A 72089-nucleotide genomic window follows, 5' to 3' on the forward strand; every position below is an offset into this window, starting at 1 on the left:
TGTTCCACATCTCTTGTCGTCCAAGGTTCCTTCACCCTACCATCCCTTCCTTGCCTCATCAGGACAAACCTATCCAGCAGTCGCAGCAAGTGCTCCCTAAACAACCTACACATTTCTGTTGTGCATTTCCCTGAGAACATCTGTTCCCAATTTAAGCTCCCCAGTTCCAGCCTAATAGCATTTTAATTCCCCCTCCCCCAATTAAATATTTTCCCATCCTGTCTGCTCCTATCCCTCTCCATGACTATATTAAAGGTCAGGGAGTTGTGATCACTATCACCAAAATGCTCTCCCACCGAGAGATCTGCCACCTGGCCTGGTTCGTTGCCAAGCACCAAATCCAACATAGCCTCCCCTCTAGTCGGCCTATCTACATATTGAGTCAGGAAACCTTCCTGGACACACCTGACAAAATCTGCTCCATCCAAACTATTTGCACTGAGGAGGTTCCAATCAATATTAGAGAAATTGAAGTCACCCATGACAACAACCCTGTTACTTCTGCACCTTTCCAAAATATGCCTCCCAATCTGTTCCTCCGTGTCTCTGTTGCTATTGTGGGGTCTCTAGAAAACTCCCAATAAAGTGACTGCTCCTTTCCTGTTTCTGACTTCCACCCATACTGACTCAGTAGACAAACCCTCCTGGAAGACCTTTCTTTCTGCAGCTGTGATACTATCCCTGATTAGCAATGCCACTCCCCCACCTCTTTTACCTCCCTCCCTATTCCTTTTGAAACATCTAAACCCCAGAACATCCAACATCCATTCCTGCCCCTGTGATATCCACGTCTCCGTAATGGCCACAACATCGTAGCTCCAAGTACTGATCCATGCTCTAAGTTCATCACCCTTGTTCGTGACACTTCTTGGGTTAAAATAGACTCACTTCAACCCATCATACTGGCTGCAACTTTGCCCTGTCAACTGTCTAACCTTCCTCACAGACTCTCTGCTCTCTGTATCTGCCTGTTCAACAGCTACCCCATCCACTGATCCATAGCTCCGGTTCCCATCCTCCTGCCAAACTAGTTTATACCCTCCCGAAAGCTCTAGCAAACCTCGCGCCCAAGATATTGGTGCCCCTCCAGTTCAGATGCAATCCGTCCTTCTTGTACAGGTCCCACCTTCCCCAGAAGGTATCCCAATGACCCACATATCCGAAGCCCTCCCTCCTACACCAGCTCTGTAGCCACGTGTTCAGCTGCACTCGCTCTCTGTTTCTAGCCTCACTAGCACGTGGCACCGTATCAATCCTGAGATTACTACTCTGCTCGTCCTGCCTTTTAGCTTCCAACCTAACTCCCTATGTTCGCTTTTCAGGTCCTCATCCCTTTTCCTAGCTATGTCATTGGTACCGATGTGTACCACGACTTCTGTCTGCTCCCCCTCCCCCTTAAGAATCCTGTAGACTCGATCCGAGACATCCCTGACCCTGGCACCCGGGAGGCAACATACCATCCGGGAGTCTCGTTCGCGACCACATAATATCCTGTCTGTTCCTCTAACCATTGAATCTCCTATCACTATCACTCTCCTATTCTCCCAACTTCCCTTCTGAGCCACAGAGCCAGGCTCAGTGTCAGAGACCTGGCCGCTGTGGCTTTCGCCTGGTAGGTCCCCCCCCCCAACCATATCCAAAATGGTATACTTATTATTGAGGGGAACGGCCACAGGGGATCCCTGCACTGTGCGCCTATTCCCTTTCCCTCCCCTAATGGTCACCCAGCTACCTTTATCCCGTAACTTAGGTGTCACTACTTCCCTATAACTGCTCTCTATCACCCCCTCAGCCTCCTGAATGATCCGAAGTTCATCCAGCTTCAGCTCCAGTTCCGTAACGCGGTCAGTGAGCAGCTGTCGTTGGGTGCACTTCTCACAGGTGAAGTCAGCATGGACACAAGTGGTGACCCTTACCTCCCACATCCTGCAAGAGGAGCATGCAACTGCCCTAGCTTCCATCCCCTCCGCTCTAAATTGACAAAAGAGATTTTAAAAAAATAAAGGAAAACCTTACCTTACCAAACCCTCCACACAAGAGTCCTTTTTTTTGGTTAGAGGAGGAGGATTGGTGGGAGACACTACACGTGTAGTGTTTCGGGTTTAGCCACTGCCCGAATATGTAAGTTCACTTACCCAGCAGTCCCGGTGTCCTAGGCCCAACCATCTTCAGCTGCTTCATCAATGACCTTCCTTCAATCATAAGCTCAGAGTGGGGATATGTGCTAATGATTGCACAATGTTCAGCACCACTCACGACTCATCAGATGCTGAAGGAGTCCATGTACAATTGCAGTAAGACCTGGACAATATCCAGGCTTGGGCTGCTAAGTAGCAAGTAACATTCGTGCCACACAAGTGCCAGGCAATGACCATCTCAAGCAAGACTAATCGAACCATCTCCCCTAGACATTCAATGGTATTAAGATCACTGAATCTCCCACTATCAATATCCTGGAGTTACCATTGACCAGAAACTGAACTGAAATAGCCATATAAATACCATGGTTACAAGAGCAGGTCAGAGGCTAGGAATCCTGCGGTGAGTAACTCACCTCCTGGCTTTCCAAAGCCTGTCCACCATCTACAAGGCACAAGTCAGGAGTGTGATGGAATGCTCTCCACTTGCCTGGATGGGTGCAGCTCCAGCAACACTCAGGAAGTTCGACACCATCCAGGACAAAGCAGCCCGCTTGATTGGCAACCCATCCACAAACACTCACTCCCTCCACCACCGATGCACAGTGGCAGCAGTGTGCACCATATACAAGATTCACTGAAGAAATGCACCAAGGCCTCTTCGACAATACGTTCCAAATCTGCAGCCTCTACCAGCTAGAAGGACAAGGGCTTGGGAATGCCACCACCTGCAAGTTCCCCTCCAAGTTACACACCATCCTGACTTGGAACTATATCTCCGTTCCTTCACTGTCACTGGGTTAAAATCCTGGAACTCCCTTTCTAACAACACTGAGGGTGTACCTACCCCACATGTACTGCAGCGGTTCCAGAAGGCAGTTCACCACCACCTTCTCAAGGGCAATTAGGGATGGGCAATAAATGCTGACCTAGCCAGCGATGCCCACATCCCAAGGATGAATAAAAAAAAATTCTCAAGCTCCAAAATGATTCAGTGATATCGGTATCAGTGACAGTGGTTATAGTTTCGTAAGTAAGATTTTGAAACATGCTCCTGTCTGAGCACTAGTATCTAAGCACAATTACAGTTAACTCTAGGTTGACTGCTTCCAATGGCCATGCCCAAAGCACTGTCATGTCAGTAAATGCGGCATATACCCATGTTGTCCCTCTGCCAGCCCATCCTTATGGGAGGATTTGTCTGCAGGATGGTGCTGAGCACCTGGCTGAATACATTTACACCTTAATTGCTCGGAGCACCCTTTCTTATACCCTTGCTACTGAGCAAAATGCTATGAAGACCGATTTACCCCAATCATTGCCTTGCTATAAATTTTCCTACTCTCAGACCAGCACGTTGACATTTCAATGCTGGTACCTGGCCAAAGCAAATGAAACACAATGGCCAAGGTGCCCAGCTATCCTACCAGGATTTTAAGGCACGATTGTTTTCTCTGGCCCTTTATCTGTGTCTCAGGCTCATCTTTTGATTCTCACATACAGGCTCTCAGCTTTCACATTCTGCTTGAATTCCTGTTGAAGTTCACTTTTTGACCATTTGGCCCCTTTTAAACATTTAGAGTCAATATAACATTTGATGGCTGAAAATTCAGGCCACATTTTCCCACCATGTCACATCTCTGCCGCTTGTGCCAAGGGCATCTCAAAAGCTATGTTAAAAATATGCGTAAACATCAACATACCACAACTAGTGAAACTCTAGTAAACAGTCAGTCAGACCACCTTAGTTAGTTCTCATTAATTAGCAAGGAAAACCAAAGTAGGGATTTCCCAGGATTCTCACAAGAGTGGAGTGTGATCGACAGATTAACACAAGAAAAGGCAAGTGCAGGAGACAGGGCTGAGAAACGCCATATAAACTGACATTTAATTGGGCGAATTCATGTACATTTTATTGGGTAAATCCATACTGTGACTTTAATTGTATCATCACCTTTGTGCAAGCCTAGGAATTCACAGTAAACATTGTGCCACTTGTAAATGCAAAAGAGGAAAAAAAACAAGGATTAAGGGAGTTTGGAGAATTATACAGTGACGGGGCTATATCTAGTTTCTCTCTGGGAGATTTGAGATCTAAATCCATTGTTTTCTTTACATTTACTCAAGACCTATGTGAGCCTGCTGCATTGTGCTTCCGTAAGCAGCCTTCCTTCTAAAATCAGATCGTAAGTTCCCCTTAAGCATCCAATAAGCAGCAACATAGGGACATTGAACAGTAGTAGGCCATTCATCCCCTCGAGCCTGTTCCACCATTCAATTAGATCATGGCTTATCTCTGCTGTAACCCTTAATAACCTGTCCTAACAAAAATCTATCAACCTCAGTTTTAAAATTTTCAATTCACCCAACCTCAATCGCTTTCTGGGGGAGGGTTCCCACCATCCTTTATATGAGGAACGGCTTTCTGACATCACCGCTAAAAAGCAAAGCTCTAATTTTAAGGTTATACCCACTTATTCTAGACTCACCCAGCAGGAGGATATAATGTCTTTCTATCTAGCTTACTAAATCCTTTAACCTTCCTGAGCACCTCGATTAGATCATCCCTTAATCTTCTACAGTAAATGAAATAAAAGTTTCGGCTATGCAACTTGTCCTCATAATTTAAACCTTTTGGTCCTGCTATCATTTTGGCGAATCTGAGCTGCACCCCCTCCAAGGCAAATATATCCTTTCTGAGGTATAGTGCCCAGAAATTAATCCAGTCCACCAGATGGGGTCTAACCATAGCTATGTATAGTAGTAATATAACTTGCACTCCTTTGTATTCCAGTCCCATTGAGATAAAGCCCAATATCTCTTTAGATTTTAAATTCGCTTTTGTACCTGTCTACCAATTTTTAATGAACTCTGTACCTGGACCCCCAAATCGCCCTGTTCACCCACATCTCCAAGCTTCTCAGCATTCAGAAAATATTCTATCTTTCTTAGGCATAATCTTCCCTAGATACGGGGAGGTGCCAGAGAATTGGAGAGTGGAAAATGTGACAACTTATTTAAAACAAAAGTGTTATGATATTCCTAGTAACTATAGTCTGGTACGTTTAATATCAGTGGTGGGTACTGTTTTTGAAATAATAATCAAGGAAAAAAATCTCAGCAAGCACTTGGAAAGGTTTGAGTTAATTAAGGAGAGCTAGCATGGATTTGGAAAAGGCAAATCGTGCTTGAAAAATCTAATTGAATGTTTTGATGGAGTAACAGAGAAAGTTGAAGAAGGGAATGCAATGGATGTTGTCTGTATGGATTTTAAGAACACGTTTGACAACGTTTGGCTGCTTAACAAAATTGAGGCTGATGGAATAGGAAGGTCAGTGTCAGCTTGAATAAAAAAATGGCTTAAGGACAGAAAACAGCCAGTCGTAGTAAATGGTTGTTTTTCAGAACGGAGGACAATAGCCAGTGGTCAGTGCAATTGCCACCGCCTTTTTGCTATATATAAACGACTTGGATATTGGAATAAGAGTAAAATTTCAACATTTATCGATGATACCAAACTTGGAAGTGTTGCAAACAGTGAGGATGACACCAATCGACTACAACAGGACATAGATAGGCCAGCAGAATGGGCAGAAAAGTAGCAGATGGAATTTAATATAGATAAGTTTGAGATGATGCATTTCGGCAGCAGGGATAGGGAGTGGCAATAGGGATTTAATGGCACAGTTCCAAAGAGCGTGCAGGGTCAGAGTGACCTCGGGGTTCATGTGCATAAATCGTTGAACCTGATAGGACATATTGAGAGAGCCATTAGCAAAGTGTAGGTGATCTTGGACTTTATAAATAGAGGTATTGAGTACAAAAGCAGGGAATTTATGCTGAAACTTTATAAAACTCTGGTTGGGCCACAACTAAAGTTTTGCATCCAGTTCTGATCACCATAATTTAGGAAGGATGTGAGGGTGCTAGAGGTTTACCAGAATAGTTCCAGGGATGAGGGTTGGAGAAGCTGAGGTTATTCTCCCTGGAGCAAAGAAGGTTGAGGGGAGATTTGATTTTGATGTACAAGATTATGACGGATTTAGGTAAGGTAGAGAAAAGTCATTCCCATTAACTGACTGAACAAGGACTAGGGAGATACAGATTTAAGGTGTTGGGCAAGAGAACAGGGACTGTGAGCAAGAACATTTTTATGCAGTTTGTGGTAATGACCTGGAACTTGCTGCCTACAAGGTTGGTGGAGATGATGAATGATTTCAAAAGAAAATTGGATGGACATTTTGGGGACATAAGGTTGCTGGGCTACGGGGATAGAGAGCGGGAATAGGACTGTCTGGATTGCTCTACAGAGAGACAACATGGACTCAATGGGACTGTAAGCACATGTATTATTTTATCTTTTAATTTACAATCACTTTTTAACCATGTAACTGTTCTTTTATTTCTTTTGTATTAAAGAATGTAGACTGGTTGTGGTGGAGTCCTGAGTGTGTGGAGTTTGTCTCATGGTGGCAACATGGAGCATTGAAGTACCCGGACCGAAGACATCTAATGAACTGTATTGTGGGCTTGAAAACGCAAGACAAGATGGTCAATTCTGATCATGACAGAGCCTTGTCAGAAGTAGCAAGATCTACAAAACTAATCAACCTTCAAAAATGCTAAACTTCAGGAAGAGATCCAGGCCTTGCTTGTTAAGAGCTTAAAAAAAGTCTCTCTGGACCAGGCTGAAGATTGATAACAGTGCTCGAGACAATGAAGCAGAGAAACTGTCTTTGTTATCTGAATCAGTGAGCCCTGAAACTCCTACATGAGGCCCAAGCGTGTAACCATGTACCTTGTTTTTCCAACAGCATAGTGAGGTAATTGTAGATCAATCGAAGAAGTTAAGAACATGTTTTACCTTCTATGGAACAGGGCCATAGCAAAAATAAAGGTATAAAGAAAGAGCCCACAGGAGCATCTTTGCTGCAGTGGTTAGGGTGGCATACTCGGCCATCCAGAAGTTGTGCACAGGAGATTCGTTGGCAGATTGACCACTGAGACAGACCTAGGCTCACAGGACTGCTGAGCAACTGGTATTATTGTGACTATGTACTATTGCTTAGTGGTGTAATCAAGGTGTACCACATCTAAGTGGAACAATATCCAAGTTGTTGTGTGCTATTGATACTCAGCATAAAGGCTAGAACGTTTAGACCAGCTAGAGGATCTTACAGACCGAATGGCCTTCTTCTGCACCGTAAATGACCCTATAACTCTATGCGACTTAATTCATCCCCTTTACCTGTATCCCTGGAATTTTATCCACATCTCAATGAAAAAGATTATTGGTGCTTATCCTTCACATTAGCAGTCGTCCTAATCCCGTTTGTCAGTCCTGCTCCCAAATACGGCATTCAGTTACATAAGGCAAGTAACAGAGGAGCATCTCAGTGCCTGAGGCATGTGAGTCTTGAGCCTGACCAGGCGTGTGAGTGACTGGGGTTAATCCGACACTAAAGTGTTAAATATGGAGAAGTTATTCCTTCAAGTGCATACCCAACAGATTTTTAAAATGCGATGAGTGTTTTTGCTTCTACTGCCTCTTCCAGTACTGAGTCCCAGACTCCTACCATCCTCTGGGTGAAAACAATACTCAACTCCCCTCTACTCCTCCCATCAATTGCATTAAATCTATGCTCCCTGGTTATTGATATCTCTGCTAAGAGAAATAGGTCCTTCTTATCCATTCTATCTAGACCCTTCATAATGTTATACACCTTCATTAATTCTCTCCTCAGCCTCTTGGGCCAATAAAGGAAAGTATCCTGTATGCCTTCCTAAACAGCTTATTTACCTGTCCTGTTAGCCTCAGGAATCAGTGGACATTCACTCTAAGGTCCTTCTGTTCACAAACCGAGGTAGAGAGAGAGTGATTGTTAGATTATATTGAAAGGAAAAATGCTAAATATAATCTTAATTTGATGTAAGATTCACAGACATCTAAGAAACAGGCATGGGGTGTGAAACATCGGGTTGAGAGGAAGAAATATAGATGGGGAGAGAAAGGGAGTAACAGGCATGTAGACAGTAGAGAGCTACTCTTGCTGGCAATCTCTCCCCATCTCTATATCTCTCCTTCTATTTTACTCATTCAATCCCTATTCTCCCTCTCTGTTATTCTCTCTCCATGTTATCTCTCCTTTTCTCACTATCTCTATCTCCCTCTGTACCCTTTCAATCCCTGTCTCTCCCTGTGTCATGCTGGGATTGTTCTCCTTGGAGCAAAGGAGATTGAGAGGAGATTTGAGAGAGGTGTACAGATTATGACAGGATGATAAGGTAGACAAAGAAAAGCTGTTTTCATGAGCTGCTGGTACAAGGACTAGAGGACTCAGATTTAAGGTTTTGGGTAAGAGATGCAGGGGATGTGAAGAAGAATTTTTTTACGCGGTAAGTGTCAGTGACCTGGAACTCATTGTCCATGAGGGTGATGGAAGTAGAGAAGATGAATGATTTCGAAAGGAGATTGGTTGGGCACATGAGGGAAATAAACTTGCAAGGTTACGGGGACAGAGAGGGGGAATGGGACTGACTGGATGGCTCTACAGAGAGCAGTCATGGACTCGATGGGCCGAATGGCCTCCTTCTGTCCCGTAATAACTCTTTGAATCTACGACTCCAAAGCGGAGGACTTTACATTTCCCACATTAAACTCCATCTGCCACAATTTTCCCCTCTCATTTAATCTATCAATGTCGCTTTGCAACGTTCTGTTCCTATTTACACTATTTACTTAGTATATTTACATATTGGGATAACATTTTCTCTGATGCGTTTACACAGTCCCTGTACACAGTGACCCAGAGGACCTCTTTTCCTACTTTGGTCAGTTTGTCAGGCTGGTAAAGCAAATAGTTTTGATAATGAGAATGAAGATGCAATTACCAAAGGTTTTCGAAGAGACACCGCCTCTACACATTGAAACACTTCTACAACTGGGGAATTAGGAACAGCAGCAGATTTGCACACATTTGTAACTAACATGTTGAACAATTATCGGCGGGGTAATAAAGAGCAAGACGATTGGTGTCCTGATACTGTTTCAGATTGCTTAGCGAGAGGGTAAAGGTATATCTAGAATCAAGGTTTTGAGGTCTTTCAGGCTTCTTCCCAGAGCTTCATTTGATAGTGGCGTACTCGGCATGATGTGTCTCATATTCAACTGTACTCGTCTTCGCCCCTTGCTTTTTGTTCACTTTGGCGTATTGCTGGGAAACTGCCTCATCACTGCCACGATTGGAATATACCTAAGAATTATAACAATCAGATTAAAATTAGATATAAAAGTTCCGAAGAAGGGTCCGAAACGTTAACTCTGCTTCTCTTTCCACAGATGCTGCCAGACCTGCTGAGTGGTTCCAGCATTTCTTGTTTTTGTTTAAAATTAGATATAATTCACAATGCATTTACTATAGATCAACGCCAATTTGCATGTTTGTAGAGTTCTTAAAGTAGAAAAAATGTTCCAAGGTATTTGAGTGATGTGTAATCAGAGAATAAAAAGACGCAGATTCAAGACTGGGCGTCGGAGAAACAGTCTGACAGCACAAGGAATGGTCCTGATTAGTAGTGGATGAATAGAGGTCTAAGTGGTATAGTGAAGTTTTCAGAGAGTCATAGTATGATAGAATTGTTACAGCACTGAAGGAGGCCATTCGGCCCATCGTGTCCGTGCTAGCTCCCTGCAAGCGCACTCACCTCGGCCCACACCCAGCATGTTTCCTGTCGCTCTGATTTGTTTCTCTTCAGATAAGTATCGAATTCCATTTTGAAAGACAACATTGAATGGGTCAACCGCACTCTCAGAAAGTGCATTTTTCCTCACGTTTACCCTCATGTTACCTTTGATTCTTTTGCCATTTAACTTAAATCGGTGTCATTTGATTCTCGATCCTTCTCTGTATACTCTATCCACACCCCACTATTAAATCTCCCCTCAACCTTCTGTCCTCCAGCTTCTCCAAACTATCCGTGCAACTGAAATCCCTCATCTCTGGAACCATTCTTGTAATTCTTTTCTGCACTCTTTCCAAAGCCTTCACCTCCTTCCCAAAGTGTAGCTCCTAGACTTGGACACAATGCTCGAGTTGAGGCTGAACCAATGTTTTTATAAAGGTGCATCATAACTTCATTGCTTTTGTATAAAGCCCCAGGATTCTATATGCTTTATTAACAACTTTCTCAACCTACCCTGCCACCTTCAACGATTTGTGTAAATATACCCACAGGTCCCTCTGCTCCTGCACCCCGTTTAGAATTGCACCCTCTATTTTACTTATTTAGATGCAGCGCTGAAGCAGGCCCTTCGGCCCACCGAGTCTGTGCCAACCAGCAACCACCCATTTATATTAATCCTACATTAACCCCATATTCTCGACCACATCCCCACCATTCTCCTCCCACCTACCTACACTAGGGGCAATTTACAATGGCCAATTTACCTATCAACCTGCAATTCTTTGGCTGTGGGAGGAAACCGGAGCACCAGGCGAAAACCCACGCAGACACAGGGAGAACTTGCAAACTCCGCACAGGCAGTACACAGAACTGAACCCAGGTCGCTGAAGCTGTGAGGCTGTAGTGCTAACCACTGCGCCACTGTGTTTTGCTTCCCCTTGTTCTTACTCCCAAATTGCACCTCTTCACACTTCCCTGCATTAAATTTCATCTCCCACATGACCGCCCATTTCACCAGCCTGTCCATGCCCTCTTGAAGTCTATCACTATCGTCCTCACAGTTTACAACACTTCCAAGTTTCGTGTCATCCGTAAATTTTGAAATTGTGCCCTGCACACCCAAGCCAAGCTCATTAATACAGATAAAGAAAAGCAGTGGTCCGAATATCAATCCCTGTGTAAACCCACTATATACAGTCCTCCAGTCCAATAAATGACCGTTTACCATGACTCGCTATTTCCTGTACTCAGCCAACTCCATCTCCATGCTGACACTGTCCTGTTTATCTTATGGACTTTTTAACGTTGCTGACTAGTCTGTTATGTGGCACTTTATCAACTGGCTTTTGTAAATCCATTTACACCACATCAACTTCATACCCGCATCAACCTTCTCTGTCACCTAATCAAAAAACTGAATTAAGTTAGTTTATCACGATTTGACCTTGACAAATCCGTGCTGGCGTTCCTTAGTTGATCAACATTTGTCGAAGTCACTGTTAATTTTGTCCCAGAATATAATTTCTAAAAGCTTTCCCAGCACCGAGGTTAAACTGACTGGGCTGCAGTTGCTGGACTTTTTCTTACCACTTTTTGAATTTGCAATTTGTCAGTCCTCTAATACCATCCATTTATCTGAGGAGGATTGGAAGATTATCGCCAGTGCCTCTACAATTTTCACCCTTACCTTCCTCAGTATCATAGGATGCATTTGATCAGTCCTGGTGATTATCTGCTTTAAGTACAGCCAAGCTTTCTAATTCCTTCTCTTGATCAATTTTTAACCCATTCTGTGTCTCAAATCCCTCTTATTTCGCTATGATTTGGGCAGTATCTTCTTGGTAAAAAATTAATACCTCAGCCCTGCCTTCTGCCTCCCTGTGCAAATCTTTTTTGTTCCCTAATCAGACCTACTCCTCTTTTTGCCACCCTTTTACTATCTATGTGCCAATAAAAGGCACTTGGGTTCCCTTTTATGTTAGTTGCCGGTCTCTTCTCATGCTCTCTCTTTGTTTCTCTTACTTGTGTTTTTTGTTTCACTTCCCCTCTGAACAATCTATATTCAGCCTGGTTCTCACTTCTATTATCCCCCTGACATCTGTCATACGCATCCTTTTCCTGTTTCATCGTACTCTCCATCTCTTTCATCATCCAGGGAGCTCTGGATTTGTTTCCCCTACCGTTCCACCTCATGGAAATGGACCTTGTCTGTACCTGAACTATCTCCCCTTTTAGGGCAGCCCTTTATTCTGTTACAGTTTTGCCTGACAATCTTTGATTCCAATTTTGGGCCAGATCCGCTCTCACCACATTGAAATTAGCTCTCCTCCAATTAATTATTTCTACTCTGGATTGCGCCGCGTCCTTTTTTATAGCCAACCTAAACCTTATGGTACTATGATTACTGTTTCCTAAATGTTCCCTTACTGACACTTGATCCACTTGACCCATTTCGGTTCCTTAGAAATCGATCTAGGAATATTGGACCAGAAACACACTGATCTAGAAGATGTTCCTGAATACACTCCAGAAACAATTCCCCCTCTCTGTACTTTACAGTATTGCTATCCCAGCCTATATTAGGATATTTGAAGCCCTCTATAATTACCCTCTATTGATTTTGCACCTCTCTGAAATTTCCTTGCATATTTGTTCCTTTATATCTTTCCCACTAGTTGGTGGCCTGTAGAATGTACTCCATAATGTAATGGTACATTTATTGTTTCTTATATCTAACCAAAGAGATCCTGTCATTGATCCCTCGAAGACATTCTCCTTAATCAATATTGCCACCCTTTTCCCTCCTTCCCTATACTTCGATAACACTTTTTATTCAGTACTTAGTCCTGTCCTTTTTGAGCCAGATCTCCGTTATCATCATGAAATTATATTCGCACTTGGCTATCTGCCCCTGACGCTCACCAACCTTATTTACCACATTGGGGTGACCAAACAGAGACTGCGTGACTGCTTTGCGGACACCGCCGCTCAGTCCGAAAGCGTGACCCAAGCTTCCAGTCGTTGGCCATTTCAACACACCCCTCTGCTCTCATGCTCACATCTCTGTCCTGGGATTGCTGCAGTGTTCCAGTGAACATCAACACAAGCCTGAGGAGCAGCATCTCATTTACTGATTAGCCACACTACAGCCTGCCGGACTGAACATTGAGTTCAACAATTTCAGAGCATGACGGGCCCCTCATTTTACTTTTACCTTCAGTTATTTTTTATTTTTTCTTAAATTTTTTGTGTTTATTTCATTTTAGTTTGCTCAGTTTGTTTCTACTGTGCCTACCCACTGTTTTTTCATATTTGTGCAAAAAGCTGTTCAGTTTTCAGTCCATTAACACCCTATCTGTACAAATGCTTTGTCTTTCATCACACCATTAACATATTGTTTGCCTTTGCTCCATGACCTTCGAGTCAGCTGTTCTGTGACCTTGTCCTATCAATACCTTCTCTTTTGTTATCTTTTGCCCCCCCCCCCCACTTCCGCTTTACTTGCTTAAAATCTTTTACATTTCTTATACCTGCCAGTTCTGAAGAAGGGTCACTGACCTGAAACGTTAACTCTGCTTCTCTCTCCACAGATGCTGCCAGACCTGCTGAGTTTTTTCCAGCACTTTCTGTTTTTATTTCAGATTTCCAGCATCCGCAGTATTTTGCTTTTTTTCTAATATAGACCTTATTGCATTCACTCTTACTTTGACCCCATCTAATGCCACGCTGTTTCTTACTCTATTGCTATGGGTGTCCCCCAATTCCTTGTGCGCCTTGTTTTTCCCTCTGTAATGTTACCTGCTGGTTCCTAAACCCCTCCCCAACAGCATTAGAAAACTGCCCCGAAAGGGCATTTTTTTGAATACATGGCTTCGGTGATGTCAGCAAAGAGAATCATACAGATGAAGAAGCAAGAGATGGATCCTTTAGAGACTCCTGGGCTAAGGGTTTTGGGTAGAAAGAGCAGCCGTTACTAGAGAGGTCCTGGTTAAAATTAAATGATTATGGTAGAGCCAAGTAAGAGCAGCCCCACGGAGGAATCCTGTGATAGTGGTGTCAACGTTTACAGGGAGGAGAAATGGTAGATCATTTCACAGTAGCAGAACGTGCCACTCGTAACTTTGGTCAGGGTCGTTTTTATGTCGTGGTAGAGGCAGAAAACTGATTTAAGGGGAGATGGGTTCAGATCAGGGAGGCGACAGCACGTTAAGGGCCTTGGTGAGGAAAGGATGGTTGAAGATAGGACATTAGCTCAAAAGGATAGAAAGATGCACCGCAGCAATTTGCCAAGGCTCCTTCCACAGCACCCCTAAACCCGCTAGCTTTATCACCTAGAAGAACAAGGACAGCATCTTCAAACTCCCCTCCAAGCTGTACATCATTCTGCCTTAGAAATATATCACCGGTCCTTCATCATTGCTGGCCCAAAACCCTACTTAACAGTAGTGTAGATGCACGTGTATACGGACTGCAGCGGTTCATGGATGCAGCTCAATATCACCTGCTCAAGGGCAATAAGGAGTGGGCAATAAATATTGACTTTGCCAGTGATGTCCACATCCTGTGAATGAATAAATAAAAAACACGATCTTGAGAGGGGGGTAATGGCAACCACTTTGAAAGGTAGGGTGACAGCGTCTGCTTAAATGCAACTATTTGAAATATTGGCTAAAAACAGTGTCAGGAAGGGACATTGGGTGATTAGTTTAGTAGGAATGGAGGTCAGGAAATCAGGACGTAGGTCTTATGGATGAGTTCAATTTAGAAGGGGTGTGGGGAAAAGGGCAGATAAAAGGTGTCAGTGCAATGATGAAGCGGGACTGAGGAAGATTTGGCTTAGCAGACAAGAGGCAGCACAGTTAGCACCACAGCCTCCAGCTCCAGCGACCCAGGGTCAGTTCTGGGTACTGCCTGTGCGAAGTTTGCAAGTTCTCCCGGTGACCACATGGATTTTCTCGGGGTACTCCAGTTTCCTCCCACATGCCAAGACTTGTGGGTTGATTGGTAAATTGCTCCTAGGAAAATTGAGGGAAAGTGGGGATGTGAGAGGAAAATGGGATTAAAGTAGGATTAGTATCAATGGGTGGTTGATGGTCAGCTTGGACTCGGTGGGCCGAAGGGCCTGTTTCAGTGCTATAGCTAACAAAGAACAATACAGCACAGGAACAGGCCATTCGGCCCTCCAGGCCTGCGCCGATCTTGATGCCTGCCTAAACTAGAGCCTTTTGCACTTCCGGGGACTGTATCCCTCTATTCCCATCCGATTCATGTATTTGTAAAGATGCCTCTTAAACGTCATTATCGTACCTGCTTCCACCACCTCCCCCGGCAGCAAGTTCCAGGCACTCACCACCCTCTGTGTAAAGAATTTGCCTCGCACATCCCCTCTAAACTTTGCCCCTCTCACCTTAAAACTATGTCCCCTAGTAACTGACTCCTCCACCCTGGGATAAAGCTTCTGACTATCCACTCTGTCCATGCCGCTTATACCTTTGTAAACCTCTATCATGTCACCCCTCTACCTCCGTCGTTCCAGTGAAAACAATCCGAGTTTATCCAACCTCTCCTCGTACCTACTGCCCTCCAGACCAGGCAACATCCTGGTAAACCTCCTCTGTACCCTCTCCAAAGCCTCCGCGTCCTTCTGGTAGTGTGGCGACCAGAATTGCATGCAATATTCTAAGTGTGGCCTAACTAAAGTTCTGTACAGCTGCAACATGACTTGCCAATTTTTATACTCTATGGCCCGAGCGATGAAAGCAAGCATGCCGCATGCCTTCTTGACTACCTTATCCACCTGCGTTGCCACTTTCAGTGACCTGTGGACCTGTATGCCCAGATCTCTCTGCCTGTCAATACGCCAAAGGGTTCTGCCATTTATTGCATACTTCCCACCTGCATGAGATCTTCCAAAATGCATTACCTCACATTTGTCTGAATTAAACTCCATCTGCCATTTCTCTGTCCAAGTCTCCAACCGATCTATATCCTGCTGTATCCTCTGACAATCCTCATCACGATCTGTAACTCCACCAACCTTTCTGTCGTCCGTAAACTTACTATTCAGACCAGCTACATTTTCCTCCAAATCATTTGTATATACTACAAAGAGCAAAGGTCCCAGCACTGATCTCTGCGGAACACTACTAGTCACAGCCCTCCATTCAGAAAAGAACCCTTCCACTGCTACCCTCTGTCTTCTATGACTGAACCAGTTCTGTATCCATCTTTCCAGCTCACCTCTGATCCCTTGTGACTTCAGCTTTTGCTGAAGTCCATATAGATAACATCCACTGCCCTTCCTTCAAGAATCATCTTTGTCACTTCCTCAAAACACTCAATCAAATTAGTGAGACACGACCTCCCCTTCACAAAACCATGCTGCCTCTTGCTAATAAGTTCATTTGTTTCCAAATGGGAGTAAATCCTGTCCCGAAGAATCCTCTCTAATAATTTCCCTACCACTGATGTAAGGATCACCGGCCTATAATTTCCTGGATTATCCTTACCACCCTTCTTAAACAAAGGAACATTGGCTGTTCTCCAGTCCTCTGGGACCTCACCTGTAGCCAATGAGGATGCAAAGATTTCTGTCAAGGCCCCAGCAATTTCTTCCCTTGCCTCCCTCAGTATTCTGGGGTAGATCCCATCAGGCCCTGGGGACTTAGCGACCTTAATGCTTTGCAAGACACCCAATACCTCCTCATTTTTGATGATGAGATGACTGAGACTATCTACACTCCCTTCCCTAGGCTCATCATCCACCAAGTCCTTCTCTTTTGTGAATACTGATGCAAAATACTCATTTAGTACCTCGCCCATTTCTTGTGGCTCCACACATAGATTCCCTTCTTTGTCCTTGAGCGGGCCAACCCTTTCCCTAGTTGCCCTCTTGCTCTTTATATATGTATAAAAAGCCTTGGGATTATCCTTAATCCTGTTTGCCAATGACTTTTCATGACCCCTTTTAACCGTCCTGACTCCTTACTTAAGTTCCTTTCTACTGTCTTTATATTCCTCAAGGGATTCGTCTGTTCCTAGCCTTCCAGCCCTTACGAATGCTTCCTTTTTCTTTTTGACTAGAGATCCAAGTCGTTGAATAAATAAGAGCAAAATATTGCTGGAAATCTGAAATAAAAATAGAAAATGCTGGAAATACTCAGCGGGTCTGGAGAGAGAAACAGAGTTAACGATTCAGGTCGCTGATCAGATGGTCGCTGTCTTTGGGAGGATGAATTGCATGAGTTCCTCGCACTTGTTAAAAATGAGAGCGTAGGTGGGGAAAGTTCCTTAAGGTAATAGAGAAAAGGAAACCACGGCTATTGTTACCATGCAGGGTAATCTTTGAACAGTGGGTGGTTTCTGTAAAGGAAAGCGGGCCCTGTAAGAGTTTAATGTGACAAGTCACATCTGGGAATACATGGCTAATCCGGTTTGTGCCACGTATCGTCATATTTGTCCTCCCTTGGATTTAAGGAAGCAAATATGGGGGTCATACCAAAGCGATCAAGTGAAATGAGAAATTGTGAAGTTTGTATTAGGAAAAAGGGCACCAAATGCAAATCGCCTTTTCAGATTAGTGTTTCAGAAAATTACCATGTCGATAACACTGCCAAAGTATGATGCATGAAGTTGTTTGTGATAAGAGAAAAGACACCTCATTAACGTATGTGTCCTTATATCACCATACTTAAATGATAAACGTAATCTTTATGTTCATTAGGATGACAGACGCTAACGTTATCCAGTAGGATATATTACCACAATAACAATCCAATGTGCCATCCAATATTTCCGGGTTAGCTGCAGAATAGCCTGCAAGGTGAATTTACCTCTACTCTGCTTGAACAACACCCCTTCACACAAAGTTCCGAAAAGGGACCCTTACTGTCCAAGTCTACTTATTTACTCTCGCACCTGATGTCCTCTGTGACTGAGATTGCCAATTCAATACTAAATTGTACTTTTTGGAGCGGTTTTGATGTTGTGGGTCAATGTCCATTAGGAAGCTGTGAACCCTTGCAGTCAACAGAGAGACAGGAGTCGTTTAGTCCATCAGTCTGGGCTATAGGTAAGTCCGGGTCATAATGTGGGCGCAGCACGTCTCCTTAAGCATTATTATCGATTTCATTACGTCTGGTTTCATTTTATAGGCACTTCCCTTATTTTGCTAAAACATTCGTAACAGGGAAAAACCTTCAGAAGCATATTTAGGATATTGAAAATAGGTAGAGAACACAGCAATCCCATCGTTGGAGATAATGATTGGCGAATTACTGCAGCCTCGTTGTTCATCGCAACCATCTATTATTGCACATACAAAACATCTCACCATCCAATAACTCTTACTTGTGACGTTGGCTGTGGATTAATTGTTGCTGTGAAAATGAGAGGAAGGGGAATGGGTCAGAATTATATAATGCAAGACACATTAGCATAAACACACACAGACAGACATATTCATATGTGTCAGTAGAACCTTGCGATCAAATGAATTTGAATAAAATAATTTGCAACAGTATTTTCATATTTAGCTTGTTTTGATTAACCAGCAATGATAATCAATGTAGAATACATCATGTGAAGGCAATTACAGCTCACGTACCATACATTGCGTTGGTCCCACTGTGATTTCTGTAATAAGAGAGATGATATTTGAATTTAAAAATTATGCACGTTAAATTCTGAACAATCATCAATTCAATAAGATTTGACATTTCCTGTACCTTTTTAGCCTCAGAATAACTGAAAGAAAATAAGGTAGACGTTAATATAATTGTTTTAAGGTAATTACTTGCCGATCCTTTCTCTTATTAAAATATCGTAAAACTGACCGTCAACAAACGCACCCACAACCGAATCGATAGGCCGTACAGTGAATCTGGTCACTATGTGCACGGACATTATAATGATATTTCCTCCGAATATTATTTCTAATGATGTCCTAAGTGTGTTCTAAAATAATTGTTCATACTATAAGTGTCTCTGATTGCACTAGTAACGCTGACAAACTCCAGAAATGCATTAACTGGATGACTCCTCATAGCGGCCAGAGCAATTGCCCCGCATTATAGCGAAAGCGTAATAGTTAAATAGGGACCAGCGTGTTTCACAGAGTTACAGACCTTTGTTTTGCCAGATCAGTCGACATGTGAGAATCATTATGGTCATGCCCAGCAACGTGAGCGCACCTCCCAATAGAAGTAGCAGGTTAATATCCCTGCTCTTTTCTCCCCGAATTCTGCCTGAAATAAGGAGTTGAGGTCAAAAAATTAATATGATAAGCTGAGGAAAAACGATTTTGTTTGCATCAAAAAAGAGCATGATTGTAAAAATACATCAATAAATCAAGTCTTGCATTTCTCTAGCACCTTTCACGGCCCAAGGAAGTCCTAAAGCACTTCACGGCCGGTGACGTTCTTTTGAAGTATAGCTACGGTTGTAATGTAGGAAACGCAGCAGCCAGTTTGCGCACAGCAAGATCCCACAAACAGCAATGTGATAATGAACAGATAATTGTTTTTAGTGGTGCCGATTGTAGGCTTAATATTGTCCAGGGCACCGACGATACCTCCCATGCACTTCGTCGAAACAGAGTCATGGGATCTTTTACATTCACTTAACAGGGCAGACATCAATTAGAGTCTTGGTTTAAGGTTTCATCCAAAAGCCGGCACCTCTGGCAGTGCAGCATTCCTCCATACTGCCCTTGGATATTTGGGCTCAAGCCTCTGGAGTGGGACCATAATAACCAAAATATCAAAATTGGAACAGATTAGTTCCAACCCTATTCCGCTACAATTCCCACATCAGCTTTAATAAGAGCATTATCTAGGTACTTCCCCCTACATTAAATTTCATGCTCACTCTGAAGTATTCAAGGATTCTGGTGTCACTGGCAGCTCCCAAATGACGATTGCTTAACGTTGAGACCAGGGGTAAGACTGGGCACTTGACGCAGCATCACAACCCAGCACAGCCTGCTGGACATTGGACATGGTCGGGGACGCGACACCGGTGGCATTGCATCGGTAGCGTGATACGCACACTTGCAGTTTTCGGTTCTATTGACTTCAATTGGACTTCAATCATATTGACTTCAATAAAATGGAATATTGTGTTGTATAACGGGCTGCAGATGGGATTCGGCATGTTTTGCATCAACGCCAAAGACCAATTTCACCTCCCCCATCACCCCCGCCCTAAATGTACACATAAATACAAACACATTCCATGGCATAACATATAAGATTTAAGAATGACCTGAAGGAGTTACTCTGAATGATTTCCCCATCCCTGGTGCCCAGATTCCTGCGGCCAATTGTCCTCTGGTTAGTTGCAGTCTGCAAATTGACGCTAGGATCTCCCTGGCCTGTAAAAATCGAGTACGGCTATAAAATTATAATACCTGTTTAATAAATGATTACTCTAGGATGCCACTTACGCCTCACTTCCAGTTTGGTGCCATTTCCATCTCTCACACCGGTTTCCATTAAGCTTACGCGACAGTAATAGGTGTCTGTATCTTTCTCAATCAAGTCGGAGATATTGATGAATATTCTGTTGTTGGTAAATGAATCACTGCCCGATTTTTCCAGCCGACCTTCATAAAATGGACTCTTGTCCAGTTTGTACCCATCCGGTTTACCCCGTGTCCAGTGAGCAGTGCCGATCAAGGTTACGTTTCCTTCAAAGTCCAGAGCACAGTTCAGTGTCACCGACTCCCCCTCATCTGCAGTTCGAAAGGGAGGGAACTGGAAAACGGTGACACTTATCTTTCCACCTGCTGAATGGAAACACTTTAACTTTAAAGGTGATAAGTAGTAAACGTCATTCCTCTCTAACGCTGTCTGACAATTGCCGTTGGTAAAGGTAATTATCATTTTACATTATACAGATATCGAGATGAAAAGTACAACAGCAGTCATTGGAAACGTCAAACACATTACACACAGGCAGGACGTGCTCTAGATATCTAGCAAATCAGTCAGGCTCTGAAGAGAAGGACAGGTTAGCGTTTGGTTGAGTTGCTCCGCCTTCTCGTCTGAACCAAGAGCTAAACTAATAAAATTCAAGTGTAGATCAATTACCTGTGATATTGAATTCTATGAAATTGATATTTTCATTATCCTCGTTCATTCAACCACTGTTTTCTAATTCCAGTTGTTTTCTACCAATGTGGGACAAAATAGAACTTGTTTTACATTTCGCCTTAGGCGTTCCTCACTTTACAAGGAACTACAGCAACATTTGTAAAATGGTGCGAATTTGAAAGAAGTTCTGTGATGAGATGCCGATATGTAAACACATAGTCAGCCACTTATTTGGTTCAGCCCGTGGTGTTATTGACTTCGCGTGAAATCTGACAAGTAAACAATGATATAATGTCGTAAATGTTGGTTCTATATTTTGGCAAGAGGAAGTTGTTACGCTAACGCTCCGTCCTTTATTTCAATTAAGGTGTTAACCTATTTATGTCGAACATGTGAACGTCTTCCCTAAGATTGACGAAAGATGCTGATATCATGTCAGCATGTGATCCGTCTCTTTACATTGTGCTTATTGCTGCAGCCACGTCTCATTCCACATGCGCAGAACATTGGGAGAATCTAGAACAAGGGGGCACGATATTAAAATTAGAGCGAGGCCGTTAAGGAGGCAAATCGGGAAGGTCTTTTTCACTGGTCATCTTTTAATTGCCAGTGGGATGATTTCCTCCGCTTTATCTGTGGTGACATTGTAAACAAATGCGTCGTGTGTTCCAATGTTTCTGACAAAAATTCTATAGTTTGATCAGAAATTTCAATGCCGAAAAAAATCTCACTATATTTGCGAAATCGGTACCCAGCTGAATGAGCGGAAATAATCCCCAGTGGCCATAAAAATGTACGTGGAAAATCCCAGAACACTGTGGGCGTAATTTTAGCTTTTGGCGATAGTGGGACACAACAGATATCAAATTCGCTGCCCATTATACACATCACATCCGTACACAAAATTAAAATAATAATAATGGTGTATTATTTCTTGTAGTTCATATTCCGATTCCGACTGATAAGATAATAGCGGAAATTTCCCTGCACGCCCAGTATGTCTAAGTTAATAAACTTAGACTTGAGATGCAGACAATGGGTGAGGTGGGCATCAGGACACAATCAGAGAACCCAGGAGCATTGCGAGTCATATAAAAAGGAAGACAGGGAACGAGTAAGACAAATGCACAGATGAACAGTGAGATACTGTAAGTAATCGGAGGAGATGCTGAGTAGTCGACGGGAGAATGTGGTTGAATATCAGAGCGTGGCATTGAGAAAGCAACAGCAGAAGAGAAACAAAAAGGCAAGAAGGACAGGGCTAGAAAAACATAAATGAGAAGAAGGGGACAAGCAGTGGGGCAGCTATAGGATTTAATACTGCTATATTGCTTTAATTTGGGATATGAACAACGCGCAAGAACTGCTTGTTCTGATACTGGGAAGAGACAATTATTTGCATGCAGTACAACTTTTTTTTCGCGGTGGGCCGAAGGTCCTGTTTCTACGCTGTACGACTCAATGGATTGGTAGAAAGAGCCTGGTGTCGCCAGAAAATTTTGTGGAACACATAAAGGAAAAGGCTCACAAGGGGATGTTCACTGATGATTACACAGTGTTCAATTCCATTGGAAATTCCTCAGATAATGAAGCAATCCATGCTGGCAGGCAGCAAGACCTGGACAACATCCAGGCTTGAGCTGACAATTGGCGAGTAAAAGAAGTGCCAGCGATGCTCACATCTCGGGAATGAATTAAAAACAAACGATTATGCGTTTATAAATGTAAAAAAAACGCTGAACTTGTATAGCTCCCCCATCACATCGTCGAATTGTATAAAATTGATTCATAATTACTTGTTTTGGAGTACAGCCACTGCTGTCATGAAATCAAATGCAGCAGTCAATTTATGTCAGGAACATCCCACAAATGGCTTAAACCGAATGAAGATTTTCGCCTGGAATTTCTGTTCACTCCATCTCCCGGCGTAACTTCGGCGGAAGATCGGGTAAAAGAAATAACAACCAATCTTCCACGCAAATTACGGCGGCGACCGAGAGAAAGTCTCGAACACACTGTAATCTCACTTAGAGGAGCCTGGTCAATTGCTTAACACAGTGATATCACTATTTCTTAGTTAATGCGCCAGCTTTCTGTAAGCTGCAGGGGGTAAAATTAACAGTTGATACCCATGAGCCTTTTTATGACTATTTCAAATAGTAAAATTATCAGTTAGAAGCTGAAAATGCTTTCTTAAAAGCAAGTCTAGTTTTTGCAAGATTTTAAAATTTAAACTAACGGTATTTTCTCGCCTATCGCCATTCTCCATAAGAGGCAACAACAAAAAAATCAATGAACTCACCCGTGCATATTGCAAAGAAAATCAACAGCATTGAAGTGGGCTGTTGACTTAATAGCATCTTCTGTGTATTTGTGAAGAGGTTGGAAGTAATAGAATCAATGGCGCCAGCAAAGTCAGCAAGGTGAGAACATTTAGCACCAACCCACACAGAGTGCGAATGGAATTATTTGCGGTTTCCAGTTGAGAACACAGGATACACCCACACTTCACTGCTGCACAGAATTAAAAGCTTTTAGTCTTTAGAGCAGATTTTTTTAACTTCACGAGTCATGTAAGAATGCAGCGTTGATGGAGTTTGATAAGCACACATCATAGGAAATATAGCACCGATAGTATCGATTAGCCATGCTGTCATTTGCGCGGTTTTATAATTAGACTGTAAGTTCCATGTCCCTAAATTGCATATTGCTCAATGATGATGGTTTTGAAGCTGAATGAAGGGGCGGAAAGACGCGACAGACGTGACCCAAAGTTTACATTCAGCTAATCATAAATCTGTGATTTCAGCGCCAATATTACCGAGGTAATGCTAATGATTTTCTATTGGGCCGAGCCACCGCCACGTGTCAACAATGAACATCTTGACAGAAACTCCAGCTCCTGTACAGGTTTGCAGTAATCGGGTAACTGTATCAGCCGTGGTTCAGGGGATCGCATTCTTGCCTCTAAATTGGGAGATTGTGAATTCAAGTTCAGCTGTAGCAGACTTAAGCACCAAAACAAAACTGATCTTACGAGAGCGCTGCACTGCCGGAGGTGCCGTCTTTCGGATTCGAAAATGCACAGAAGCGAAAGGTACCCCTTTAGGTGAACATGAGGGCCCTATGGCGCTGCTCTGAGCAAGTGGCGTTGTGCTCTGGCCGATATTTATCCTCAAACAAAAACAGATTATCTGGTCATTATCTCAATACTGTTTGCGGAATCCGACTGTGCTCAAATTGTATTTTCCTCCAGTGCAACAGCGGCTGCATTTCACAAAGTGCTTCATTGGCTGTAAAGCGCAGAGGCACATCGTGAGAGGCGTTATATAAATGCCAGTTTTTTTTATTTTAAACTGTCGATGACTTCGCCTGAAACCAAGAGACAGATGGAATCATGTTGGATGGCGCGATATGCTGTGCTTGAGTGCAAATCCGGTACTGATTATAGTCAGAGACAAATCAATATAAGCCATTCTTGGCCTTTTCTTTGCAGTTGCAGCCTATATACAGTGCAAAATCATTTATATTAGTTCTGCTTATTTATATTATCGGACGGATGGTTCACAAACATAATTCAGTTCTAAATTATTAATCCTCCATTCCCCAGTTTATATTTTTTTTCAGTAACGCACGCTTTCACATACAAAGCTACTAGTCAAATGCAGAATCACAAAATCACAAAATTGTTACAGTGCAGAAGGAGGCCATTCGGCCCATCGTGTCCACACCGGCTCTCCGACAGAGCAATTCACTCAGTTCCATTCCGCTCTCTTCTCCCCGTAACCCTGCAAATTCTTCCTTTTCATATAATTGTCTAACTCTCTTTTGAATGCTTCGATTGAACCTGCCTCCACCACACTCTCAGGCAGCGCATTCAAGAACTTAACTACTCAGCGTGAGTTTTGCCAAATGTCACTTTTGCTTCTCTTACCAAGTACTTTAAATATGTGCCCTCTCATTCTCAGTCCTTTCACGACTGGGAACTGTTTCTCTCTGTCTACTCTGTCCAGACTCTTCATGATTTTGAATTCCTCCATCAAATCACCTCTCAGCCTTTTCTTCTCCAAGGAAAACAATCCTAACTTCTCCAATCTATTTTCATAACTGAAATTCCTCATCCCTAGAACCATTCTTGTGAATCTTTTCTGCACTCTCTCCAATGCCTTCACATCTTTCCTAAACGCCCAGGACTGGATGCAATACTCCAGATGAGGCCAAGCGAGTGTCTTATACAAGTTCAACATGACTTCCTTGCTCTTGCATTCTATGCCCCAATTAATGAAGCCCAGGATACTGTATGCTTTATGAACCGCTCTCTCAATCTGTCCTACCACCTTCAATGACTTATGCACATATACACCCAGGCCCCCCTGCTCCTGCACCCCCTTTAGAATTGTAACTTTATTTTATATTGTCTGTCCGTGTTCTTCCTACCAAAATGAATCACCACTTTTTTCTCCATTGAATCTCATCTGCCTCCTGTCTGCCCATTCCACCGATTGTCTGTTTCCTTTTGATGTTCCACACTATTCTCCTCACAGTTCACAATGCTTTTAAGTTTCGTATCATCTTCATACTTTGAAATTGTGCCCTGTATACCAAGGTTTAGGTCATTAAAATATATCAGGAAAAGCAAAGGTCCCGACACTGACCCCTGAGGAGCTCCACTACAAACCTTCCTCTAGCCCTAATAACATCCATTAGCCACTATTCTTTGCTTCCTGTCACTCAGCCAATTACATATCCATGTTGCTATCATACCTTTTATTCCATGGGCTATAGGTTTGCTCACATGTCTGTTGTGTGGCGCTGTATCAAATGCCTTTTGAAAGTCCATGTACCACACATCAACGGCGTTACCCTCATCAACCCTCTCTGTTACCTTCTCAAAAAAACTTCAGCCAGTTAGGTAAACATTATTTTCTTTATTTGTTCCATGGAATGTGGGCATCACTGGCTAGGCCAGCATTTATTGCCCGTCCTTAATTGCCCGCGAGAAGATGGTGGTGAGATGCCTTCTTGAACTGCTGCAGTCCATTTGGTGTAGGTACAACTACAGTGCTGTTAGGAAGGGAGTTCTAGGATTTTGACTCAGTGACAGTGAAGGAACAGCAATATAGTACCAAGTCAGGATGGTGTGTGGCTTGGAGGGGAAACTGCAGGTGGTGGTGTTCCAATGCATTTCCTGCCCTTTTCCTTCTAGGTGGTACAGGTCACGGATTTGGAGTGTGCGGTCTAAGGAGCCTTGGTGCATTGCTGCAGTGCATCTTGTAGATGGTACACACTGCTGCTATTGTGCATCGGTGGTGGAGGGAGTGAATGTTTGTGCATGGTGTGCCAATCAAGTGGGCTGTTTTGTCCTGGGTGGTGTCAAGCTTCTGGAGTGTTGTTGGAGCTGCACCCATCCAGGCAAGTGGAGAGTATTCCATCACACTCCTGACTTGGGCCTTGTAGATGGTGGACAGGTTTTGAGGAGTCAGGAGGTGAGTCACAGGATTCCTAGCCTCTGACTTGCTCTTGTAGTCATGGTATTTATATGGCGACTCCAGTTCAATTTCTGCTCAGTGGTAACCCCTAGGATGTTGACAGTGGGGATTCAGCAATTGTAATACCGTTGAATATCAAGGGGAGATGGTTAGATTCTCTCTTGTTGGAGGTTCCCATTGCCTGGCACTGATGTGGTGCGAATGTTACTTGCCATTTATCAGCCTAAGCCTGGATATTTTCTAGGTCTTGCTGAATTCTTCCCCATCTGATCCCTTAGCACTAAGGCAGTCCCAGTCAATATTAGGGAAGTGAAAATCACCTACTATTACAACCCTATATTTCCTACACCTATCTTGATTTCCCTACACATATGCTCCTCCAATTCCCTCTGACTATTGGGGGGGCCTATAGTATAATCCCATCAAAGTGATCACCCCTTTCTTATTTCTAAGTTCTATCCCTATGGCCTCGCTGGACGTTCCCCCCAGGATATTCTCTCTAAGTACTGCCGTGATGTCCTCCCTAATCAATAGTGAACCCCCCCCACCCCTCCTGTCTTACCTACATCTCTGTCACGCTGGAAGCATTGGTACCGGGAGCATTGAGCTGCAAATCCTGCCCATCCCTCAACCACGTTTCCGTAATAGCTATAATATCACAATCCCATATACCGATCCATGCTCTGAGTTCATCTTACCTGTAAGGCTTTTTGCATTAAAGTAAATATAGTTTAGCCTGCCAGACCTTCCACACTCCTTGTCCTGCCCCTGCCCCTGCCTGGCCTGCCTACTGGACTTGCTTACTTTAACCTCTACATTTGTCTCAACTATCTCATCAGAGAGACTACTACTTTGGGTCCCACCCCCCACCCCCCCCTACCAGACTAGTTTAAACCCTCCCGAGTACTACTTGCAAACCTCCCCGCAAGGATATTGGTCCCCTTCCAGTTCAGATGCACCCTGTCCCTCTTGTGCAGGTCACCTCTGCACCAGAAGAAATCCCAATGATCCAAGTAGCTGTAGCCCTCCCGCCTACGCCAGCTCTTCAGCCACACATTCATTTGCCTTATCCTCCTATTCCTACCCTCACTAGCACGTGGCACAGGGAGTAATCCTGAGATTACAACCCAAGAGGTCCTGCTTTTTAACCTTCTGCCTAACTCCCTATATTTACTTTGCAGGACCTCATCTCTCTTCCTGCCTACGTCATTAATACCAATATGGACCACGACCTCTGGCTGCACACCCTCACCTTTCAGAATGTCCTGCAGCTGCTCCGAGACATCCTTGACCCTAGCACCAGGGAGGCAACATACCATCCTGGAGTCTCGTTTGCGGCCACAGAAACACCTATCTGCACCCCTTACGATAGAATCCCCAATCACTATAGCTCTTCCACCCCTTTTCCTCCCCTGCTGTGCCCTCCGTGGTGCCACGAACTTGGCTGTTGCTGCTTTCCCCTGGGAGGTCATCCCCCCCCTCCCCCCCTCCCCCCCCCCCCCCCCCCAACAGTATCGAAAGCGGTATATCTGTTTGAGAGGGGGATGGCCACAGGGGACTCCTGCATTACTTGCCTGCGCCTACTATTCCGTTTGGTGGTCACCCATCCCTAAAATCATGTTAGTTTCGTCAGCCATAATACATTGTCTTAAGTGCACACTATCTGTTCGCAATCCGGTTATTTCATTTTTTGCGTTCTTCGAGTACCTTTATTGTCGACTTACATCTCAAAAGACCTTAGTTTGGGATTTTCCAGTCACCGTGCATTAACAGGCACAAGGTGACGTTGATGTACCTCATTCCGCTGTTTCAACCCCCTGGGCCAAAGTAATGTCCTTCTGCCCTGCCCTTTCTCAGGTCGATCGCCCATGACATGTCCGTCCTTGCGCACTTTCTGAACCTTGTCGACCCGCTTTCCCCTTCTTGTCCGTTTCCCATTACCGGGAATCAACAATTTGTGTCGTTTACAGAAGTGTTTGCAACACTTTATTCCCAATCGAAGAGCTCACAGCCTTTGATATCCAAAATGATCAACTCCCAGAGCCGGGTAACACGCCGAAGAATAAGGAGGAACTCGAGATGGGGGTGGGGGGGGGGGGGGGGGGATTTCACATGATGCTGCTGGTGGGAGTGGGGACCAAGGGCTTTGATCTGAAGCTGGTGAGGGAAGGTGATAGAGTCTGAGGGGGAGGTGGGTTGAACTCGTTGGGCAGAGTGAGAGTTGTGGGCCGAGGAGTGCATGGAAAGGAATGAGGCTGATTGTATAATGGCGTGAAGTCAAAGTGGAGAGGGTGATTGACTGCAGAGTTCAGGAGAAGAACAGGTGAGCTGATATGAGTTCCACGCTGAGCAGATGGGGTAGAAGGGGAGCTGGGAAACATAGGCAAAGAATCATTGAGAAGGGAGGAACGGCATCTGCTGGATGGCCTCCCATCTTCAACTTTTCATGAGCTCATTCAAAAGATAAACTGAACTGAAGACAAAAGATACATAGCACTAATGGGAAATGAGATTGTAAAATGTACTGGGCGGGATCCAATGTGAAACATCACTTAGTGGTCAAGCGTACATTTGTCTTCGGACTTCCAATTTGACTTAATTCTTGTTATTTAACGGAGGCAGTGATCAATAACTAGGTTGTAGTATAATACAACTGGGAAGATGGAAATCTGTGTATTTTAGCGAGACAGAACATTAAAGGCCACAAATGAGAGGGGACAATCTTGCCATATGGTGCATTGGTCAGTTACTGTAAAATGATTGTTGCATTAGCGTCAATATGCATCCTAAATTTCAGGAAGAGTATGTGGGTTTGATGTGATTAATATTTGCAGAGATGGAGGAATTCTCAATTAGATTTGAAGCAATGAGACAATTTGGCATTTCCCCCAAATTTACCTGCAGGGCCAATATAACGAAAAGAAATTGTTATGTATTCAGGTACCTGATCTCAAATATTTCATTTGTCGCGGTTGCTTAATGAAAATCGTGGATATGGTATCACCAAATTCGCATCCGTTGATGCAAATACAATGGCGTCACAAAATGCGTATCATTTATGTTCTTGAGAGGATAACTAAAAATGGCGTGAAATTTAACGTGAATGTCGTATTAAGGTCATAATTGGTCACATTGTCGGTAAGTTCAGTGAAGGCAGGACTGTAAACGTGTTCGTCATTGAATTGAAATGCTGCTGATGTTGAGATTCTCATTTTACACGTAAGCTCATTTACATCGACAAGCCTTGCAAACCGACCTGTCTGCATGCGGTTGGTTTACTTCGTACGTGACTGCGCTCAGATCAGCGTCGAGTCTGTTCAGGCTGTCTGCTGCTCGGCATGTTAGTTATTTTCCAGTCAGCGTCACTATTTATAATACTCTGTCCGCAAAGCGTGCACTTTAGATCCGCTTATTGAACCCACTACGGACAGAAAGTATCTGTGAGACAGAGCTCAACTCTATCTCAATACAATTGTACACGATGTTCAGAGAACGGCACTTAAAAAAAAACATTCTTGGTATGCAGGTGTCACATTTAATACCTAATCCTGGTTACATTCGGAAGGTGTAGATTGGGCAAAGTCACGGCACAGTAGTTAGCACCACAGCCTCACAGCTCCAGCGCCCTGGGTTCGGTTCTGGGTATCGCCTGCTTTGCAAGTTATCCCGGTGACCTCGTGGGTTTCCTCCGCGTGCTCCGGTTTCCTCCTACATGCCAAAGACTTGTGGGTTGATAGGTAAATTGTCCATTGTAAAAATTGCCCCCAGTGTTGGTGGGGATGTGAGAGGGGAAACATGCGATTAATTTAGTATAAATGGGTTCTTGATGGTCGGCGTGGGCCGAAGGGCCTGTTTCGGTGCTGTATTTCCCTCTCTATGACTCTAAGGTGGTCTGGCACTTCAAAGCGTAGTTAAGTATCAACCGCTTTGGACTGGGACTGGAGTTACATTTTGGCCAGGCCCTGCAAGGATTCGTTCCCTTCGGACATCAGTGAACCAGTTGTGCTTTACAACAACAGCTTCAGTCACTTTGACCAATGCTAATTTTTTCTTGACATTTTGTTTTTAAAAAACAACTTAAATACTCAATTTGCTTTGATGGCGATTTGAACTCACCCTTATTCAGGTTATCAATCCAACCCTGTGTATTACTAGTCTAGCAACATGTCCACCTCACGACCGCTGCTAACAGGAACGGAAGACCCGATCCAGATTCATGCCAAGTGCGCAGACCCTTTAAATAGAAGCAATTCATTTATTATCAAACGCTTTATTTGTGAGCATCTCTTCCAAACGTTTTTCGCAAACAACTTTCAGTTCAAATACACAATCCCTTTCTGTGCAGCAGCAGACACAGTTATGATACTGTTCATGTATCAGGCTGGGATGTTTTAATACTGTGGATGCCGGATACCCTCAGCGAGGTCCTACAACACAAGGGAGAAGATGCGCGTTTCTCTGAAAAGCAGAACCATCGAATTGCTTGTAAGGCAAGTGAAGGTATCTCAGGGGTGCCCTGCACTTCATGTATGCAGCAGCAAGCTGGGTTGGTCATGCCCTGAAAGGAGCATCACGTGTTATTAGATGAATTGCCGGCATCCTTTCCAGCCTGTGCTCTTCCCCGCCCGATCATCCGCCCGTGAGGAGGGAAGCGGAAATCTCGCACGAACTTTCTAACATTCCAGACAGTCTTTTCAGACGGAAGTTTGCGTTAGTGCATTCAGCTATTTCTTGCAAAGGTCAGCTGGTCACTCAAAAAAGGAAATGGATCAATTTAAAGAGGAGTTTTCCAGACTGGAATTCCCACCGGGGCTGTGGAATTCAGACACTGCTCAGCACCAGTGAAAATGCGCTGCAGGTGGCCAATCGACGCACGCATTAAAATACAGCACATGAATGGCTCGACTGATCTTTACTAATTTCCCCATTTACACACAAACTTCACGGGTTCAGTGTATTTGTCACGTTGGAGACGTCCGAACTCCGGGACCACAGCCGGGGGCATTTAGTAAGACTGTCGCAGCTAAATAAGAAGTATAAAAACGTCTGATAATAAGATTCAAACATAAGCAGCGTTGCAATAAATGAAACTCGCAGGTGAACGCAATTGAAAGGAGATTATTTTTATATGGACGGTACTCTCGGAAACCAAATAATCTCGCACCTTTTATTTCAAGGCGTCTCACTTAGGTATGATGAAATTTTTATTTTTGGTTATCGTTTGAAAGACTTGAAATTCAATACGGTCGGGTCTAAGGACAACTAAGCTTACTTTCTAAGAGGTCAGAGAGTGAATCTCACTGTTTTCCAGTATGCTGACACACAAATTCAGTAGAGGGAGAGTGAAAGCTTCTGAAGTGCACCATGAATTTTGCAGAAATGGGGTTCACTGTTACATGGATACACAGTTACGTGGACAGGGGCTGAAAGAAACACTGGTGATTTGGACGAATAATACATTTCTAAAGGGTGGCTTGAGAACTCGGACATCGGTTCATTTAACAACATTAGAAAGATCATTATGGCCTCCGGCCTGGTGGAGAGAGTCTCAGAGACCTGTTTCTGTGGAATGTAATGGCAAAGTGATAGGGAGGTAGCAACGGGAACAGACTGCATGCGAGGGGTAAGTGGTAACTGTAGTTTTCATATAATGCTGTTTTAAATGTTAGTTTATTTTTTAATAAAATATAGGGGTTGATTTAATCTTGCAAGCCGGATATGAACGAGTCCTTGTGGATCGATGCCCGTTAGAGAAACCGCGGAACATTCATTTGATTTGATGACAAATATCGATGCAATGTAACCCTGCAGCAGAACAAGCGAATTTCTGATCATTCCTTCCCCATTAAAACGTGTATTATTTTATTTCATTAATGTTCTTCCTCGTTAAGTGCACAAATATGTTTTCTTAGAGCCCCGAGTAAATACTGTATGAAACGTTAGATAGGCCACAGCTGGTGTACTGTGTGCAGTTCTGGGCACCACACTATAGGAAGGATGTGATTGCACTGGGAGGTTGCAGAAGAGATTCACCAGGATGTTACCTGGGCTGGAGCATTTCAGCTATGAAGAGAGACTGAAAAGGCTAGGGTTGTTTTCCATAGAGCAGAGAAGGCTGAGGGGGTACATGATTGAGGTATAAAAAATTATGAGGGGATTTGATAGGTTAGATAGGAAGAAACTTTTTCCCTTAACAGAGGGGTCAATAACCAGGGGGCATAGATTTAAGGTAAGGGGCAGGAGGTTTAGAGGCGATTTGAGGGGAAAAAAACTCGCTCAGAGGTTGCAATCTGGAACACATTGCTTGAAGAGATGGTAGAGGCAGGAACCCTCACAACATTTAAGAAGTATTTAGATGAGCACTTGAAACGCCATAACAAACAAGGCTACGGACCAAGTGCTGGGAAATAAGATTAGAATAGTTAGGTGCTTGATGGTCAGCACAGACACGATGGGCTGAAGGGCCTGTTTCTGTGCTGTATAACTCTATGACTGGCAAAATCAGTCATCTTAAGAAGGACGAAGTAAGCAGACAGACGGTCATCAATTTAACTCATGTTCTACAGGACCTACTGGCATTTCTGCCTTTCCTTTCCCCAAAAGTATACTATATTCATTAAATTTGTAAGACATGCATTGCAAAACATTTCAAATTGGACATTTTAGAGAAGTGCAATAGAGATCAGATTCTTTCGATACAGCACACGAGGTGCCTCACAGCTCTTGCTATTCCATTTTATATACAATGTACATTTGCAATACGCAGCAAATACATTCTCTGGTGCATACCGCCCGAGGAGTTTTGTACAGGTTCCAGCCCTGTTTGGGACCTTACACAGAGGCCTTTCCCCATTGAGCCTTTGCGGCAGCTGCCCCAAGCTTTAGTGCGTCCCTCAGCACGTAGTCCTGGACCTTGGATTGTACCAGGCTGCAACACTCGGTCATGAACAACTCTTTGCGCTGGAAGACCAGCAAGTTTTGGGCAGACCAAAGCACGTCTTTCACCGAGTTGATGGTCCTCCAGTAGCAGTTGATGTTTATGTCGGTGTGCGTCCCTGGGAACAGCCTGTAGAGCACAGAGTCCTGTGTTACAGAGCTGATGAACCTCCACAAAAACCACTGCATCTCTTTCGAAACTTGCCTGTTGTTATTGTCATACTCACACTAAGAAAGCAGTGGTGAACTAATTATATGTACCTTTGCAAATTGTTTATTTCAAGAGGTCATCTTTCTGGTTATGCGGGCCGTAATTGTAGTTGTTGAGGGCTGTCAGAGGAATATAAGAGTTGGGGGAGGTAAATACTTTTATAAAGTGTTGTTCAGTTCAATATTTTTATCCAGTTGGTATGTGAACAGTTACATACGATTTCCCCAGAAACGTGGAACAAGGAGAATCCTAAATAACGCTGTTAGAATGCTGATACATGGGATGAAGGGTTTCAAGGGATGTGTGGAAAGGAAATGAGAGTTCCCTCAAAAATCGGATCATTAAGTGATATGGGGAGATGCTCATGCCTGAGGACTGACGGCTGAGTGGTCTTTTCTGCCTCTGGATTTTCTCGGTTGTATGCGTTCTGGTTTTATTTAGGGATAAACTAAATAAATAGTCCATCTGGATTTTTTAAATTATTATTTTAAATTACGATTTGGTCATTTTTAGTAAGGTTGAGTTATTGGTTGCTGCCTTCAAGATATGAAGGTTCATTAAGTTCTTTTGGTTCTATCTCTACAGATTTTAATCACATTCTGAACAAATTTGATTTTAGACCAGAGGAAGTCGGCCCTGATTATACAACCAGAATAATTGAATTGATATGAATGGAACTTCCTTACAACTTTTCTGAGGCCGAATCTATGTTTCTGGAGCTGGTTGAATTGTGTGAAATGTCATCCATCTCAGTCTGGTACTGCAGCGAATACAACGAAAGACATGGGACAGGTGGCAAGAGAATTGTATTCGTTTTTAACCTTCTAAGCGAGAATCCAATGTTTAAAAGCGCAAGGGAGAGAATAGAGCCAATAAAGTATCAAATAGTTGAGTCTCAATGTATGTTTGAAAATCCTTAGATTACAGGAGGAATAGAAGACAGAGGAAGGTATTAAGTGTTCCACATTTTTGAAAACTTGGAGAGGAATATGATAGCAGAGGAGACATTGCCATGTGTATAGTACCCCTGGTGCTCTAACGGGTAAGGTACTGGCCTCTTAAGTCAAGCGTATGGGTTCAAATGCTCTCTAGGGTGCTGTCAATATTTACAGTCAACCCTGGCTCAATGGGGAGCAATCTGGCCTCTGGGTCAGAAAGTTATTGGTCCCACTCCAGAAAGTCGAGCACAACAAATCTAGGCAGATATTTGAGTGCGGTACTGGTACAGAGCAATCGGAGATGCCGTCTTTCAGATGAGACGTTGAACCGAGGCCCCGACTGCTCTTTCAGATGCCTGTAAAAGATCCTGTGGCACTATTTCGAAGTACAGGAGGGAGGTGATCCCTAAATCAACTTCACAAAAAAAGAGTGTTGGGCGCAAGTTTACTGCTGCGTTTCCTACTTTGCAACAGTGACTACACTTCAAATAGTCACTGTAAAGCGAGTTGGGAAGTCCTGAGGTCCTGAAAGGCGCTATATAAATGCAAGTCTTAATTTATTTTTTCATTTGAGTACATTGGAGAAACTCTGAATCTACTGTGCATTTGAAGAGAATGCAAAATGAAAACAAACGGTTTACCTTATACCTAAAATTACAGGGAGGAATATAGGAATTATTAAATATCAGAAGATTTTTAAGTACAATCGGAACCAAAAAAAAATTGATTTATAATATAATGTTGAGACCGGCGGAAATTTGAAAATAACTGCGTCTTGGTAGCACCGACGTTATAATGCACTATCCGATGAATTAAATTCTGTAACTTTGTGGTTATATAAATACTTTATAGGTTAATGTTAATAAACAACAGCAGGTTGACCAGTTTACAGTGTTAAATGGAGAAAATTGATTCCTTCATTGGCCGTCAGCAGAGTATCAAAAGTGCAAGTGCACACAAAATCCATCAGTACTAGGGTCAAATTATATATAACGTTACAGGTAAAAGGAAAACCTGCAGCTCTGAAATCGAACCAAAAAAAAAAAACGTTGCAAACAAACAGCAGACTAGTGTCAGGGCGTGAAATTCAGTTTCAGCGACAGTGAAAAAATGTGAGTGATTCGGCCGCCCAGTATACTCCCAGCTGGATTGTCCTTTCCAACACTCTGGAAGCAAGTTGAAAATCTACCCAAATAAATCGATGGATCGAGTCATTATGAGCAACAACACTAGGCTGTGCTTACAAAACGTGGAATACTATTGTCATAATTACACAATACATCAATAGAACTTGCTCTTTGATCTTTGATGACAAAGAACTGTCTAATAGAATGAAGCTGTCAATTCGTGTGATGTATTTGTAGATACATCTTCAAATATACATTTCCAGGCTTTCTTGACTAAATTCATCGAAATGCTGGTGACAAATGCAATGAATGGAAATTTATTGCTGTATTTAAAGGATTGCGAAGCTGGAAAATCAGGATGCTTGCAATGAATTGCAGAGGTAACACCATGAACTAGTCCACAATCCACCAACTGCACATCGAGTGACTCCCAATGTACCAACTAAAATTTCATGTACCATTACAGCGAGCAATGGTGTCTGCATCTACTGTTCCTGTGGCAATGTATTCCACGCTCCAAACATCTTCTGCACGAGAAAATTTCTCTTAAACTTTCTCCTCACTTATGGTGACAATTTGAAATAGACGAGCCTTCACCATTTACGCCAGTCAGTGGAAATAGTTATTTGCTATTTCCCCCACCAATTCCCTACATGTTTTTAAAACTTCTATTAAATCGATTCCTTGTCATTGGAAGCAAATATGGATCAATGGTTGATCACTTCTACATGACCTGTTTTTTTACTATCGCCAGTTTAATTTACTCCTTTGAATGGTGAGTTAATGTTCACTTGAAATCTTTCGCTGTGTGTACAATGATTACCCACACTAGATGCACCAGTAAGTGCTGCACACATTGAAAGTCTGAACTGATGTTAGCTAGATTCTCATATTTTGTAAAAACAGCTTCACAATCTCATTACTACAATGTAGATAAACTCGAGCACACCACAATGTATTATAGTTCATCGGCTACAATATTGGTTTTGTTGAAAATAAACATGGTTTACACGCCGTGATGAAAATAAATCGACATTCATCATTTTTGAATTATTTATTCAGTGGATGGTTGTATTTTTAAAAATTCATTCACGGGATCCGGGTGTCGCTGGCTAAGCCAGCATTTATTGCACATCCCTAATTGCCCTTGACAAGGTGGTGGAGAGGTGCCTTCTTGAACCGCTGCAGTCCATGTGGGTTAGGTACACCCATAGTGCTGTTAGGAAGAGAGTTCCAGGATTTTGAAACAGCGGCAATGAAGGAATGGCGATATAGTTCCAAGTCAGGATGCAAATTCAATCTAGCAGCTGCATTGAGGAAGCAATCACAGCCGATTCGCTGTCTTGATTTCCAGGGATTCTGTGATTTGCTGTTGGATTACTATCTCCTAATTCATTACCAACGATCCACCAGTTCCTAAATTATATCAGCAATGGTGACCATTTGTAATTATTTGATCTTCCCTTTGAAAATAGTAGCTAAAAATTTTGGGCTGGATTCTGCTACCAATCAAACATGGTTCAAACATGGACAAAAGAGCTGAACTCAAGATGTCAGGTGAAAGTGACCGCCCTTGACATCAAGGCAGCATTTGACCGAGTAAGGCATCAAGGAGCCTTAGCAAAACTGGAGTCAATGGGAATCAGGGGGAAAACCCTCCGCTGGTTGGAATCATACCTAGTACAAAGGAGATGGTTGTGGTTGTTGAAGGTCAATCATCTCAGTTCCAGAACATCACTGCAGGAATTCCTCCAGGCCCAACCATCTTCAGCTGCTTCATCAATGACCTTCCTTCAATCATAAGGTCAGAAGTGGGAATATTCGCTGATGATTGCACAATTTTTAGCACCATTTGCAACTCCTCAGATACTGAAGCAGTCCATGAAAAATGCAGCAAAACCTGGACAATATCCAGGCTTGGGCTGATAAGTGGCAAGTAACATTCTAGCCACACAACTGCCAGGCAATAACCATCTTCAACAAGAGAGAATCTAACCATCTCCCCTTGACATTCAATGGCATTATGATTGCTGAATCCCCCACTGTCAACATCCTAGGGGTTACCATTGACCAGAAACTGAACTGGAGTAGCCATATAAATACCGTGGCTACAAGAGCAGGTCAGAGGCTAAGAATCCTGTGGTGAGTAACTCACCTCCTGACTCCACAAAACCTGCCCACCATCTACAAGGCACAAGTCAGGAATGTGATGGAATACTCTCCATTCCCTGGATGTGTGCAGCTCTAACAATGCTCAAGAAGCTAGAAACCATCCAGGACAAAGCAGCCTACTTGTTCAGCACCCCATCCACACACATTCACTGCCTCCACCACCGACGCACAGTGGCAGCAGTGTGTCCCATCTGTAAGAGGCACTGCAGCATAAGAGTCTCCTGCACCAAGTCTCCTTAGACAGCACCATCTAAACCCGCAACCTCTACCACCTAGAAGAACAAGGGCAACAGATGCATGGGAACACCACTCCTGCAAGTTCCCCTCCAAGCCATACACCATCCTGACTTGGAACTATATCGCCGTTCCTTCACTGTCTTTGGGTCAAAATCCTGGAACTCCCTTCCTGACAGCACATGGACTGCAGCGGTTCAAGAACCACTATCTCCTCAAGAGCAATTAGGGATGGGCAGTAAATGCTGTCCTAGCCAGCGATGCCTACATCCCACGAATAAAGAAAAACAGCGATTATCTGAAATCGACAACGATGTGATGAAACGAACCATAACTAATTGCTGCACAGAATTAATCATTTCGTCTTAAACTGTAACATAGCCTTTATCCACCCAGTAGTAATAGATTGGAAATGAATTCGATACGGACTCTGATTCACGGCAGACCGGGAAGTGGAAAAATCTCTTATGTGCGAATATAGACCCGCAGGCGCACCGATTGAGGCAACTTTTCCAACCCTACAACGCCCGAGCTTGCCATTTCACAACATGCTTTAACATTGTTAAATATTGTGCACCATGTATTCATGTATTCATTTATGGAACAGGCATCACTGGCTAATGCCATTTATTAAATACTAGCGGACCTCTCAAGGCGCTGCTCCATAGGTGGGTATCGTCAAATATTTTTAAGGACTTGAACATTATATAAACAACAGAGTAATATGTTTCTGCTAAAAGACATCCATGTCTAAAATGACCTGTACGTTTTAAGGTCATTGGCTGCAATCAACGCGCCTCCTGGGCCAGTTTGAGGCGAATGGTTCTTATTACGTCAGACCGACTTCCTCCTTTTGTTTGTTGTTCACGCAGCCTCTGCACGAAATGAATGAGTTCGTTGTTATTTTGCATACTTTTTTAAAAAAGGGAAATCTTTGTCCCATCATCGTTGGCAGATGTTTAAGCCGCCTTCGACCTGCTCTTTGGTACTCGATCCCCAAACCGCCCTACCTCGCCACCTTTTGAAAAATTTCTGAAACAGCATCCTTTGGACGATGAGAAGGGAGACGTGAGGGTTGGAGATGGGACAGTGGCCTGAGAGAACACGTCGATTCAGGGTGTCCTTTTAAGGGGGTTTATAATGTTAGTGGTTTAGGAAAAGAGGGAGATCGACGCGGAGAGAGGAACATTTTGCAATGTCAATTCTAATTAGAGTTTTCGTTTTTAGTTTTAGAGATACAGCACTGAAACAGGCCCTTCGGCCCACCGAGTCTGTGCCGACCATCAACCACCCATTTATACTAATCCTACACTAATTCCACATTCCTATCACATCCCCACCTGTCCCTATATTTCCCTACCACCTACCTATACTAGGGGCAATTTTATAATGGCCAATTAACCTATCAACCAGCAAGTGTTTGGCATGTGGGAGGAAACCGGAGCACCCGGAGGAAACCCACGCAGACACAGGGAGAACTTGCAAACTCCACACAGGCAGTACCTAGAATTGAACCCGGGTCACTGGTGACTGTTCCTGATTACCTTGAGTTTTTCTCAGTGCCCAGCTAAAGCCTCCTTAATAATCGATTCTAATACCTTCCCAATGACAGACGTCAAGCCAACTGGCCTATAGTTACCTGTTTTCTGCCTGCCCGCTTCTTGAATAGAGGGGATATATTTTCTACTTTCCAGTCTGATGTAAACTTTCCAGAATCTAGCGCATTTTGAAAAATTAACACCAACACATCCACTACCTCATTCGCCACCTCTTTTAAGACCCTAAAATGAAACCCATCAGGACCTGGGAACTTGTCAGCCCGCAGCTACATCAGTTTGCTCAGTAATGCTTCACTGGTGATGGTAATTTCAGAAGGTTCCTCTTCTTAACACCTCCTGATTTTCTGCGATGACTGGAATGTTTTTTGTATCCTCTATAGTGAAGACAGAAGCAAAATATCTGTTCATTTCATCCGCCATTTCCTTATTATCTACTATTAACTCCCCATTCTCACTCTCATGAGGACCAACACTCACTTTATTTTATTTATATTTAGAGATACAGCACTGAAACAGGCCCTTCAACCCACCGAGTCTGTGCCAACCAACAACCACCCATTTATACTAACCCTACAGTAATCCTATATTCCCTACCAACTACCTACACTAGGGGCAATTTACAATGGCCAATTTACCTATCACCTGCATGTCTTTGGCTGTGGGAGGAAACCGGAGCACCCGGCGAAAACCCACACAGACACAGGGAGAACTTGCAAACTCCGCACAGGCAGTACCCAGAATCGAATTATGGTTCCTGGAGCTGTGAGGCTGCAGTGCTAACCATTGCGCTCACTTATTCTGTGCCTTTGAAATACCTGTAGAAACTCTTGCTATCAGTTTTTATAGTCCTAGCTAACTTAGTCTCATATTCTAGTTTCATTCTCCTAGTTAACCTTTTCGTCATTCTCTTCCATTCTTGATATACTGACCAATTGTCTAACCTGCCACTCACCTTTGCACAATTATTTGCCTTTTCCTTAAGTTTGATGTTTTCCTTAACTTTTGTAGTTAACCAAGGATGTTGGGTCCTCCCCTTAGAATTTTTCTTTATAGTAGGAATATACTTACTCTGAGTATTCTGAAATATCCCCTTAAATGACTGCCACTGCTTTTTCCTATTTCCTAGCTGAGTAACCCAGTTCCCTTCAGCTACTTCAGCTTTCATGTCCACATAGTTGCCCTTATTTAAGTTTAAAATACTAGTCTTAGACCCACTTCTATCTCTTACAAACTGGATGCAAAATTCAATCATATTGTGGTCGCTGATACCTAGAGGTGCCTTTATTCTGAAGTCATTAATTAATCCTGTCACATTACACAATACCAATTCTAATAGAACCTGCTCTATGGTTAGTTCCAAAACGTGCTGATCTAAGAAACTATCTTGAAAGCACTCCTCATCCAAGCTACAATTTCCAATTTGATTTTCCCAGTTTATATATAGATTTAAATCACCCATAATTATTGCCATTCCTTTATCACAAGCACCCAATATTTCTTCTTGTATACTTCATCCTACATTGTGGTTAATGTTAGGGGCCTGTAGCCCACTCCCATTAGTGACTTCTCTCCCCTACTATTCCTCATCTCCACCCAAACCAATTCTACATCCTGATCTCCCAAAACAAGGTCAACCTTAACTATTACACAAATGCCATCCTTGATTGATAGTGCTACCCCTCCACCTTTTTCTAGCTTCCTTTACTTCTTGATCGTCATATACCCCTCAATATTCAGGACCCAATCCTTATCATCCTGCAACCACGTCTCCACAATAGCTATCGGATCATATTTATTTACTTCATTGTGCACCATCAGTTTGTCTACTTTGTTATGAATGTGACGTGCATACAGATACAAAGTCTTTAGTTTTGTCTTATTGTTATCTTTGTAACATCTAAACAGACTTACCTTCAAGAGCAGAGAGCAGTTGGACCTTTGTGGGAGCACCTAAAACAGGGCGCAGATAAATTCAACACCAGGCTTGGGGCGTTCACTTACCTTCAGGAGCGGAGAACAGTCGGACCTCTTCAGGAGTTGGTGCGGCACTGACTGAGTTTGAAAAAAAGATTCGAACAGTGACATCACAGGAAAATTGCAAGGTTGGTGAGTAACTGCAGTTAGGTAGTATCAGTAAATAGCTGGGTCAGGAACTAAAGTAAAGAGAAAGTTCAGGTCTACACTTTTTTTTATAAAGTAAGTAATTTTTTTTAGGGAATCAAGGTCCGTAGTGTAAATAATCTCTCATTTTGAATAATTTAAGGGTGTAGATTAAGGTTAAGTCATGGCAGGGCAGCTCGGCAGCGTGGAGTGCTCCTCCTGTGAAATGTGGAAAGTCAGGGACACTTCCAGTGGCGAACACATGAGCAGGAAGTGTCTCCGCCTGCAGCTACTCGAAATCCGTGTTTCAGATCTGGAGCGGCAGCTGGAGACACTGTGGAGCATATGTGAGGTGGAGATCATCATAGATAGCACGTGCAGGAAGGAGGTCACACCGCAGGTAAAGACAAGCAGAAAGGGAATGGGCGACCGTCAGGCAGAGTAGAAGAACTAGGCGGGGTAGTTCAGGAGTCCCCTGGGTACATCTCCCTCTCTAACAGACTTTCCCCTTTGAATACCGTTGGGGGAGATAGCTTCTCAGCAGAATGCAGTGGCACCACAGATATCTCAGCTACACAGGAGGAAAAAGAGTGAGGGAGCTATAATGATAGGGGATTCTATCGTAAGGGCACAACTAGGCGTTTCTGTGGCCACAAACCTGACTCCAGGCTGATATGTTGTCTCCCTGGTGTTAGGGTCAAGGATGTCACAGAGTGGCTGCAGGAAATCCTGAAGGGACGGATGAACAGAGGTCGTGATTCACATTGGTAACAATGATATAGATAGAAAGAGGGATGAGGTCCTGCAACAAGAATTTAGGGAGTTAGGTAGCAGATTAAAAAGCAGGATGGCAAAGGTTGTAATCTCTGGATTGCTCCCAGTGTCACGTGCTAGTGATTTTAGGAATAGGAGGTTAGAGCAGATAAATGAGTGGTTGCAGAGATGGTGCAGGAGGGAGGGCTTTATTTTCCTGGATCACTGGGTCTGTTTCAGGCGAAGAGGGACCTGTACAAGTCCGACAGGTTGCACCTGAACAGAAACGGGACCAACATCCTTGCAGGAAGGTTTGCTAGTGCTGTTGAGGGACGGCGGGGGGGGGGGGGGGGGGGGGAGACAGGTGGTGGTGGGAGGGGGTGGTGGTTAGACTAATTTGGCAGGGGACGGAATACCAAGTGGAGGTAACGTAGGATGTGATGCACAGCCAATATAGAAGCGAAACTAAGTCAGTCTGGAAGGCAGAGTAAATATAGACCTGTTAAGGCATAAGCGAATAATGCAAGGCTGGGTTGCAAGGATTGGCAGCTCAATATTCCGGCGTATGGAATCTTCAAGAGTGACAGGGGTGGGGGCGGGGGATGTCATTGTACCATTAATCAAGCACTCAATTACTGCAGTAAGCAGGGATGATATCTTGGAAGGTTCCTCAAATGAGGCTATATGGGTAGAACTTAAAAACAAAAAGGGGAAAATCACTTGGCTGGGAGTGTACTGCAAGCCTCCAAACAGTCAGGGAGAGATAGAAGAGTAGATATGTAGGCAAATCTCAGAGAGATGTAAAAATAATAGGTTAATAATAGTAGGGGATTTCAACTTCCCCAATATTAACTGGGGTAGTCTTAGTGCAAAAGGCTTAAAGGGGGCAAAATTCTTAATGTGCATTCAGGAGAAGTTTTTGAGCCAGCACGCAGAAAATCCTGCAAGTGAAGGGGCGGTACTGGACCTAATCCTCGGGAATGAAGCCAGACAAGTGGTAGAAGTGTCAGTGGAGCAGCATTTCTGGGATAGTGACCATAATTCTGTAAGATTTAAGGTAATTATGTAAAAGGGCAAAGATGGACCGGAAATAAAGGTACTGAATTGGGAAAAGGCCAATTTTAACATGATAATACAGGATTTGGCCAAAGTGGACTGGGAGCAGCTACTTGTAGGAAAGTCTACATCAGACCAGTGGGAGTCATTCAAAGAGGAAATAGTGAGAATTCAGGGCCAACATGTTCCCCTGAAGAGTAGGACCAACAAGTCCAGCGAACCCTGGATGTTAAGGGATATAGAGGATTGGATAAGGAGAAAAAGGGAGGTTTATGGCAGATTCAGAGAACTGAAAACAGCAGCAGCCCTAGAGGAGCACAGAAAGTGTAGAGGGGAAATTAAAAAAGTAATTCGGAGAGCGAAGGGGTGGCATGAAAAAAACACTGGTGGGCAAGATAAAGGAAAATCCCAAGGCATTTTACAAGTATATTAAGGGCAAGAAGATAATCAGGGAAAGGTTCGTGCCTATTAAGGACAAAAATGGCAATCTATGTGTGGAGCAGAAGGATGTAGGTAAGGTTTTAAATGATTACTTTTCATCTGTGTTCACTATGGAGAAGAACGATGTCGGTGTAGAGATCAGGGAGGGGGACTGTGATGTACTTGAACAAATTAGCATTGAAAGGGAGGAGGTATTAGCGGTTTTAGTGGGCTTAAAAGTGGATAAATCTCCTTATGTTGCGCAGTGTTTGCAGTTCCGCTTCCAGATCAATAATCCTGATCCGGAAGTCCTCGAGCTGCTTACACTTTCTGCAGACATGTTTCTCCTGGATCGCCTTGTCATCCAGGAGGTCCCTCATACCACAGCTGCAACACAACACTGGTCCAGCCATTGTTATTTACCCTAATAGTTAATTTACTTTAATTACTTTCTTAATTAACTAAGAATAATGCCTATGTATTGTAGAACTTACTGCGCTTATTAAATGCTCCTACCACTTTCAACTAAAGTTATTCTATTCTTGATTACATAGTAATTACCTCCTGGTAATAGGCCAATTCTAATAACCCTTACTACTACTAGTAAACCTTGCAAATAATGATAAATGCTAATAATGCGTAATGCAATTAATGTATTAAGTTGTCCAAATTTGAGCGAATACACCCCCTGCGTGTCCCTCTCACTCTGTATGATAAATTATCAAATCCACTTCAGTTTTTAATTTACACACTAATGAATAGATCAAGTCTTATTTTATATTTGATTGATTGAGATTAAGTTAAATTAAAAGCTTACTTGCATATTGACCCTGGCCGGCTTTCTGCTTCGCTGCGCTCTCTGTCATTCTGTCACTCCGATGTCACTTTTCAATCTTTCCCCCTGCTCCCGCTGCTGTCTCTCTCGCCTCCGATTTCTTGGTGCGCTTTTTATATCTCTGCTCCCGCTGCTCTCTCTCTCTCTCTTGTGAGATATATGTAGATTTAAACATCTCCAATATTTCAATTCAGTTATAAAAACAAGAAATTTTGGAAATACTCAGCAGGTCCAGCAGCATCTGTGGAGAGAGAAGCAGAGTTAACGTTTCAGGTCAGTGAAGCTTCATCAGAATGGGCACAGGCTAGAAATGTAATAGGTTTTAAGCAAATAAAGCAGGAGTGGGGCAAGGGTTCAGCAAAGAGAAGGTATTGAAAGGACAAGACAAACGATATGTTGACGGTGTGCTAAAAGACAATGTATTAGTGCAGACAGGGTGTTAATTAACAAAAAAATACAACAGCCTGGCCCAAAGCACAAACATGAATAAAAAGCAGTGAGTAGGTACATGGTAAAAAAAATGAATGATGAAACAAAATGAAATAAACAAATAAAAAAGAAAAAAGAACTAAAAATAAAAAGGGTGGGGGGTCGTCATGCTCTGAAATTTTTGAACTCAATGTTCAGTCCGGCAGGCTATAGTGTGCCTAATCGGTGAATGAGTAGCTGTTCCCCGAGCTTGAGTTGATGTTCACCGGAACACTGCAGCACTTCCAGGACAGATATGTGGGCATGAGAGCGGTGTGGGGCGAGGGGCATAGATGTTGAAATGGACAGCAACTGGAAGCTCAGGGTCACGGAAACATAGAAAATAGGTGCAGGAGTAGGCCATTCGGCCCCTTGGGCATTCTGCGCCATTCATAAAAGATCATGGCAGATCGTCTAGTTCAGTACCCTGTTCCTGCTTTCTCTCCATATCCCGTGATCCCTTTGGCATTAAGAAATATATCTATCTCCTTCTTGAATATATTTAATGACTTGGCCTCCACTGCCTTTTGTGGTAGAGAATTCCACAGGTTCACGTTCATTTGAGGGAAGAAGGCACAGTGGCGCAGTGGTTAGCACCGCTGCCTCACAGCTAAAGTGATCCGGATTTGGTGCTGAGTACTGCCTGTGCGGAGTTTGCAAGTTCTCCCGATGACTGTATGGGTTTCCACAAGATGCTCCTGTTTCCTCCCACCACCAAAGACGTGCAGGTTGTTAGGTAAATTGGCCATTGTAAATTGCCCCTAGTGTAGGTAGGTGGTAGGAGAATGGTGGGGATGTGGTCGGGAATATGGGATTAATGTAGGATTAGTATAAATGGATGGTTGTTGGTCGGCACAGACTTGGTGAAGTCTGAAGGGCCTGTTTCAGTGCTGTATCTCTCCACAACTTAAGAAATTCCTTATCATCTCTGTTCGAAGTGGCATACCCCAGATCGTGAGACTGTTAACCCAGGTTCTGGATCCCCAGCCATCAGGAGCATCCTCCCTGTATCTAGACTTGTTAGAGTTTTATAGGTTTCTATGAGATCCCCTCTCGTTCTTCTAAACTCTAGTGAATATAGGCCTAGTCGACCCAGTCTCTCCTCATACATCAATCCTGCCAACCCAGGTATCAGCCTAGTAAATCTTCTTTGCACGCCCTCCATGGCAAGAACATCCTTCCTCAGATAAGGAGACTAAAACTGCGCACAATATTCCAGTTGTGGTCTCACCAAGGCCCTGTATAACTGCAGTAAGACATCCTTGCTCCAGTATTCAAATCCTCTTGCAATGAAGGCCAATATACCATTCGACTTCCTAACTGCTTGCTGCACCTGAATGCTTGCTTTCAGCGACTGGTGTACATGGACACCAAGGTCTCGTTCCACCTCCCCCTTACCCAGTCTATCACCATTCAGATACTAATCTGCCTATCAGTTTTTACAACCAAAGTGGATAACCTCACATTTATCCACGTTATACTGCATCTATCATGCATTTGCCCACTCACCCAACTTGTCCAAATCACATTGGAGCCTCTTTGCATCCTGCTCATAACTCACATTCCACACCCCACTCCCCCCCCCCCCCCACCCCACACCCCCCCCCCACCCCCACCCACCAGCTTTGTGTGGTCTGCAAACTTGAAAATGTTACATTTAGTTCCGTCACCCAAGTCATTAATATATTTTGTGAAAAGCTGGGGCCCAAGCACTGATCCCTGATATACCCCACTAGTCACTGCCTGCCACCTGGAAAAAGACCCATTTATTCCTGCTGTCTGTTTCCTGTCTGTCAACCAATTCTCAATCCATGCCAGTATATTGCCTCCAATCCCATGTGCTTTAATTTTGCACACTAACCTCTTATGTGGGACATTATCAAAAGCCTTCTTAAAATCCAAATACACCACATCCACTGGTTCTCCATTATATATTCTACTATTTACATCCTCAAAAAACGCCAATAAATTTGTTAAGCATGATTTCCCTTTCCTACACCCATACTGACTTTGTCCAATCCCGTTTATGCTTTCCATGTGTTCTGCTATCACATCCTTTATAATAGACTCTAGCATTTTTCCCATTACTGATGTAAGGCTAACTGATCTGTAATTCCCTGTTTTCTCTTTCCCTCTTTTCTTAAATAGTGGGGTTACATTTGCCGCCCTCCAATCTGTAGGAACTGCTCCAGAGTCTATAGTGTAGCCAGATGGCTAACAGCTAAGCATCTGCAGAGCATGAAGTAAAAAATAGCCAGCCTTACACAACGGTGAGAACTGTGAGAAATGAACCCTCCTGAAAAAGCAGTGTGTGAGATAAGATGTGCTAATGCTAGACAAGGTCAGAAAACAAGAACAAGGCCAGCAGATGTATTTTGTTTTGCTTTTAACCAGCACTAAGCAAACAGATGACTCCAAGTCAGGGGTGTACGTGACGAAGAACATTCTCGAGGCTGGGAACAACTGGATGAAAAGGGGAGGCTAGGAGCCTGCAATAGGAGAAGACCTGCAGGACCATCACGGAAAGGGAACTTTGAGTCCATTTCAGTGAAGAGAACCCATCAGAGGGTGACTGATCATCTCGTCTCGCAACAGATAGTATTTAAGCCCAAGCCGTTGGTCTTGTGATTTATTGTAACAAGTAGAAAGTAGTTTAACAAGTGAAGAAACAGAAGATAAGTGATTTAAGTATCAGTAAAAGTGATTATATGAAGTATTTCGTGCAGGTGTCTTTTGTCCGCCACGTCAGTTGACACTCTGGTTTGAGGGTCAACAATAGCATTTTGGAAGATGACCACCAATGCATCCATTATTTCTAGGGCCACTTCCTTTCGTACTCTTGGATGTAGATTATCAGGCCCTGGAGATTTGTCAGCCTTTAACCCCATTAATTTCCCTAGCACTTTTTTTTTTAACTCATACTGATTTCCTTCATTTCCCCCTCTTATTAGACCTTTAGTTCCCTAACATTTCTGAGATGTTATTTGTGTCCTCTTTTGGGAAGACAGAACCAAATGTTCTGCCATTTCTTTGTTCCCCAATATAATTTCCCCCGTTTCTGACTATAAGGGACCTAAATTTGTCTTCACTAATCTTTTTCTCTTCACATATTTATAGAAGCTTTAAAGTCAGTTTTTATGTTCCTCGCAAGTTTACTCTCATATTCTATTTCCCCCCACTTAATCAACCTCTTTGTCCTCCTTTGCTGAATTCTAAACTTCTCCCAATCCTCAGACTTGCTGCTTTTTCTGGCAATTTTATATGACTGCTCTTTGGATCTAATATTATCCCTAATTTCTTTTGTAAGCTAATTTGGTTTGACCAATCTGTATGTAGATTAAACTCATCCGTGATTACATTTGAAACCTTATTGCATGCATCTCTAATTTCCTGTTTAATGTCATCCCTTACATCTCCACTACTGTTTGGGGGCCTATGGATAACTACCACCAACGCTTTCTGCTCCTTGATGTATCTTAGCTCCACCCATACAGATTCCACAAAATTAATTTTCCGAGCCAATATCCAACCTCACTATTGCATTGATTTCCTCCTTTACTAACAATGCTACCCCCACCTCCTTTCCCCTTTTGCCTGTTCTTCCTAAATATTGAATACCCATGGATGTTCAGTTTACATCCTTGGTCACCCTGCAGCCATGTCTCTGTAATCGCAACTATATCATAACCGTTTCTATCTATTTGCATTGTTAATTCATCTACCTTATTGCGAATGTGCCGTGCATTAAAACACAATGCCTTTAGACTTGTCTTTTTAACATTGTTCGTCATCTTCACTTTATTTTGCACTATGGCCCCATTTGTTTCTCGCCCTTGTTTTCTCTGCCTTCCACTTTTGCTTCCTACCTTTCTGTCTTTCATTTCTATCCTTGTTTCCCCATCCTCTGTCTCCCTGCTCAGATTCCCATCCACATGCCATTCTAGTTTAAACCCTCCCCGACAGCACTAGCAAACACTATCTCCCTCCCACCCCCTCCCCCCCCCCCACCCCCACTCCCCCCCTCCCCCCCCCCCCACCCCCACTCCCACGGAAATCGGGACTGGTCGTGCCCAAGATGCAACCCGTCCAGCGTGTACTGGTCCCATCTTCCCCAGAACTGGTCCCAATGTCCCAGGAATCTGAATCCCTCCCCTCTACACCATTTCTCCAGCCGCATATTCATCTGATACACCCTGCTATTTCGGCTCTTGCTAGCACGTGGCACTGGTAATATTCCTGAGATGACTACCTTTGAGGTCCTACTTATTAATTTACATCCTAACTCCCTATATTCAGCTTGTCGGACCTCATCCCTTAATTTACCTATGTCGTTGGTACCGATATGTACCATGACAACTGGCTGCTCGCCCTCTCCCTTCAGAATGTCCTGCAGCCACTCAGAGACGTCCTTGACCCTAGCATCAGGGAGGCAATACACCAACCTGGAGTCTATTTTGCGGCTGCGGAAACGCTTGCCTGTTCCACGTACGATTGAATCCCCTATCACTATAGCCCTGCCACTCTTCTTCCTGCCCTCCTGTGCAGCAGAGCCACCCATGGTGCCAATAACTTGGTTCTTGCTGCTTTCCCATGAGCCATCTCTCCCAACAATATCCAAAGCGGTATATCTGTTAGAGAGGAGGATGGCCACAGGGGACTCCTGCACTACCTGCCTTCCTCTACTCTTCCTGATGGTCACCCATTCCCTTTCCACCTTTGCAGCATTTGCCTGCGGTGTGACTACCTCACTAAACATGCTATCCACGATGATCTCAGCATTGCGGATGCTCCACAGTGAATTTACCCACAGCTCCAGTTCTGTAATGTGGGTAGCCAGTAGCTGCAGATGGATACACTTCCTGCACACATGGTTGATTTCCCACACAGCATATCACGGGTGTGAGCTCTCCTGCTATGAGTTAACTTTAGATTACTTAGTTGCTACCTTTAATTAAAAAATACTAATTACGCTAGGGGCCTTGTTCTACTCCAAACACTGCCCACTAGAATCTAAAGTCCTTATCTTAATTTTTGAAGCTAATGGATTGCAGTAGTATAAATAGTAGAAAAAGTAGAAAACCTCACCTGAACCTACTTACCAAACAGCTGCTTCCAGGCTCCCTGCTTCCCATGGTCAGTAAAATCCCTCACACACAACTCAAAGCCTCACTGTGTTCAAACAGCACTATTCTAATGCGTAATTGTTAATGAATTAGACTAATTAAAACACAATCTGAGCAGTACTAACCTTATCACTTACAAGGTAGCTATTTTGAGGGTTTAAATAAGAACATTCCACGCCCCCCCCCGCCATTTTTAAGTTATTTACAGGTAATAGCAGCTGTTACTTATCAACCAATCAGCTTACAGATCTCCCATGATGTCGCTTGTAGATTTTTTCCCTCTTTTGAAACTCAGAGCGTGCCGACACAGCAAGAGAGCAGCCGCCCACGACTGCCACTGCTCCTGTCCAAGGGTCCGGATTCGCCTCCTCCCAAGTCTGCTGCCGACTTACGCTGCTCCAGTCGAAGAATCATGCTTCCGGACTTAGTGGAGGTGTTCTGCAAAGCGGTCACCCAATCTGCATTTAGTCTCCCCAAGGTAGAGTAGACCACATCGTGAGCAGCGAATACAGTATACTAAATTGAAAGAAGTACAAGTAAACCGCTGCTTCACCTGGAAGGAGTGTTTGGGGCCTTGGATAGTAAGGAGAGATGAGGTACATGGGCAGGTATTACACTTTCTAGATTCCACGGGAAGGGACAAGGTGTTGGAGGTAATGGAGGAGTGGACCAGGGTGTCACCGAAGGAATGATTCCTTTGGAATGCTGACGGGGGAGGGGAGGGGAAGATGCATTTAGTAATTACATCACGCTGGATGTGACGGAAATGGTAGAGGATGATCCTTTGGATGTGGGGCCTGGTGGGGTGGAAAGTGAGGACAAGGGAACAGCATCTCATTTACTGATTAGGCCCACTACAGCTTGCCAGACTGAATATTAAGTTCAATAATTTCAGAGCATGACTCCCCTTCCCACCCCCGCCCCATCCCCCACCCTTTTATTTTTAGTTCTATTTTTTTTATTTGTTCTATTTTCTTTCATCATTCATTTTTTTTTTACCCTGTGCCTACACACTGCTTTTCTCACATTTGTGCTTTGGGACAGGTTGTTCTATTTAACACCCTCTCTGCACTAACACTTTGTCTTTCAGCACACTATTACCATACCGTTTGTCTTTGCTGCATGGCGTTCTGGTCAGTCATTTTCTGACCTTGTCCTTTCAAATCCTTCTCTTTGGTGAACTCTTGCCCCCATGCCTGCTTTATGTGCTTAAAACCTATTACATTTCTAGTCTTTGCCCATTCTGATGAAGGGTCACTGATATGAACTCTGCTTCTCTCTCCACAGATGCTGCCAGACCTGTTGAGTATTTCCAGCATTTCTTGTTTTTATTTCAGACTTCCAGCATCGGCAGTATTTTGCTTTTATTTCAATTCAATTCAGTTAGTTGAAGGGCATATTGTCTTTAATAAACATATATGGTCCAATTGATGTCTCGTGCTGATAAATTTTAGGCACTGTCTTAAGATGGAATTCCATGTTTTTAATTATTTTTTTCAAACTCTTCCACTCTGTGAAGCCATTGCACATCTTTTTTATCCCCTCCATAGATTTTCATCTTCACCGTGTGAAGGGTCACTTCATGGATATCATCGTCCGCCCTTTAAGGACACGATCGGATTTCCATTGCGTGCATTACAATATAATGTAAATAAGGCGAGTGCTATAAAGGTCGGGAGATCCTGTCGGCCAGATTACCACCCGAGCTGGTAAAGACAAAATTCATTCTCGCCCTAAGTTTGCGGAGGTCGCCATTGTTGATTTCGGGACTGAAATTGATTTAAGTCGATAATGCAAAGAGAGGAGTCCGTTTTACATCCCTTTAAGAGAAAATACAAACAGCTAGAGTGTAAGGCAGGCTGCGGTTCGGTATTTCCAGATTCGCACCATCCAAGACCAATTTCACCACCTGCATTAGTTGGGATTGCTGTGCAGACTCTGGCCACAACATACGTATGGTTGTTCCCTGTTCTGGGAGCAACAGTATGGAAATCTGTCCGTTATGTTCCACAGGGTAGTGTCCTAGGCCCAACCATCTTCAGCTGCTTCATCAATGACCTTCCTTCAATCATAAGGTCAGAAGTGGGGATGTTCGCTGATGATTGCTCAATGTTCAGCACCATTGGCGACTCCTCAGATACTGAAGCAGTCCATGTAGAAATGCAGCAAGACCTGAACAATATCCAGGCTTTGGCTGATAAGTGGCAAGTAACATTCGCGCCACAAAAGTGCCAGGCAATGACCACCTCCAACAAGAGAGAATCTAACCATCTCCCCTTGACATTCAATGGCATTACAATCGCTGAATCCCACACTATCAACATCCTAGGGGCTACCATTGACCAGAAACTGAACTGGAGTAGCCATATAAATACCACGGCTACAAGAGCAGGTCAGAGGCGAGGAATCCAGAGGTGAGTAACTCACCTCCTGACTCCCCAAAGCCTGTCCACCATCTACAAGGCACAAGTCAGGAGTGTGATAGAATACTCTCCACTTGCCTGGATGGGTGCAGCTCCAACAACACTCAAGAAGCTCGACACCATCCAGGACAAAGCAGACCGCTTGATTGGCACCCCATCTACAAACATTCACTCCCTCCACCATCGACGTACAGTGGCAGCAGTGTGTACCATCTACAAGATGCACTGCAGCAATGCACCAAGGCTCCTTCGACAGCACCTTCCAAACCTGTGACCTCTACCAACTAGAAGGACAAGGGCAGCAAATACATGGGAACACCACCACCTGCAAGTTTCCCTCCAAGTCACACACCATCCTGACTTGGAACTATATCGCTGTTCCTTCACTGTCGCTGGGTCAAAATCATGGAACTCCCTTCTTAACAGCACTGTGGGTATACCTACCCCTCATGGACTTCAGCCGTCCAAGAAGGCAGCTCACCACCACCTTCTCAAGGGTAATTAGGGATGAGCAATAAATGCTGGCCTGGCCAGTGACACCCACATCCCCTGAATGAATAAAAAAAAATGTTCCATACATTGCGTTACACTCGGGCGTACGGTGATTTCCCAATCCACGCTTTCATTCCATTAGCGTATACACTCAGGTAAGCAGATGGAAACAGAACACAATAAAAGGATATTGCTACGATTGAAAGAATACAGAAGAGAGTCACCAGAATGACTGAGGAGCTGGAAGGATTGAATTATGAGGAGCGCTATGCAAATTGAAAAATCAAAGTTTGAGAGGGAATATGATTGATATTTTTAGAATACGACAGGGGCTGGACAATATAGACCAAGACAGGCTAGCTCACCACGTCCACAAGAGTGGAACCAAAGGACATTGTCTGTGGTTGAAGGGGGTCAACTAAAAAAAAAACTCAGTGAACAAGTGGTTAATCTATGCAACAGACTCCCGAAGTGATGGTGAAAGCAGTTAAGCAGTTAGAATTGTTCCATGCAAATGGACATTCGATAGCTTTCTTTCACAATGTGACATTTTGGGGTTCAGTATTTCAGCAATCGTGGAGATGACGTGTGGTAAATGTAACATACTTGGGAGGAACAATTTGATTTTGCGCCTATGGTTCCCAAATCTCTCCAGCACTTGGTTTTCCTCGTCTTATTGTCTGGGTCTGTTATAGACGAATGGATAAACATGATTGCTGTGATTCGTCAAAACTTCCATTATCATGCGGCTACCAGGATGGCAGAAGGCGAACTAGATGGACCTTGGTCTCCATTCGTTTACCAATTCTTATGTCCCTATGTGTTTCAATAGTGATTGGCTATGGTCCTCTGCTACTCTTTCAAGTGTCGTTTGGTCATTTTGGAAAGCACGACAATCATAAGCTTCAGCAGTGGCCAAATTAACGTCCGGAAATTCTTCCATTGAGATTAGAACAGGCCGGCTATCGAACCTAAGATTCTCCATTCTTTATTGCTTAAAGGTACGCCGGGCGGATGCTAAATGGGCATCAGTAAAGCCTATTGTAAGTTCTTTTTTATTATTCCAAAATCGCTCTCAAGTCACTAAGAACACTCCATTCCAGTACCGTCATACTGTTGTATAGTACACATTAATAACGTTTCTAAACGGAAACATTATTTTTTCTCAATAAATTAAGTGCTGCATCCTTGTATCCTTATTCAAGAACAAACCATTCGACTAAACAATGAGGGGGAAAGCGTTAGATTACAGGACGATATAGATGGGCTGGTAAGATGGGCAGAGAAGTGGCAAATGGAATTTAATCCTGAGAAGTGTGAGGTGATGCATTTTGGGAGGACTAACAAGGCAAGGGAATATACAATGGATGGTAGGACCCTAATAAGTACAGAGGATCAGAGGGACCTTGGTGTACTTGTCCATAGATCACTGAAGGCAGCAGCACAGGTAGATAAGGTGGTTACGAAGCCATATGGGATACTTGCCTTTATTAGCCGAAGCATAGAATATAAGAGCAGGGAGGTTATGATGGAGCTGTATAATACACTTGTTAGGCCACAGCTGGAGTACTGTGTACTGTTCACCACACTATAGGAAGGATGTGATTGCACTGGAGAGGGTGCAGAGGAGATTCACCAGGATATTGCCTAGGCTGGAGCATTTCAGCTATAAAGGGAGACTGGAAAGGCTAGGGTTGTTTTCCTGAGAGCAGAGAAGGCTGAGGGGAGACCTGATTGAGGTATACAAATTATGATACCTCATTGATAGTTTAGATAGGAAGAAACTTTTTCCCTTAGCGGGGAGATTAATAACCAGGGGACATAGTTTTAAAGTAAGTGACAGCAGCTTTAGACAGGATTTGAGGAAAACAACTTTCACCTAGGGGGTGGTTGGAATCTGGAACACACTACCTGAAGGGGTGGTAGATGCAGGAACACTCACAACATTTGAGAAGCATTTTAGTGTGCACTTGAAACGCCATAGCATGCAAGGCTACAGGCCAAGTGCTGGAAAATGGGAATAGAATAGATAGGTGCTTGATGGCCAGCACGGCCATGATGGACCGAAGGGCCTGTTTCCGTGCTGTATAACTCTATGATTCCATGGCTCGAAGCATTGCTGGCTCAGTCACAATCCTTGTTGTGCTGTTTCATAGTTTATGTCGCCATTTTGTCTGAAAGATGTAATTTAATCTGCATTTATAATAAAATGTTAATTATCAATAACTCTATTTGCTTTTTCTTTGACTTAAGTCAGGATGGCCAATTTGGAAACTTTTACGACAGGTCTAACAGCTCTCAACACCTGGAGTGGTGTCTATTTACGAGCAAATAACAGGGAATACATCAGCATTGAGAGCCGTTACTGACACTTCCAATATCCTGTATTACCCAGCTCTAAATTTACCAGAGAGAATAGCTGTTATAATTTTAATATAACTTGTTAAACGTGAAAAATCTGCATTAAAGCCAACGACCAATTCACGTTCTACAACACCAGAGTCTGTGCATGCTGTGTCGTCAATGCAAAGCCCACAACGAATGTCACCGGTGGAGTCAAGACTCAAGGTATTGACAGTGTTCCTTTGTAAACAACATTGCATCTAATCCCTCCTGCCGTGTGTTCATGGATCATGGTTTTAATTCACCAAATTACTTTTATACAGCTGATTCGCTCTCTGCTAACCACAGGTTAGTTAATTTATATTATTTACTGTATACTAATCTGCTTATACTACTGGGTACCATATATTATTTAGACAACTCGCTGCGACATAATGCTCTAGATAATTTAATCTCGTTGTTATTATATAAGACTGCGTCATTCTAAACATAATATTGAAATAAATTTAAATTAAATACTTTACACACGATTAGAATTTTGGGAAGAATCTCGGTCTGTGATTTAGATGATGTAATCGTAAAAGTGCCGTCAGATGCTATCTTACTGGGATTTTCCTGTAACATATCTTCTTTGGCCTCCTTATCTCGAGAGACAATGGATAAGCGCCTGGAGGTGGTCAGTGGTTTGTGAAGCAGCGCCTGGAGTGGCTATAAAGGCCAATTCTAGAGTGACAGGCTCTTCCACAGGTGCTGCAGAGAAATTTATTTGTCGGGGCTGTTACACAGTTGGCTCTCCCCTTGCGCTTCTGTCTTTTTTCCTGCCAACTACTAAGTCTCTTTGACTCGCCACACTTTAGCCCCGTCTTTATGGCTGCCCGCCAGCTCTGTAACATATAACATATAAGAGTAAGGTTATTTCACAAAATGTAAAGTGATATTGTCATTATGCTTGGACAATTTACTGTAACCTATGGAATTCAGCACACCCGATTTTCCCTCCATATCATCTGCGTCACTTTCGAAAGGTGTTTGCCTTTTTGCTTTGCGTTAACCTAATAGTCAGTAATCTCCAAAGATAATACTTAATTAATTTTTTACATTCGTTTGTATGAGCAACCACTCCAAAGCCCCCAATCAAAATATACGATTCTGATTCTGGATGGAGAAACACACTGTTAATTCAATCCTGTCCCTCCACAGATGGTGTAACATATCATTTAAACTTTCCAAATTAAAGACGCAGCCAAATTGTACCATCTATTAATCCCCTGAATAAGGCTAACCAAACCAGGTTTCTTTAAATAAACAAATTAACTGTTTAATTAGAAAAGTGAAATTCTTAAACACTACTAAGATATAAACAACATTTAAAAATAGAAAAAACTAGAGTCCTTGCATATTACGCTCCTGCCGAATCTGGAACAGTCCAAAGTTGCTTGAAGTCCTCACAACTGTCTGATGGAGGAGAAAAAGGTTCTTCCACGGTAGAACAATCTGTAGCATAATTCAGAAGTCGAAATAGTTGCTCCTTCTCTAGCGATGAAGTTCAACAATTAACAACTTGCAAACACTTTTAATGAATCAATTTGGCTTTAGAATTTTTGAAGAATAAAAGATTGTCACAGTCTAACTTCTCCTCCTTCTGTTTAAATCATCAGTAATCTCTGATTTGGCTTGACGTTTTAGAATTTTGAGAGAGAATAATAAATCAACAGACTAAATTCTCTTCCTTCAGTTTAAATGGCCTGAGAGCCCTCCCTTCAGGTGCTAACACATTACTGTCTGTCTGTGTCCTGTTAGAACAGGCTGTTTTCCACAAAAAGCCAGTTCAAAGTTGAATTGCAACGCATGTATCTCTCAATTCTCAGTCCAAGTGACCGTATCCAAGGCAACAAAAATGCACTTTCTCTAACTCCTGAGGCTTGCTGGTTCCTAAAGCAGTATGGCTGATTTTTCAGCCTTAAAGGCACACCGCCCAAAAAATAACGACAGGATCATAACACCTCTGCCCCTGGCAGAATGAAACGCCATTCCTGGAATGCATTTCATTACAATGTGCAAAAGATACAAATTGAGAAAAACGCCAACACATTTTCTTTTGCATTTACAGGCATACACTTTTCAAAAATGTTAAGACTACAGCAATAAGTTCCACCAGAACGTTTCGTCTTTAAATTTTCAAAAGGTTGTCCTAATTAATCCATTTCAAATTTACAAGTATAGTCTTCCAATGTTTCATGTTTCCCTTCCAAGTGTCACTATTGTCCATCACCTCAACCAGGTAAACTGGACAGCTAGGAGCAGGGGCCACTCCTGGGTTCACTATTCTCTCAGGAGTTTTTCGAGTACCCCTAACCTATGTGGCATCACATGACACTGGAAAACTCTGTCCGGTGTAACAGAAGCTGATTTTGTCTTACCCTGGAGTGTCAAAGGAATTTGTTATATTTCCTCCATCACATCTGTTTCTTTAAGACACATGGTGTTGCCCACTCTGTCCATACTGTCCTTTCAGTGAGAATTTGGGTAGGAGTCTGCCTCCTTTACCACAGTGACTTTTCTAGAGCCTATGCAAGTTTGAGCCGACCCACCATGTTGAGACATCAAGACCATCTGCAAACTCCAGCTGTCCTGACTAGGTTCAACTCAGCTGCCCTTCAGCATGCATTGTACCCTGCTTCCACTTGGGCCTGTCTCTTTGGACCTAAGTGACAAGAATGATATTTTAAAGCAATCGTTCACCCTATACCCACATCATGTGTGTGTAAGGGTGTACATCCTGGCTTATCCCTACAAACCTTTTGAAACATTGTGAAAACCCTGGTTAGAGCTTCATCCTGTTTTGCCTCTAAATGTAAAAGCCTATTGTTTAATTTTCCTAGCCATTCTGTATTCGATAATTGGATAGTTGGAGGTTCAATCTGAGAATTTTTTAGGCCTACTTCTGCCTCATGCTCACTATCCTTTTCCTTCTCAACAGTCCCGATTACCTGACTTACCTGTACTGGCTTATCCCCCTCCCTGTGGTAGTATTGTTTGAGCATATTAATATGGCACAACCGGTTCTTCTTCTGGTGATCAGAGGTGTCAATCAAGTAATCTAACTTACCCACTCTTTTGATCACGGCATGGAACACTGAACCATGCTTTGAATGGTTCTCCCTGCAATGGCAACAACATTAATACTTCATCCCCTTGTTTTCTGGTAGGTTGTGGTCTTCCCACCATTTGACAGGTATGCCATGTCCTACAATATTGTCTCACATCCTTCCGAATTCCCCTATATCCTACAAAAGGAATGTTTTGTGCTAACCTTAATAATCCTTGTTGATATTTAGGTGGTACCACTATCTGTTCAACAACTGTCAAGTCTTCGTCGGCAGGCCTATGAGGAGGTCTCAATTTCCTCCTCAAAATGCAGTTTGCCATATAATAGCCTTCTGGAACTCCTTTTGCCTCAGCTTGTGACAGAGCAGTCTGCACTATTCGGTATATCCCTGGATCTGCTTGATGTGCTGCAATGATAGACGATCTGTTAAACAACTCATTTGGATTATCTACATCCCCAAATAAGGTTTCATATACTTGGCTATCCATTTGTGGTGCCCCTTTTACCTCTGACAATGGATCCTGTTTTAATATCCTGACCTGGTCAAACTGACGGAGACACAGCGGACAGATTTAATATCCTAACCTGGTTAAACTGACAGAGACACCACAGACAGATTTAATATCCTAACCGGGTTAAACTGACCGAGACGTGGCAGACAGATTTAATATCCTGAAGCGGTAAAACCGAGCGAGAGAAGGGAGATGCTTTCTACAACATTCCGATCCGATAACACTGAAATAGACAAAGGAGAAGATGTTTAATACCATGACCCAGAAACACCAACTGAGACAATGGATACTGTACTAAATATTTTGATCCAGGAACACCATGCGTGGCAAGGGATTCGTTGTTAATATCTGACTTGGTGTCACCAATCGGGACAAAGGAGACGGTGTTTAATATCCTGACCCTGTAATGCTTATTGAGACATCTCGAAATCTATCGATCTCCGTCTTGAACATGCTCAATGACTAAGACTTCACAGCCCGCTGGGGTAGAAAATTCTAAAGATTCACCACCCTCTGAGTGAAGAGTCTCATCCTCATCTCAGTTCTAAATGACATACTTCTTATTCTGAGGCTGTGTCGCTTGGTTCTAGATCCTTAGCCAGGGAAAACATCCTTCCTGCATCAACCCTGTCGAGCCCTGTTGTATGTTGTATGCTTCAGTGAGATCACCTCTCATTCTTCTAAACTCTGGACAATATATACACCGTCTCCTCAATCTCTCCTCATAGGACAATCCCGCCATCCCAAGAATGAGTCTGGTGAAGATTGTTTGCACTGCCTCTATGGAAAGTATATCCTTTCCTCGGTAAGGAAACCAAAACTTTACACAATATTCCAGGTGCGATTTGGGATTATGATACTCTTTTAAAAAAATGTATACTTAGTAAGCTTGCTATGGAAGCCAGCCTACCGAATGATAACCAAACTTTAACTAAGTGTCAAATATTATTGGTTTTTGGTGACCAATATACAGGCATGTCCACAATTTTCCACTATCCCTATGTGAAGAAGTGCTTTCTGACATCATTGCGGAATAGACTAGTTTTGATTTTAAGGTTTTGCTTCATTGTTCTGCACTGACCCCCAGAGGAATTATTTTCTTTCTATCTACCCTATAGAATCCTTCAACCTTCTTGAACACATCAAACAGATACACCCTTAATCTCCTACATTAACGAGAAACAAGTATAGTCTGCACAAATCGTCCTCATAATTTAAACTTTTAGCCCTAGTATCATTCTGACGAATCTGATCTGCACCTCCTCCAAGCACAATCTATCCCTTCAGTGATATTGTGCCCAGGAATTAATACAGTACACAAGATGGTGTCTAACATTGCTAGGTAGGGTAATAGCATAACTCGGGCCCTTTGTATTCCAACCGTCTTGAGATAAATGCTTTTAAAATTATTTTTTGCATTTGTCCAGTAGTTTTTAGTGATTTCTGTACTTGGACTCGTAAATCTTTCTGCTCATCCATGGCTCCGAACTTCCCACCATGTGCAAAATACTCTGATTTCTCTTTTTTATGTCCAAAGTGCATGACTTCACACTTTCCCACTCGGAACTCTGCCACAGTTTTTCCCACCCACTTAATCTATCTGTGTCTCCTTGCAAATTTCTGGTCCCATGTACACTATTAACTGACCTCCCGAACTTGTTGTCGTTTGAAACCTAGATAATCGGACCTCTATTCCTTCATCCAAGTCATTTATAAATGTAGTATGGTAGTATTGAACACTGGTGGGCACCACAAGCCACATCTGGCCAAATTGAGCGACAGAGAAGTTTGAGATGAGAACTTTAAACTGTGGCATTATCCGACCTGGAGGCTATATAGGTCATTGAGTGGAGGATTGATGGATGAACTAGACTTGGCCCAACTTAGGATATTGTAGCAGAGTTCTGGATCAGTTCAGGGACGCCAGCCAGAAGAACGTTGGAATAGTCAAAGTTAGAGGTAACATAAGCATGGATGAGTGTTTGAGCTGCAGATGAATGTTACTGGAGCTCCAAGGGTTAGATTACGAGGGGAGATTACATAAACATGTTTTGCATTCCTTGGAATATTAAGATGTGATTTGATGCTGTTTTTAGAATTTTGGAAGGAGCTGATAGGATTGATAAAGAGAATTTTTTATACTTGTGGAGGCGTCAAAGAGATGGGGATGGAACCTTCAAATCAGAACCAGACTATTCAGAAGAACATTTGGGAAATACTTCTTCATACAGTGGGTGGTAGATATGTGAAATTGTCTCCTATAAAAGGCAGTAGATTCTAGGTCAATTTATTATTAAAATCTGAGATGGATAGAGTTTTGATAGACAATGGTATTAAGGGAAATGGGCCCAAGTCAGATGGATGGATTTAAGCTCCAGATCAGCCATGATCTCATTGAATGGTGGAACAGGTTCGAGGTCTAACATGTCTATACCGTTCCTGTGTTCCTGTGATACTGCACAGAAAACGATGCCCTCCTAATCATAGAGAACCCCAGGTCTATTTACAGAAATGACTAGTGGCACTGAAATTGAGAAATTATCGAGTACAAAATTGAACTACTATTAACACACACTTGGTGGAAAGCTATGGTAAATTTGGAACGTAGAGTTAAGAAAATTATGTATTTTAATAATCATAAGAAACTGAAAACAGTTAATAGTAAGTAGCATATTTACATTTTGGGATAGCATTTTCTCTGATTGCTACGTTATCGGCAATATAACCACTTTGGGAAAATTACCTGGATTCTATTTCCAGAAAGACAGCAAACATATTTTCAAAAACGGTTTCATAACGTCACAGAAACACTCACATAATAATTTTTTTACTGATGCAGCTACACAATCCCTACACACATTCAGAGGACATTTTTTCCAACCTTGGTCAGTTTGCCGGGCTTGTAAACCATGTAGCCTTGTTAATGAGAGTGGAGATTCAATTGCCAAAATTTTTCAAGATGCACACCGCCTCTGCAGATTGATTAATTAAACGGTGGTTTATTCTACAATTGGGAAATTAGGAACAACTGCACAATTGCACAACTTTATAGTTAACATGTTGAACAATTATTTCAATATAATAGCGAACAAGGCGGTCAGTGTGCAGAATATGCTGAGAATTCCTTGGTGAGTGAGGTTAGTATATGTGCGATCACGATTTTGAGGTCTTTCATGTTTCTTCTCATAGCTTCAATCGATAGTTGTGTACTCGACATCATGTTCCTCACTGTTCAATGTCCTCGTATTCCCCTCTTGTTTTGTGTTCACTTTGAATATTTCCTCATCACTTCCGCGATTGGAACATACCTAGCAATTATTAGATTAAGATTAGATGCAATTCCCAATGCATGTAAATACAGCAACACCAACTTACATGTTTGTAGCATCCTTAAAGTAGAAACACGTTCCAAGATACTTGAATGACATATAATTAGAAAAGAAGGACAGAGTCATGATTACACGTTGGAGAAACAGACTGACAACACAAGGAGTGATCGAGATTGGTACTAGATAGGTTGGGCCGTAAGTGGCACACATTTTGAAGTTGAATGCACGATTTCGATGATGCCAACAAGGAGAAACGTATTGAAGGAGCAAAGATGGATCCTTTGGAGACACCCGGACTGACGGTTATGAGTAGAAAGCGCAGCCGTTGCTCGAGATGTCCTGGTTAAACTTCGATGATTATAGTAGAGCCAAGTAAGAGCTTTCCCACGGAGCTGAACTATAAAGAAGACATATTAGAGGAGGGATCGTGTGATAGACGTGTCAAAGTTTACAAGGAGGAGAAATAGCATATCTTCGTCACGGTAGCAGCGAGTGTCACTTGTGACGTTGATCGGGATCGGAATTGTATTGTCGTACAGACAGAAAACTGGTTTGCGGGGAGATGGGTTCAGGTGTGAGAGGCGATGCACGTTAAGGGCCTTGGTGAGGAAAGGATGGTTGAAGATAGGACATGAGCTCGAAAGGATAGAAGAGTCAAAGATGCACTGCAGCAATTGGCCAAGGCTTCTTCCATAGCACCTCCTAAACCCTTACCTCTAACACCTAAAAAAACAAGGACAGCAAAAGCAGGGGAAACACCACATCTTTAAACTCACATCCAAGCTGTACATCATTCTGACTCAGAAATATATCACCGTTCCTTCATCATTGCTGGCCCAAAGGCCTAGCACTCCCTACCTAACAGAACTGCAGATGCACCTGTGCAAGGAGTGCAGCGGTTCATGGATGCAGCTCAACACTGCCTGCTAAAGGGCAATTAGGAGTGGGTAATAAATATTGGCCTTGCCAGTGATGTCCACATCCTATAAATGAATAAATTAAAAGGTGTGATCTTAAGAAAGGGGCAACGGCAACGACTTTGAAATGTACCTATGTAAATATAATCATTTATAATTAGTGGCTGAAATAAGTCCCAGGAAAGGAAGCTGGGTGATCAGGAGTTCAGTGGCAATGGAGGTTAAGAGAACAGGAAGCAAGTGTCATGCATGAGATGAATTTGGAGTGGGTGTATGGAAACGGACAGAAATTAATGAGAGGCCAGATTTCAGGGAAATGATGGAGGCAGGAATGGGGAAGATTTGTCTTAGTAGACAATGGGAAGATGGAGGTAATGATGCAATTATAGCTCCGCGAGAACGAATTCCATGAGTTACTTGCATTTTTTGTTAGAGATGAAAGCAGAGGTGGTGAGAAAAGTTCCTTATGAAGATCGTTGAGAAAATAAGACTGCAGTTATTTTTACCTGGCAGGATGATCTTAGAATAGTGTGTGGTTTCTGCTGTGGAAAGCGGAGCCCGTAAGAGTTTAATGTGGCAAGCAACATTTGGGAATAAATGGCTAATCCCGGTTGTGCCACGTACCGTCATCTTTGTCCCCGCTTGGAATTAAAGAAGCGAAGATGGAGGTCATGGCAGAGGGATCGAGTGGAATGAGAAATTGTTATGTTTGTATTGGGAAGAAGGGCACCAAATGCAAATCGGTTTATCAGGTTAGTGTTTCATGAGGTTGCCATATCGAAAACACGGCTGAAGTATTATCAGTGAAATTGTGACAAGAGGAGAAAAGGCACCACATTAAGGCATGTTTGCCTACGCCATCATACTTAAATACTAAATGCAATGTTTGTGTTCATTGGCATGACACACGTTAATGCTATCCAACAGAATATATTACCACAATAACAATCCATGTACGATCCAATGTTTCCGGGTCAGTTGCAGTTTAATAGTCTGCAAGGTGAATTTTCCTCTACTCTGCTTAAACAACGCCCCTACACACAAAGTTCAGTAAAGGGATGCTTACTGTCCAAGTCTACTTATTTACTCTCGCACCTTATGTCCTCTGTGACTGAGATCACCAATTCAATACCAAATTGTACTTTTTGGGCGTTTTGAATGTTGTGAGTCAATGTCCATTCGGAAGTTTTGAACCCCTACAGTTAACAGAGAGAGGAATCTTTCCGTTCCTCATTCTGGGCGAGAGGTGAGTGCAGTCCATAATGCGGGCACATCAGATCTCCTTAAGCATTATTGTTGAACATAGAACATAGAACATAGAACATAGAACATAGAACATACAGCACAGAACAGGCCCTTCGGCCCACAATGTTGTGCCGATCCTTTGTCCTCTGTCAAGGACAATTTAATCTATACCCCATCATTCTCCTTTATCCATATACCTATCCAAAAGCCTTTTGAAAGTCCCTAAAGTTTCTGACTCAACAACTTCCCCGGGCAAGGCATTCCATGCCTCGACCACTCTCTGGGTAAAGAACCTTCCCCTGACATCCCCCTTATATCTCCCACCCTTCACCTTAAATTTATGACCCCTTGTAACGCTTTGCTCCACCCGGGGAAAAAGTTTCTGACTGTCTACCCTATCTATTCCCCTGATCATCTTATAAACCTCTATCATGTCACCCCTCATCCTTCTCCGTTCTAATGAGAAGAGGCCTAGAATGTTCAGCCTTTCCTCGTAAGACTTATTCTCCATTCCAGGCAACATCCTGGTAAATCTCCTCTGCACCCTCTCCAAGGCTTCCACATCCTTCCTAAAATGAGGCGACCAGAACTGCACACAGTACTCCAAATGAGGCCTTACCAAGGTCCTGTACAGCTGCATCATCACCTCACGGCTCTTAAATTCAATCCCTCTGCTAATGAACGCTAACACCCCATATGCCTTCTTCACAGCCCTATCCACTTGAGTTGCAACTTTCAATGATCTATGCACATAGACCCCAAGGTCTCTCTGCTCCTCCACATGCCCAAGAACCATACCGTTAACCCAGTATTTTGCATTCATGTTTGTCCTTCCAAAATGGACGACCTCACACTTTTCAGGGTTAAACTCCATCTGCCACTTTTCAGCCCAGCACTGCAACCTATCCAAGTCCCTTTGCAGACGACAATAGCCCTCCTCGGTATCCACAACTCCACCAACCTTTGTATCATCTGCAAATTTACTGACCCACCCTTCGACTTCCTCATCCAAGTCGTTAATAAAAATCACAAACAGGAGAGGACCCAGAACTGATCCCTGCGGCACGCCACTGGTAACTGGGCTCCAGGCTGAGTATTTACCATCTAAGACCACTCTCTGCCTTCTATCAGTTAGCCAATTCTTAATCCAACTGGCCACATTCCCCACTATCCCATGCCTCCTGACTTTCTCCATAAGTCTACCATGGGGGACCTTATCAAATGCCTTACTAAAATCCATGTACACCACATCCACTGGTTTACCCTCATCCACTTGCTTGGTCACCTGCTCAAAGAATTCAATCAGGCTTGTGAGGCAAGACCTACCCCTCACAAAACCGTGCTGACTGTCCCGAATCAAGCAGTGTCTTTCCAGATGCTCAGAAATCCTATCCCTCAGCACCTTTTCCATCAACTTGCCTACCACCGAAGTAAGACTAACTGGCCTGTAATTCCCAGGGTTGTTCCTATTCCCTTTCTTGAACAGGGGCACAACATTTGCCACCCTCCAATCACCTGGTACCACCCCCGTCAGCAGAGAAGATGAAAAGATCATTGCCAGCGGCTCTGCAATTTCATCCCTTGCTTCCCATAACATCCTTGGATATACCCCGTCAGGCCCGGGAGACTTGTCTATCTTCAAGTTATTCAAAAACCCCAACACATCTTCCCTCCTAACGAGCACTTCCTCGAGCTTACCAGTCTGCTTCCCACCGTCCTCTTCAGTAATACACCCCTTCTCATTCGTAAATACCGAAGAGAAGTACTCATTCAAAACCTCACTTATCTCTTCCGGCTCAACACACAGTCTCCCGCTATTGTCCTTGACCGGACCTACGGTCCCCCTAGTCATCCTCATATTTCTGACATACGCGTAAAAGGCCTTGGGGTTTTCTTTTATCCTACCCGCCAAGCATTTTTCATGCCCTCTCTTAGCTCTCCTAATCCCTTTCTTCAGATCCTTCCTGGCCATCTTGTATCCCTCCAGAGCTATGCCTGTGCCCTTTTTCCTCAACTTTATATACGCATCCTTCTTCTTCCTAACAAGACTCTCAACCTCTCTTGTCAACCACGGTTCCCTCACATGACCATCCCTTCCCTGTCTGACAGGGACATGCTTATCAATGGCCCCTACTATCTGCTCCTTGAAAAAGTTCCACATTTCGACCGTGCCCTTCCCTGCCAGCATATGCTCCCAACTTATGCTCCTCAGTTCCTGCCTGACAGCATCATATCTACCCTTCCCCCAATTGTAAACCTTGCCCTGTTGCACATACCTATCCCTCTCCATTACCACAGTGAATGCTACAGAATTGTGATCACTATCTCCAAAGTGCTCGCCCACCAACAGCTCTATCACTTGCCCTGGTTCATTACCTAGTACCAAATCCAATATTGCCTCCCCTCTGGTCGGGCAGTCTACATACTGAGTCAGAAAAGCTTCCTGGACATACTGCACAAACACTACCCCATCCAAACTATTCGATCTAAAGAGTTGCCAATCAATATTTGGGAAGTTGAAATCCCCCATAATTACTACCCTGTGACTTCTGCTCCTTTCCAAAATCTGTTTCCCAATCTGTTCTTCCACCTCCCTGCTGCTATTGGGGGGCCTATAGAAAACTCCCATCAAGGTGACTGCTCCTTTCCTGTTCCTGACCTCAACCCACAGTGCCTCAGTCGGCAGATCCTCCTCGAAAATTCTTTCAGCAGTTGTCATTACGTCTGGTTTCATTTTACTGCAAATAATAAGAACTTCTCTTATTTTGCAAGAAAACATAAGGAACAGAGGGAAAACTTCACAAGAATATTTAGGATATTGAAAATACGTAGAGAAAAGAGAAATGCCAAAGTTGGAGATAATGGTTGGCGAAACAAAGATCTGTATCTCTGCGAAACACGCTGGTCGCTGTTTAACTATTACGATTTCGCTATAATGTGGGATAATTGCTCTGGCCGCAATGAGGAGCCTTAATGTTCACCGGAACCATCTAACATTGCACATACCGAACATCTCATCATCCAATAACTCTTACTTGTGTCGTTGGCTGTATATTAGCTGCTGCTGTGAAAATGAAAGGAGAGAGAATGTGGGAGAATTACACAATGCAACACATAATAGCGCGCGCATACATATTGTAGATTCTTTCATATCAAATGAATTTGAATAAAATAATTTGCCATCGTATTTTTTAGATTTAGTTTGTTTTCATTAACCAGCAATAATAATCAACGTAGAATACATCATGGGAAGGCAATTACAACTCACGTACCACATATTATACTGGTTCCACGCTGATTCCTGTAATAACAGAGATGATATTTGAATTTAAAATTTATGCACATTATGTTCTGAATAATCATTAATTAGATAAGATTTGCCATTTCCTGTACCTTTTCAGCCTCACGATAACTGAAAGAAAAATAAGGTAGGCGTTAATACAACTGTTTTAAGATAATGACTTCGTGATGCTGTTCCATATTAAAATATCGTAAAATTGACTTTTCGCACACCGACACATGAATAGATAGACCGTGCAGTGATTCTGATCACTATGTGTGCCGGCATTATAATGAATAGATGGACATTTCCTCCGATCATTATTTCTAATGAGGTCCTAAGTGTGTTCTAAAATAATTGTTCATTCTAAACGCGTTTCCGATTACACTAGAAATGCTGACTGGCTCAAGAAAAGAATTAACTATATTGCTCATCGTAGCGGCCAGAGCAATTTTCTCGCTTTATAGCGAAAGCGTAATAGTTAAACAGGGGCCAGCGTGTTTCACGGAGATACAGACCTTTGTTTTGCCAAATCAGTCGAAATGCAAGAATTGTTGTGGTTATACACAGCAGCATCAACGCACGTTCCAGTAGGAGTATCAAGTTAATATTCTTGCTTTTTCCTCCCTGCATTCTTCCTGAAATAAGGAGTTGAAGTCAGTATTTTAAAATCTTACTTATTTATTGATACAGCACTGAAACAGTCCCTTCGGCCCTCCGAGTCTGTGCTGACCAACAACCACCCATTTATACTAATCCTACATTAACCCCACATTCTCTACCATTCTCCGACCACCTCTTGGGGCAATTTACAAAGGCCAATTTACCTATCAACCTGCAAGTCTTTAGCTGTCGGCGGAAACCGGAGCACACGGTGGAAACCCATGCGGTCAAAGGGAGAGCTTGCAAACTCCACACAGGCAGTACCCATAACCGAACCCGGGTCGCTGGAGCTATGAGGCTGCGGTGCTAATCACTGCGCCGCCCCATTTTGAGGATCCGCCGCTACTTTAGTGTAGGAAACGCGGCAGCCAAGTTGTGTACAGCAAGATTCCTCAAACAGCGATGTGAAGTGACAAGATCTTCTTTTTCGTGATGTTGATTGAGTGATAAATATTGGCCAGGACACCGAGGATACCTTTCCTGCATTTCGTCGAGATAGCGTCATGGGATATTTTACATCCAGTTGAGTCTGCAAACGGTGTCTTGGTTTAAGGCTTCATCCAAAACCTCCGGTACTGCAGCACTCCCTGCATACTGCACTGGGGACCACTTTGGGCTCCAGACTCTGGGGTGGGACCGTTATAACCAAAATATTAAAATGGAAAGAGGATAATTCCTACTCTACCGCGCTAGTATTAGCGCTTCAGCGATAATATAAGCAATATGGAGAACCACCCCCTACACCCCCACCACCCCCCCCCCCCCCCACCCCCAGCTCTATTACATTTCTGCATGTTCTGCTTAAAAGATTGACTCTTCATGAATTCTGGCGTCACTGGTAGCTCCCAAATGACAATTGTTTAACATTGAGCCCAGTGGGTAAGAGTGGGCACTTGACGCAGCATCACAACCCAGCCCAGCCTGGTGGAAATGGACATTGGCCGGGACGCGGCACAAGAGTCATTGCATCCGTAGCCTGTTGTACACATGCGGTTTTCGGTTCCATTGACTTCAATGGGACTTCAATTATATTGACTTCAATAAAACAGAAAATGCGACGTGTTGTATAACGAGCTGCATATGGGATTCACTGTGATTACTCTTGGATGCCACTTACGCCTCACTTCCAGTTTGGTGCCATTTCCATCTCTCACACCGGTTTCCGTTAAGCTTACACGACAGTAATAGGTGTCTGCGTCTTTCTCAGTCAAGTCGGAGATATTGATGAATATTCTGTTGTTGGTAAATGAATCACTGCCCGATTTTTCCAGCCGACCTTCATAAAATGGACTCTTGTCCAGTTTGTACCCATCCGGTTTACCCCGTGTCCAGTGAGCTGTGCCGATCAGGGTTACGTTTCCTTCAAAGTCCAGAGCACAGTTTAGTGTCACCGACTCCCCCTCAGCTGAAGTTAGAAAGGGAGGGAACTGGAAAACGGTGACATTCATCTTCCCACATGCTGAATGGAAACACTTTAACTTTAAAGGTGATAAGTAGTAAACGTCATTCCTCTTTAACAATTTTCGTTGGTGAAATTAATTGTCGTTTTACATTATATAGATACAGAGATCAAAAGCAAATAGCGGACATTTAAAAAGTCACACACAGAAAGTGCTGCAAATATCTATCAAATCAATCAGACTCTGAAAAAGGACAGGTTAACGTTTGGTTGTGTTGCTCCGCCCAATTGCCTTCTCTGCTGAAAAAAGAGCAAACTAATAAAATTCAATTGTAAGTCAATTACATGTGATATTGAATTCTATCAAATTCATATTTCCGTTATCCTCGTTCATTCATTTTCTAATTCCATTTATTTTATACCAATGTGGGACAATATAGAACTTGTTTGACATTTCACCTTAGGCTTTCCTCATTTTACAAGGTACTACAGCAACATTTGTAAAATGGTGCAAATTTGAAAGAAGATCTGAACACATAGGCAGCCACTTATTTGGTTCTGCCCATAGTAGCATGTACATCTCGTGAAATCAGACGAGTAAAAAGGTCGTAAATGTTGCTTCCATGTATTGGCGGAAGGAAGTTGTTACGCTGACCCTCTGTCCTTTATATCAATTAAGGTGATAACCCATTTATGTCGAACATGTGAATGTTTTCCCTGAAATTGAAGACAGATGCGAACACCATGTGAGCATGTGATCCCTCTCCTTACATTGTACTTATTGATGCAGCCACGTCTCACTCCACATGCGCGGATCACTGAAAGCTGGTGGACAGGGACACGCGGTAATGAAAGAGGTTAATGGAATATTAGCCTTTATCTCAAGGAGACTGAGATAGAAAGGGAAGGATGTTATGATTCAGTTGTACAGAATCTTGCTCAGTCCTCATCTGGAGTAATTCTGGCTATCAGGCATCAGGAAGGATGTGTTGGCCTTGAAGGTTGTGCAGCACAGATTCACTAAAATGATACTTGGGCTGTGAGGATTAAATTATATGGGGAGATTGTTTAAACGTGTCTTCCATTCCATTGACTTTAGATTATTGAGGATAGAGATGACGGAGCAGTTTAAAACGTTAAAAAGAACACAAGGGGGCAGATGCAGAGAAACTATTTCCTCTGGTGGGAGAATCTAGAACAAGGGGTATGATATTAAAATTAGAGCTAAGCCATTAAGGAGGTAAATCGGGAAGCTCTTTTTTACAGGTCATCTTTTAATTGCCGGTGGGATGATTTCCTCCGCTTTCTAAAATTTGAGAAAAAAAATGCAGCATGTGTTGCAAAGCTTAATGCTTCTGACAGAAAGGTCTATGTCAATAACTATGTTTCATCAGAAATTCCAATGCGGGAAAAATCGCACTATATTTGCGAAATCGGTACCCAGTTGGAGAGCGGAAATAATCCCCAGTGGACCCAAACAATGTATGAGGAAAATCTCAGAACACTAGGGGCGTAATTTTAGCTTCTGGCTATAATGGGACACAAGGGATGTTAAATTAGCTGCCCATTATACACCTCACATATGTACACAAAATTAAAATAATAATAATGGTGTATTATTTCTTGTAGCTCATATTCCGACTCCGACTGGGTGCATGAAAGCGGAAATTTCCCTGCACGCCCGCGCCTTCCAGTAAGTCAAAGTCAATAAACCAAATGCATGAGATGCAGCGAATGGGCGAGTTGGACATGGGGACACAGAAAGAATGTGGACACTCCTTGCGAGTCCAATAGGGAGCGGGAAAGACAAATGTAGAAATGAACAGTGAGATACTGTAAGGAATCGAAGGATATACTGAGAAGTCAATGAGAGAATGTGGTTGAATATCAGAGAGTGGCATTGAAAATGGGACAACAGAAGAGAAACAAAAAGGCAAGAAGGACAGGGCCAGAAAAACATAGGGTGAAAAGAAGGGGACAAGCAGTGGGACAGCTATAGGATTTAATACTGCTATATTGCTTTAATTTTGGGTATGAACAAC

The 72089-nt window shown here is 43.1% G+C and overlaps 1 protein-coding gene and 1 long non-coding RNA gene across 6 annotated transcripts; both read right to left on the bottom strand.

Annotated features, from left to right (window-relative positions):
* Window positions 1–4000: 4000 nt before the first annotated feature.
* LOC137346155 (natural cytotoxicity triggering receptor 3-like) lies at window positions 4001–23304 on the bottom strand. 5 transcript variants are annotated; one of them, XM_068009498.1, is made up of 8 exons: window positions 23217–23296; window positions 20912–20991; window positions 20266–20604; window positions 18947–19066; window positions 18548–18566; window positions 18427–18455; window positions 18171–18199; window positions 4001–9391 (listed from the first exon to the last, which is right to left on the bottom strand). In XM_068009498.1, exons 2-8 carry the CDS (start codon window positions 20958–20960, stop codon window positions 9263–9265), a joined length of 714 nt encoding a protein of 237 aa, XP_067865599.1. In that variant the 5' UTR covers window positions 20961–20991; window positions 23217–23296; the 3' UTR covers window positions 4001–9262. The 5 variants fall into 5 exon arrangements, with proteins under 5 accessions (XP_067865599.1, XP_067865597.1, XP_067865598.1 ...); XM_068009496.1 differs by having other exon boundaries at window positions 20266–20607; XM_068009497.1 differs by having other exon boundaries at window positions 20266–20607; window positions 20912–21183; window positions 23217–23264.
* A 44405-nt stretch (window positions 23305–67709) lies between these two features.
* On the bottom strand, window positions 67710–68119 carry LOC137345951 (uncharacterized). Its single transcript, XR_010968618.1, has 3 exons — window positions 68099–68119; window positions 67978–68006; window positions 67710–67769 (listed from the first exon to the last, which is right to left on the bottom strand). It is a non-coding gene; the product is annotated as an uncharacterized lncRNA (long non-coding RNA).
* Window positions 68120–72089: the final 3970 nt, after the last annotated feature.

The sequence above is a fragment of the Heterodontus francisci genome, chromosome 29 (assembly GCF_036365525.1).
Source record: "Heterodontus francisci isolate sHetFra1 chromosome 29, sHetFra1.hap1, whole genome shotgun sequence".
Lineage (NCBI taxonomy): Eukaryota > Metazoa > Chordata > Chondrichthyes > Heterodontiformes > Heterodontidae > Heterodontus > Heterodontus francisci.

Bases quoted from the DNA above. Each gene is read 5' to 3' on its own strand.
- LOC137346155 (XM_068009495.1), bottom strand. From the start codon at position 23,274: ATGCTATTAAGTCAACAGCCCACTTCAATGCTGTTGATTTTCTTTGCA. The intron at 19,067-20,265 runs GTAAGTGGCATC...TCCTTATTTCAG, and splicing joins CACCAAACTGGAAGTGAGGC to GCAGAATTCGGGGAGAAAAG. The intron at 18,200-18,426 runs GTACGTGAGCTG...TCATTTTCACAG, and splicing joins TGGGACCAACGCAATGTATG to CAACAATTAATCCACAGCCA.